Genomic DNA, 72,089 nt, shown 5'->3' on the forward strand with positions numbered 1-72,089 from the left:
ATTTATAACATTTCTTAAGGAACACTACTTTGCAATATCCTAAATGGAACATCACTCTTTGTTTCTAAAAGAAAGGGAAATTGATCTTAATAAATAAATGCGCCAATCAGAGACTAAAACATTACATAGTCAAATCTATAAGAAAAGCACACAAAGAAATAGAAATGCACTGGAAATTTTGTAGCAATTTAAACAATCATGTTGTCTCAAATGGTAAAATAAGGTAAATAGTGTGCTTGAAAAGGTCAAAACTCTGTAAAATATATAATATACAGTCATGTCTAGCTGTATTTCATCTTCTGAAGTCAATTTAGAAATGAATTACATTTTCAAATGGAGAATTTTTTAATATCTATTTTTAAACTTCATTTAATATACAATTTTTTCTTCACTATTAGATTAAAATATAAATTAAGTGTACATCTATATCAGGTGTTTCCTACCATCAATAAATACACACATTCAAATCACAAGTTTCAGAAACTAATTTGCTCAAAACATTTCCTTTGAATACAGATGTCATCAAGCACTTTTTGTTAAATGTCAGATAGTAAATATTTTACATTTTGTGGACCATATGTTCCATATGACAATTCCTCCATAGCATTATTGTAGCAAAAAAAAAAAAAAGTCATAAACATCACATAAAGAATAGATGGCCAGGTAAAAGGATGGAGTTGGAGACTATCATGCTAAGTTAAGTAAGCCAATCCCCCCAAACCAAAGGCCAAATGTTCTCATAAGTGAATGCTGATCATAATTGTGGGGGCGGGGGACATGGTATAAATGAAGGAACTTTGATGGGACAAAGGGGAGGCAAAGGTGCCAGGGCTTGGAGTAGGAAAGATGGTGGAATGAGATGGACATCATTACCCTAGCTACATGTATGACTGCACATATGGTGTGACACTACATGGTGTACAACCATAGAAATGTAAAGTTGTGCTGCAATTGTGTACAATGAATAAAAAATGCATTCTGTTGTCATATATACCCAATTAAAATAAATTTTAAAAACTTATGCTCTATATGTACATGAATATACCACAACAAACTTCACTTTTATGCATGTCTATAAAGCCCAATTAAGAATAATTATAAATAACTATAAATAAATAGAAAAAATAGAAGGAAAACCAGTAGAGTAGAAGAAGAGGAACAGGGGAAGGGAGAAAGGGCAGGAAAAAAAAAAACAAGTATTGGTGACTGAAATTGAGCAATTTATATTTCATGTTTTCATGAGTATGACAAAATGAACCCTAATATTATGTATGACCCTAATGACTAATGAAAACATTAAAAAATAATAGATGTGTTGTTTTGCAATAAAACTTCATGACAACAGCCTCAAATATTCAAATGAACCCTTTTGGCTGGATTTGGACTATTGGCTATATTTGGCCCTCAGTTTGTAAGGTGCTGGCTCATTTTAATGCAATAAACAAATAACAATAAAAAGTATCTCTATAGATATTTTATTGGCTATTTCTTGCACAAACCTATTTCTAACATTGATAATCATCAATTTAGTATTTTCCTAATTTTATACAACTTTTGTGTAACCGTATCTTTAATGACTTTTCTGAAATGCTACTCATTTTATTCTAATTATGTAAGTACAATGAAAAATAGAATGCTTTCAAAATTTGCACATTTTACTTTATTATTTAAACCTGTAGGAAGAATGAGGAAAGACAATTTCTACCAAGTGAATGCTGATAATGAGTTTTAAAACTAGGTATGCACACTCAATGGCCCTAAAGTAATTAGAACCTAAGTTTATTATCTTCAAGTTTAAAGCCAGTACTTTAGAAATTGTCCCTTAGTTTAGTTTGGACTTAGTATAGAAAAGGTGAGCCATAACGAATATTGGGCTTAATTACCAGCCTCTCATATACATAATTACTTGAGAAACTTTATTAGCATTTTTCCTCCTAATTATGCACACTCTTATTGGAAAGTTCCAATAAACAAAACTCTTGAATCTGAATCTCTATTAGATTTTTTGTTTGCACCATACAGAATAGTGAATCAATTTCTGCTTATTTCAAACACAAAAATATAAAATTAGCTACATAATTGGTCTTATCACTGGTTAGTAGAATAAAAAAAATCATATAGTAAAAAAATGTTTCACATACTTTATGATAACAAAGATTAAAGAGATTGCAACTTGTCATAGCCAGCAATGTCTCTCAGACTTGAGGGCATTCTCATAACATCATAAAATGGAAAGCTCTGTATCATTTCAAAAACTGTTTGATTTTTCTTGCAAATTTAAAATATTATATGTAACAGTTTATTTTAGGAGTTATTTTGAATTCTTCTTCATCCTGCGTTTTCATATATGGCTCTATAAACAATGGGAAAACAAAGGAAAAAAAAAAATTTCCCTCCAGAACACTTGAGATTGCAACTGTGAGGATGAAATTGTGAACTGTGCAGGTAAATTTGTTTGAATGCAGTTAGGGACATAGGGAAACAATCCAAGCTAAAGTTCATTTACCAGGACTGTTTCAGTGTACAACAAAAAGGAAACTGTTAAGAACTGCAAATATGACACACACTTGAAACTCAATTTATTTACCAACTAAGTACTCTGCTGGGGATAAGTCATAGATGATTCCCTTAAATAATCCAAAAGTTGAGATCGATCATTGTTAACATAGAACAATGCAGCAGAACATGATGAATAAGTCAAAAAGAAAATGGTTCTTGAGTGGATAGACAAAAGATGAACTATGTTATCTGAGTGCTTACAAAATGAGTACTTTGTCAGCTAAGCTGAGATCGGTGTCCATTATGCAGTTTTATACAGTAACACTGAGACAGCATTACTGTGCTATGTGCAGAAGATCTCAGATATATGCATAGAACTTACCTACATATATATATTTTTTGAGGGATGGAGGGAGGAAAGTGGGAAGAGAGGGGGAGGGGCAGGGGCTGTGAGAGAGGGGAAGGGAAGGGGAAGGGAGAGGGAGAGAGAGAGAGAGAGAATCCAAGAAAAACCTGGAAAAATAAACTTCATAAGAGAGAATGGCTAAACCAAACAAACAAAAATCAAAGGACAACAACCCACAGAATGTCGGTAGTTATATAAGTTAGCTAGGTTGCAGAATGTTCCTTTATTGGGCTGCAGCTCATATTTTTACATCATTAGATTCTTGTTATCCATTCTGACCAGAATGTCATTGAAGTACTGTTCTTCAATGCTCAGTACATTATATTGGTATATTTGACATCTCATAATTGGTGATTTTAACTTTTATCACCTGAGTAAGATGGAGTTTATTGAAGTTTTCCATTATAAAGATACTGTTTTGATTTTTTTCACCAATAAAGGTCCAAAGGAAGTAATATCAGACTATGTTAATACTTCAATTTTAGTTGCATTTTTGACAGAGCATCCATTGATGATTTTTGACAGCATAGATTTTAACTTGTATTGATATTTTGTTTTACAAAATATTTTTCCTATTTTTCTCACTGCTTCTTCATTTTTAGGTTATAAGTATAATATAATAAGCAGCTTTCCCATCAATGACATTTATTTATTTGCTTACTTATTCAATATGAATATTGATATTAATAAATAAGCAAACGGACTCATAGATTCTTATATATTGGTTATAACTCGTTATTGTTACTATTTGCTTGATGTTCATATAGTACCACCAGCTTGGCTGTAGGGAGTACTTTAGTTATCAGTACTTTTTTCATCTCACATAACTTACCCTTCTTTGATCATTTCCATATTGGCAAGAACTTTTAGAAAATATCAAGAACATGGATAAAATGAATGTATGAAGGGCCTTTCCAACTTAAATTAAGAACAAAGAAAAATTGAATGTAATATACATACATAGGTTGAATCTTAATCAAGATTTGTGATTTTTTTTTTTTTTTTTTTTTTTGCTAAGGGATGAATTTTAAATATTTAACAAAATGTTAATAATTGTAGAATTTTATTAATATTAATGTACTTGTGTTTTCAATCATACTGTACTTATATAAGGGCATGTCCTGGTTCACAACATACAGATACTAGTATACTAATTGTAATGAGACAGCCTACCTGTGACTCAACATTTAGTGACCATAAAGAAGATATGGACATACTATGTACTATTTTTTTAAGCTTTTATATAAATGTGAATTTATATAACAACAGCAACAACAATAATTACAACAACAATAATTATAACAAAACATAAGTTCTGAGGTACCGGGTCTGGTTGAAAGCCAGAGATACACATGGATATGTACCTCCATAGGCAAATATGGTCCCTCAGAACAGGAACATGCACAACTTTCAAAGTGATTGGTTCTGGGCTAGATTATAACTGTAGAGCACAACCACCTTGATACACAAGAAATTTTGTTTTAGTGTTTATTTATTTACTGACTTGGCTTATTATTTACTTACTAGTTTTGTTATATACAAGGTTTTGAGAAATAAAAATAAGATAAAATATAAACTCTATTTCTGCTTAGGAAAAACCAAAACTGAATAGTAAAAATTGTTTTGTTTTGTTTTTGATACTGAGGATTGAACTCGGGGATACTCAACCACTGAACCACATCCCCAGCCCTATTTTGTATTTTAGTTAGAGATAGGCTCTTACTGGGTTGCTCAATGCCTCACCATTGCTGAGGCTGGCTTTGAACTCACCATCCGCATGCTTCAGCATCTCAAGCCATTGGGCTTACAGGGGTGTGCAACCTAACAAAATTTTAATGCTTATCTTAGAGCTACCATAGATAAATTTCTTAATAGTTCTTAATTTCAAATTCTGCATAATGTGTTAAGAGGTAATATTTTTTCTTCTTCATGAGAAATATAAATTTAAGACAGAATGGTCTAGGTTCTGTTATAATAATGAGACAAATAACACTTCGTAAATGAAAGTCATATATGATCAAATATTAAGCAAATAAAATAAAAGATTGAAATAAAATTTAATAAATTTATTTTACTTTTAATTTAAAAATCTTGAGCATAATTGTATTCCTGAATATCTTTGTTTCCCCAAACTTGTATATTTCTTAGAATAGTTACTTTTGCTAGACAATTTTTGATGTATGATATTATAAATGTCTTTAACACAGACAGTTTGCCAAAAATATAGATCACTTGGCAACTGTTCCATTTGTTGTAACTATCAAAAATGACATTTTTTGACACTTAAAAATTATTCTACCTCATTCAGAATGATGCAAAGGCATTCAATCTTGAAGTTGAAAGCCATACATGTAATTAGTATACAAAGTGGATCCCACTTATCCTCAGCTTTAGAACCAGAGTTAAATTATGTCAATTGTTAAGAGTCTAGGTCATTAAGAAGGATGTTTTTTCCTCTAACACACAATCTGAGATATAAAAGTTCCCATGGTTAGTATATAAGACATTTGCAAATCCTATAAATTCAGACTTAAAATATTTTTCTGCAGATGTGATTTATATATTTAATCAAGCCTGGGGGTAGAATATCTATATCTTAGATTATATTTCAAATGGGATGTGATGAAGATATGTGTTATATGGTCAATTCGTATTGTTAGCATAATGAATTCCTCAGAGTACTTCTCAAAAGAGTATAATTTTAAAATAGATTGTATCACCTGTTAAGAATAAAGCAATTAGGGTTGCTTTTCTTACCAAGAATTTAATAGTTAGCCAAGTATGTATATAGGACAACCATCAGACTGGGATAAAATTTAAGATAGAACACACATAGTAGCCTCTAAATTTGACATTTATGAATGATTCATCAGGGTAAATAAAATTAAAATAATATGACCTTCCATTAACTGCTATAAGATCATACAATAGTAAATAGTGTTCTATAGCAATACAAAATTGACTTGAATGCAATATAAAACTTGAATGAAGGGGCTTGTGGCTCAGTGGTAGAGTGCTTGCCTAGCAAGTGTAAGGCTCTGGGTTTAATTCTCAGCACCACATATAAATAAATGAATAAAATAGAGGTACATCAACAACTAAAATATAAACCGAAAAAATCATTGCAATATATAAAATTATTTTGAAACCTATGGTACTGCTGATAACACACTGTAGGCCACACACTGCATTGGGTTGAGCTCTACGTTGTAGGCATGAACCCTGTGATAAATACTAAAACATATTTTATGTTATGAATGGTACAAAAAAGATGACTCTTTGTGTCCTATAAATTAAGAAAATAAGGCAATGGTCATGAGTAAAAGCAAATGAATACTTGGGATTCAACATAAGCACAGGGTTCTGTATCACTGACAGTCTACCTAAAAGAAAGAATTACAGAATGTAACTGGTGTTCAATGAGGTTTCCACAAGATACTTAAAGAAGGATTTGGAAGGCTTTGTGAGGGCTATTAGAGACAGCTTCCATGGATCACTTCTGTTGCCTCAAAAGGAAAGTCGGGGTCATTTGGCCAAATAAAGAAATCCTTCCAAATCTTTTTTTTTTTTTTTTCAGTTGTAAAGGGACACAATACCATTATTTTTAATTAATTATTTACTTTATGTGGTACTGAGGATCAAACCCAGTGCCCCACAGGAGGTGCATGCAAGTGCTCCAACACAGAGCCACAATCCCAGCCCCTCCAAACATATTTTTCCCCCTGTGGAACACTATTAATTGGGAATATCTCTACAAATGGAAAAAATAAAGTGTAAAATTAAATCACTCTGCACATAGACTTTTCTGACCATGAATACTGCCTTTTCCACACATCAAAATATATTTTATGCAAACCACCAGCCAAAAAAAGAATTCATGTCATTAAATGAGATTTGATAGTTAAACATAATATGCAAAATACATTAAAATTATAAAAATATAAGAGTAAAAACTGAAGTGAAAAACAGTGGATAAAGAAATTTGCCAAAAAAAAAAAAAAAATATTGCTGAGAGCTTGATGATATATGCAAACCTCAAGGTAGAGCTGTTAAGCATCAGAAAGAGAGGGGTGTGGGTAGGCAGATATCGAGAAGAAACCGCAGGAGAAAATTAAGTTATCACATTGTAAACAATGAAAACAGAAGTACTGAAAACGGTAAAAGCATAAAGTACCTGCTACAGAGTGCTATGAAAACAAACACAAAGTAAAATGAGTTTTAAGAAATTATTATATATATATATATATATATATATATATATATATATATATATATATATATAGAGAGAGAGAGAGAGAGAGAGAGAGAGAGAGAGAGAGAGAGACAGACATGTGCACAAAGCTTGATAGTTCTTTGAATACATATATATATATATATAATGTAGTTACTGGAAAGGACAAAATAGCAAATTGAACAGAGGAAAAACAACAACAAACAAATCAAAACTAAAGGAAATCTGAAACTACAGGGAAAAAGGGATACTGTTTTCAGGATATATTGCCAAAAAAGTGAAGAAGTGAAGAAGGTTTGGGTCACTCTGAATTACTTCATAATAAAAAATGAACTTCCAAGATACACAAACTTTAAAGTTTACAGTCATAAACATGTAGCAATCAACAAGAAAAAATGAAGATTAGTTCAAAATTCCCCATAAGTATACAAAACTAAAAAAAAAAAAAAAAAAAAAAAAACCACTCACTTCCTGTGAGGAAACTAACTTTTTTTTTTTACTCAGACTGTCATTTACTTATGAATAAACCTTTATATATTTTTCATTGATAAACACAAAGAGAACTTATTCTTGGATGTCCTTAAAGACACTACTGGATGACAGGCTATCATGAGTTGCTGTACTTCAGTCACATTCTCAGGGTCCATTTCTAATTCTTTTTCTCTTTCTACTTATACCACATTCCTTACTTCAGTGAAGTCCATAAGGGTTATGATTATCTTCTTCCAAAGTCCTGTTAATGTTGATATTTTTACCTCATCCTATGAGTCACTAATAATAACATCTAGAATGTGAATTGTTTCTAGAATCTTTTCAATTTACTTGGCCCAGATCCATCAGAAAAATCACTATGGCTGCTACAGCATTACAAAATATATTTCTTAAACATCAGTTCCTGGCGATTGAAATTGCTTCTTGATCCATGCATTGCAGAATGGATATCTTGATAGCAGATATGCAAAGAAATACTCTCATTGTGCAACTTTATCATAGCTCCTGGGAATTTTCCTTTTTGAACAGTAAGTACCAACAGTGAACTTAGCATCTTTTTTTTTTAATTTTTTTTATTGTTGGTTGTTCAAAACATTACATAGTTCTTGCTATATAATATTTCACACTTTGATTCAAGTGGGTTATGAACTCCCATTTTTACCCCATATACAGATTGCAGAATCACATCAGTTACACATCCATTGATTTACATATTGCCATACTTGTGTCTGTTGTATTCTGCTGCCTTTCCTATCCTCTACTATCCACCCTCCCCTCCCCTCCCCTCTTCTCTCTCTGCCCCCTCTACTGTCATTCATTTCTCCCCCTTGTATTATTTTTCCCTTTCCCCTCACTTCCTCTTGTATGTACTTTTGTATAACCCTGAGGGTCTCCTTCCATTTCCATGCAATTTCCCTTCTCTCTCCCTTTCCCTCCCACCTCTCATCCCTGTTTAATGTTAATCTTCTTCTCATGCTCTTCGTCCCTACTCTGTTCTTGGTTACTCTTCTTATATCAAAGAAGACATTTGGCATTTGTTTTTTAGGGATTGGCTAGCTTCACTTAGCATAATCTGCTCTAATGCCATCCATTTCCCTGCAAATTCTATGATTTTGTCATTTTTTAATGCAGAGTAATACTCCATTGTGTACAAATGTCACATTTTTTTTTTTATCCATTCGTCTATTGAAGGGCATCTAGGTTGGTTCCACAGTCTTGCTATTGTGAATTGAGCTGCTATGAACATCGATGTAGCAGTGTCCCTGTAGCATGCTCTTTTTAGGTCTTTAGGGAATAGACCAAGAAGGGGAATAGCTGGGTCAAATGGTGGTTCCATTCCCAGCTTTCCAAGAAATCTCCATACTGCTTTCCAAATTGGCTGCACCAATTTGCAGTCCAACCAGCAATGTACAAGTGTACCCTTTTCCCCACATCCTCTCCAGCACTTGTTGTTCTTTGACTTCAGAATGGCTGCCAATCTTACTGGAGTGAGATGGCATCTTAGGGTGGTTTTGATTTGCATTTCTCTGACTGCTAGAGATGGTGAGCATTTTTTCATGTACTTGTTGATTGATTGTATGTCCTCTTCTGAGAAGTGTCTGTTCAGGTCCTTGGCCCATTTGTTGATTGAGTTGTTTGTTATCTTATTGTCTAATTTTTTGAGTTCTTTGTATACTCTGGATATTAGGGCTCTATCTGAAGTGTGAGGAGTAAAGATTTGTTCCCAGGATGTAGGCTCCCTATTTACATCTCTTCTTGTTTCTTTTGCTGTGAAAAAACTTTTTAGTTTGAGTAAGTCCCATTTGTTGACTCTAGTTATTAACTTTTGTGCTATGGGTGTCCTATTGAGGAATTTGGAGCCCGACCCCACAGTATGTAGATCGTAGCCAACTTTTTCTTCTATCAGATGGCTTGTCTCTGATTTGATATCAAGCTCCTTGATCCATTTTGTATTAACTTTTGTGCATGGTGAGAGAAAGGGATTCAGTTTCATTTTGTTGCATATGGATTTCCAGTTTTCCCAGCACCATTTGTTGAAGATGCTATCCTTCCTCCATTGCATGCCTTTAGCCCCTTTATCAAATATAAGATAGTTGTAGTTTTGTGGATTGGTTTCTGTGTCCTCTATTCTGTACCATTGGTCCACCCGCCTGTTTTGGTACCAGTCTTTAAAGAATTATAAACAAACATGTTGTTATCCAAAGTTTTTCCATTTACACAAGCTAAACAAGTAATATTTAATATAATTCTTAAAGGCCCTAGGATTTTTGGATTGATAAATCAATATTATCTTCAACTTAAAGACACCAGATGTGTTAGCCCCTAACAAGATTTAAGTTCGAAGTCAGGCATTAACTTCTCTTTAGCTATGAAATCCCTAGATGGCATCTTCTTCCAATAGAAGGTTGATTTGTCTACATTTAAAATCTGTTGTTTATTGTAGCCACCTTCATCAATTGTCTTAGCTAGTTCTTCTGGACAACTTGCTGCAAAATCCATATTAGCACTCACTGCTTCACATTGGACTTTGAAATGGCTTCTTTCCTTAACTCTCATTAGTCAACCTGTGTTAGCCTCGAACTTTTCTTCTGAAGCTTCCTCAAAATCAGCTCTCATAGAATTGAAAAGAATTAGATCCTTGCTCTGGATTAGGTTTTAGCTTAAGGGATAATGGTACTGATAAACTTGCTTGACTCAAGGTTATCACAAACCTTTAATCTATAAAGCATCTCAATATATGTGAGGCCCAATAAAGAGAAAGCAAAATAAAGTGAGCTATGCTTGTATTCATCAACAAATTTAATATGTATACATGTCAAAATACTTGCACACAATAAAAAAATTCACCTCCATAAGAATTTTTAGGTTTGTAATTTTGATAGGCATTAGCAAGTTGACATCAACATTTATCATATTTCTAAACTCACATGTGAAATTGACTGTATCCTCATATCTTAAATAGCATAACAATAATAATGTATTTTCAAGGATTTTTATCTTTGCTATTGTGACTGATAAAATATGGTACTTGACTTAATTTTCATGTTCTTTATGTTAAATAAATTTAAACAAATTTTAATATTTTATATTTTCCATTCTGTTAATTACCTGTATATATTGTTCATTAATGTTAGGGTCAGTTTTGGTAGAATTTGGGAATTAACTTGTAGGAGATCCTTATAAAAGGTACTTTAACCCAAATAAAATAATGTAATTTAAAAGTTTCATTTATTAATTAACTGTTACTTGAATAAATTTCCTATTTACAAAATGAGAGACAAATATTTTGTGATTCTTGGGTTCTGATACACATATTGATTTGTAAGGCTCAAATGTAACAACAAATTCCAATTTTAGCTTTCTGGTCTTTCCCAGTTTTTCTTCATATTTTTATTTTTTAAACACAGTTTATTAACTTGTTGGTGTCAGTATTTAAAATGCTGGAACTGTGCAATAAATTTAAATATTTACTAAATTTTATCTTCACACATTATTTTCATTCATTTCAGAACAATTCTGCCTATCCTGAATTATTTTTCAATTCATTTTAGAATAAGTTTATTGTATTCATAATATTTTCCATGTTGTATGTTTGTTTGTCCTTCTTCTTCTCCTCCTTCTCCTCCTCCTCCTCATCCTTCATTTTCTTCTTTTTTTCTTTGTGTATTTATTTGTTTTTGTGGTACTGGGGTTGAACCAGAGGACATTCTACCACTGAGCTATATATCTCCAGAACTATTTATTTTTATTTTATTTTTCATTGCAAGACTAAGTTGCCCAGGTGGAGCTCAAACTTGCTATCCTTCTGCCTCAAACTCTTGAATGTGCACTACCAAGCCTGGCTTCTTTCTTCTTTTACTATTATTTCAGTGTTTTCTATTCAGTGTGATTCTGGTTAACCCTAATCAACAGCTCCATCTACAGTTGAGTGGCCCTCAAATCCCGTAGTTGATGGACGGAATCCTGAGGCAGGACCCCAAAGATTAGCATGTCCTGTACTTGAGCAGGCAGGAGGGCAACAAATTCACCATGCTTTAGACTTCAAAACAGTAAAGCAATTAAAGGAGGCTGTAACAACCTATGGGCTGCAAGCACCCTTCACTGTGAGCATGGTCGAATCCACCAACTTAGATATGATGCCAGCAGATTGGGCTAACGTGTTGATCTGTGCTAAATGGAGGACAATAGTTGTTATGGAAGGTTGCCAATGAGGAATTTTGCATGGAGACAGCTAGGCGAAATGCAGCAGCTGGTTACCATCAAAGAAATCTAGATATGTTATTAGGAAAAGGACCTTATGAGGGTCAATGGCAACAAATTGAATATGATCCTGGCATATATGCACAAATTGCTGTAGATGCGGTTAGGGCCTGGAAAACTTTACAGGGGCATGGAGATTTACAAGGACAATTATCTAAGGTAATACAAGGAACTAATGAACCTTACGCTGAATTTGTAGATAGGCTTATTCAAACAGCTTCTAAAATATTTGGAGATACAGAACAGGCAATGCCATTAATAAAACAACTGGCTTATGACCAAGCAAATCGTTCCTGCAGAGAGGTCATTAGACCATGGAGACATGAAGATTTAAACACATATATTAAATTATGTAGAGACATTAATGAACAAGGGCAAGTCTTGGCAGCAGTACAACAGGATTTAGATGCCAGACCAAAAACATGCTATAATTGTGATCAAACAGGACATTTTAAAAGGAGTTGCCCCATAGGAGGAGGGTTTAACAAAGCTAGGTATCAAAGGAGTAGAATACCGGGTATTTGCCCACGATGCCATAGAGGGAAACATTGGGCTAATGAATGCCGTTCTCAAACCACCATAGAGGGTATTCCATTATCAAAAAACAGAAAAGGACCAAGTGTTTACCCACGATATCATGGAGAAAGGCGTCAGAGTCCATTGCCAAAAAAAGGACTGGAGGACCCAATGCTCCGGGGCCCAAAATCACAAATATACGGGGCAATGGAGGAACCAAGCAGCACCATCAAGGTAGTGCCCAGGATGCATTATCCATTAAATCCCTCATCAGACAAACAAGAGGGAGTGCAGGGTTGGACATCTGCGCCTCTGCCAGAGCAGTACTAACTCCAGAGATGGGAGTTCAAATCATTCCCACAGGAGTAAAAGGACCTCTTCCCCAAGGAACAGTAGGCTTATTATTGGGACGCAGTTCTTCTACTCTAAAAGGACTTATGATAAGTCCTGGGGTAATTGATCCTGATTATGAGGGTGAAATAAGAATTATAGCTAGTTTTCCAAGAGGTATATCAGTAATTTCACCAGGAGACAGCATAGCACAGTTATTAATAATACCCAGCCTGCATGATAAATTTTCCAGTTGTACTGTAGAAAGAGGTTCCAAGGCATTAGGCTCCACAGGTGTAGATTGGGCTATGCTGTCTTTAAATTTAGATTCTCGCCCCATGCTAAAACTAAATATTCAAGGTCATGACTTTAATGGGCTACTGGACACAGGTGCTGACCTTAGCATCATATCTTGTCAAGAATGGCCAAAACATTGGCCATTACAACAAGCCACTCAACGCTTCGAGGCCTAGGAGTGGCAACTAATCCCCATAGAAGTGCAATGGTATTAGATTGGAAGGATCCTGAAGGATGTGAAGGAACTATACAGCCCTATGTATTGGATCATCTTCCTATAAATTTATGGGGATGAGATGTCCTAGATCAATTAGGTTTGACATTAACAAATAACATCAATCTTAACGCGCCCACTACTAGGCCTAGACAAGGCTTTAGGAAAGAAAAAAGATTAAGAGAACTAGAACAAGGTATGACAGCACCAATTCAAATAGATCAAGAAATAAATAGACATGGATTGGGTTTTCAGAAAGGGCCACTGAGACAATCAAAATTACTTGGAAATCAGAAAGACCAGTGTGGGTTCCTCAGTAGCCCCTGAGTAAAGAAAAGATACAAGTAGCCCATAACCTGGTCAAACAACAATTAGCAGAGGGACATATACAACTTTCTGTATCTCCCCATAATACTCCCATTTTTGTCATTAAAAAGAAATCTGGTAAATGGAGATTATTGCAAGATTTAAGAGCCATTAATAATGAGATGGTTATTATGGGACCTGCTCAATCAGGGATTCCCCAATTGTCTACTTTACCAAAAACCTGGTATGTTTTAGCTATAGATATTAAAGATTGTTTTTTTTTTTTTTTTTTTCAATTCCAATTCATGCCGAGGATAGTCCACATTTTGCATTTACTATCCCTGCACTAAATCATGAAGGTCCTGATCAGAGATATGAATGGAAAGTACTCCCTCAAGGGATGGCTAATAGTCCAACTATGTGTCAAATTTATGTTAACAAAGCAATCCAGCCACTTAGAAATCAAAATCCTGAACTACAAATATTTCACTATATGGATGATATGTTATTGGCACATAAAGATAAAAACACACTGCTAGAATGTTATGCCACACTTATGAATTCATTAAAAAATTATAATCTAGAGATAGCAACAGATAAAGTACAATTAAATCTTCCAATTAATTATTTAGGAGTTCTATTATCCTCAACCATGGTCCGTCCTCCAAAAATTCAAATACGAGTAGATCAACTCCAATCACTTAACGACTTTCAAAAGTTATTGGGAGACATAAATTGGATAAGGCCTTATCCAGGCATACCAATAGGAGAGTTGGGACCTTTATTTGATGTCCTAAAAGGTCCATCAGATCCCAATTCACCCCAAATGTTAACGCCTGAAGCAAGAAAGACATTAAAAATCATTGAAACATATATGAAAAATATGCATTTGGATAGAATTGATATGTTTGCCTTTATTATTTATTGTACTGCCAACAAAAAATATTCCTACAGGAGTATTTTGGCAAGAAGTTCCATTATTGTGGATACATTTATCTTATTCTCCTAACACTATTCTTACTAGATATAATGAGGCTGTAGGACAATTAATACTCAAAGGAATAAAAGCAGCAAAGGGAGTGTTTGGGATTTCTCCCCATAAAATTATTACTCCATATACTATGGATCAAATTGATGAGTTAGCTAATGAGTTAAATACTTGGGCAATAATCATGTGTAAATCTAATGTTTCATTTGATAATCACTTACCATCTAATCCTTTGTTGTCCTTTTGGTCTAAGCATCCTGTAGTTTTTCCAAAGATGACAAGAAAAACCCCTATCATGAATGCTCCAAATATATTCACTGATGGGTCAAATAATGGTACAGCAGCAGTAGTTAACCCTGATCAAACTTTTACATTTTTAGTACCCAAACAATCAGCTCAAAAGGTAGAGCTTAATGCAGTATTACAAGCTTTTATGATGTTTAAAGATTCTGTATTTATTTTCCAATAGTCAGTATATAGTTAATGCTATAGTATCCCTTGAAGATGCTGTAGGATTTCCCCTTTCTCTACTGTTTTTGCTTTGCTTTCCACTATACAAAGTCTAATCTGGGACAGAAAAGATCCATTTTTTATAGGACATATCAGGGCACATACAGGATTGCCTGGAGCCCTTAGTTTGGGCAATGAATTAGCAGATAAACTACACATGACATACATATTTTCTCCACAATAGAAGAAGCTATAACTTTTTATAAAAGGTTCCATGTCAATGCTAATACTTTACAAAAGCGTTTTAAAATAACTAAAGAACAAGCCTGACATATAATAAAACAATGTCAAAATTGTGTGACATTTTTACCACAAGTTAATCTTGGAGTCAATCCTAGAGGACTGATACCTAACCATATTTGGCAGATGGACGTCACACACTTGCCAGAATTTGGAAAATTAAAATATTTGCATATTACAGTTGATACTTCTTCCGGATTTTTGATGGGCTCCCTTCATGCTGGAGAAAAAACTAAAGATTTTATAGCTCATTGCTTACAAAATGTTGCCACTGTGGGCGTTCCAAAACAGTTAAAAACAGATAATGGTCCTGGTTATGTTTCTAACTCTTTTAAACAATTTTGCTCATCATTTGGCATTACTCACATAATAGGAATTCCATACAATCCACAAGGACAAGGCATAGTTGAAAGAGCTCATCAAACTATTAAAATGTACTTATTAAAACAAAAGGAGGGAATTGGAAAGGGGTATATATCCCCCAAAGATAAACTTAAAATAACCCTTTTTACTCTAAACTTTTTAAATTTGGATTCATCAGGACTTAGTGCTGTGGCAAGACATTTGTATCCAAAAAATGTACATAAGCCTAAGGTACTTTGGAAGGATATTCTAACAGGACAATGGAAAGGTCCTGACCCAGTGATTGTCTGGAGTCGGGGCTCTGTGTTTTTCCACAGGGAGAACAGCAGCCGATTTGGATTCCAGAGAGATTAACCAAAACAATTTCTACAGACCAAAAGGAAGATGATTTGACTCAAATCCATAACAGCTGATATCCAGAACTCCAGCTTGGCTCTTCTTACATCTGTGACAGTGATTAACCAGGATGCTATTTTCAATATCTACTTTATTATTGCTTTTTCCCACATCATAAAGTTATATTTTATTTTGAGCTCATACAGACCTAGGTTAATGTTTTTATGATCAGTTTTATTTTTTGACTGTGGAGTTTTTAAACATTGCAATGGAGATTTCACCTAGGTAAAGCTACAAGGCCTTTACTATTGTCTTATGTGTTGTATGTTACGTGTGCACACTTCTGTTTTGTGTTGTATGTCTGTATGTGCGTATGTCCATATATCATATATGAGGAGCGCTCATGAATATGGATCCGAATTTTTTTTTATTATTCACGTGATTTTAATAGTTTAATTTAATTTGGGTAAACAGCTGTTGAGGATTGTTTTAATATATGAACAAATTGGAGGTTAACAGATCTGTTTGTTTACTTTCACCTTTCCTTTTCATTATATTTAATAATTCTGTTCAGGATAATGTAAATTGTTCTAAAAATTGTTTTCTTAGTACCTGTTGAAATGTTACATTTTTTTTTTTTTTTAGCATCATTGTCAGAATTCCTATTTTCATCCCAGTGCCGGTGAAGACAAAGATGAAACCAAACTACAACTTCTTCGAGAGTTATCACAACAAACTGTATAAACTGATACATCAATGATTAATAACTCAACAAGTAATGCTCAATCAATGAGTCGATTTATTTTGGGAGGATATGGACATATTGATAGATTTGTCTGCTTTGAAATGCTTACAGAACTTGCCTGGACTATGTATCACTTGTATGCATTGTGATCTATCTGTTGATGCAGCAAATTATGGTAGTGCTAGCGTATCTTTGCTGATGTGTCACCAGTGATGCAATTTTTCCTAGGAGCCATCAATTGACTTGGTGTCGTGGCATTTCTGTATCCTCCTCCCTTCTACTAGTGATGGTCTAAATTTGGGGGCCAACAGAGGTGAGGCAAAGAACCTCACCCCCCCCACTGGTGCATAGGCCTATCCATAAGTATGGCTATATGCTGGACTGGTAGTCAGTGACGGGTATGATCCAATTGCAGTGGTATCAACCTAAGACAGGAGGCTGGCACCTAGAGGTCAGTTTTCCGATGACGGGTAAGAAACATATGTTGAATTGGACAAACCTAACAGGCACAGTCCCTAGCCACATTGCTTGTTGCTTAATTAAACAGAAGGGGGGAGATGCTAAGAGTCAGCCAAGTATATGATGCATGGCATTTTTGGTTGAAAGGTGATGCCAGCAAGCCATTGAGATGATATGATTATGTTAAGATTTGCATTCATATGGATATTGGACTCCTGCTATTCACCTCGGCCTGCTAGGGACTCCTGGAGAGTTCCCATTGGTTGGGGAAGTACAGTAGGAGGGAGTTCCGGGGGAGGAACTTCCTCTGGGGGTTCCGGGAGAATGCCACGTGGGTGGATCTGCGATCTTCCCGGGGGCCTACAGAACATTGGCGGCAGTTTCAAAAAATAAAGTTTGTTCCTGCTTGAGTGGCTCATGATTTTGTGCCTAGCCAGACTTCGGCAACTGCACACGTTGCAATTTTGCCCCCTAGCAACACTTGCTATGAACCCACATAGCTTGGAGAGAGGGAGAGCTAGCTCTCTGCCTCCTTTACTTATAAGGGCTCTAATCTCATGGTGAGGGTCCCATCTTCATGACCACAACTATACCTAATTATCTCTCAAACACTCATCTCTCAACCATATAGCATTGGTGGTTTGGGCTTCAACTTAATGAATTTTGGGTGTACGCAGTTCACTCCATGGAATTTTCCTCTTTGCTATCCCCATCATCATGTTCCACCAGGTAATATACTGCATTCCATTCCAACACGCCCCAAATCTTAATACATTTTAGGATGAACTCCAATCTTGACAGCACAAGTCTCAACTAAATACCTTCTAAATCCTCTATGGGTAAAGTCCTATGTACTGTGTATCTTGAGGCACACTCTTCCCTAGCTGTGAACCTGAGAAACCAGACAAGTCTTGTCTTCTACAATGGAATGGTGAGACAAGGGCATAGATTCCTTTCCCAAATGGGAGAACGGAAATAAGAAAGGGGTGATATGTCATAAAGAATTCTAAAAGATACCAAATAAAATTCCATTAAAATTTAAGGGGTTGGGGTACACCTCAGTGGTAGACCACTTGCCTAGCATATGTGATGCACTGGTTTGATCCCCAGCACAATAAAAAAAAAAATAAAAAATAAACAAAATAAAGGTATTGTGAACAACTGCAACTAAAAATATTAAAGAAAAAAAAAACTCCATTCAAATTCAACTTCTAAAAAAAAGTTTCTTTTGTTTGATTCTATGCTTTACAAGCCAACTAGGGAGCAGACATCATTTCATGGTTTTATTAGACAACCCCACCCCTTGGCTCAACAAAGTGCTACTCAAATATCTCTTTTCAGGAACCCATCCCACATAGTTCTGTACAAGATTCATGTCTTCAGAACTCTTAAAACCAAAAGAAGGAGTAATCTTGGTTCTTAGACCTGTGGTAGGAGTGGCAATTCTGATTATCCTTGAGACATATCCAAAATTGTTTTTTATTTGTTGTCTTTACTCCAAGCTGGCAGTGTTTCTATTGGAAGAACCTCATCTATATCCTTAGATTCTGCTGAAAATAGCTGGTTAGCTCCATGGTTGATATTTATACTAATTGTATATAAGTTTTATTTAGCTATAACTTTAGTCTTTTCTTCTGAACAAAGTTTCTTACGTTTTGGTATAAGTATAGGGGGAAATGTTTCAAAATCTCAAGTTCTGGCTTATTTTTATTTATTTATTTATTTTTATATTTTGGTACTGGGGATTGAAGTCAGGGACACTAAACCACTGAGCCCCCTCCTCAGCCCTATTTTATATCTTACTTAGAGACAGGTCTCACTGAGTTGCTTAGTGCCTCACCATTGCTGAGGTTGGCTTTGAACTCGTGATCCTTCTGCATCAGCTTCCAGAATCACTGGGATTATAGGTGTGCCACTGTGCTCACCAAGTTCTGCCTTATTTTTGAAACGGTATTTGAATTTAAATTTATTTTTTTAAACACAACAATTGCACATATTTATGGGATACCATTTTTGTTTCAATGCAATTATATAGTGTGTAATGTATAAATCAGGTTAAATATATCAACCAATCAAACATTTATCATTTTGTTATGCTAAAATATTCACCATTCTTTCCTGTAGCTTTTCAAAATAACACATTGTCATTATCTGTACTCATGCTACTGTTAATGGTACACCAGAACTTTCTGTTCATATATAAATGTAACTTAGTACCCATTGACCATGATACTCCCATTATTCATCTCACCCTATCCCTAGCCTGTTATAATGGCTGTACTATTTTTAATTTCTTTGAGATGGCTATTTTATTTTTCACACATGCATGAGATCATATAGTGCATGTATTTCTATGTCTAGCTCATTTTACCTAACATAATTATATCCAGTTCTGTACATGTCATTGCAAATGTCATTAATTTTATTGGGTGACTATTATCCCAATATGTATATACACCACATTTTTTGTCTATTAATCAGTCAATGGACAGTTATTTCTTTTTCTTGGCTATAGTGGTTAGAACTGCCATGAAAATGGTAATTCACATTTCTCTTTGAAATACTGATTTTTTTAAATATATAATGCTAGGAGTGGGAAAGTTGGATCATTTGAGAGTTCTATTTTAAATTTTTGATGAACCTCTGTAGTGTTTTCCATAATAAGTATACTAATTTACATTCCCACCAACATATGCAAGAGCTCCCTTTCTTCTGCATTCTTGCCAGCACTTGCTATTTTTTTTTCTGTTTTATAAAACCCATTCTTACCAGAATGTCATTGTTATGATGCGCATTTCCTGGTGATTAGTGATGCTGAATATTTTTAATCTATTTGTACCCTCTTTGCATGTCTTCTTTTGAGAAATGTCTATTGCACACATTTAAAAATGTATATATATATATATATATATATATATATATATATATATATATATATATATATATATATATATATACACTTTTTTTAGTTGCTTCTGAGCCTTTGGAATTCCTTGTACAATCTGGATATTAAACCCTTTATCAGATGTATTTTTTGAAAGTATTTTCTCCCATTCTGTAGGTTATCTCTTTACTTTGATGATTGTTTCCTTTGCTGTGCAGAAGCTTTTAGTTTGATAAAATTTTGTTTGTCTATTGTTACTTAGTTTCCTCTACATTTGGAGCTTTATCCAAAAATAATCCTGGTTATTCCAATGTGTTAAAATATTCTTCCTGTTTAATTCTAGTAGTTTTATAATTTCATGTCTTAAATTTAATCCTTCATTTCATTTTTTAGGGGGGTATGGGGGATTGAACTCGGCGGCACTTGACCACTGAGCCACATCCCCTGAGTTGCTTAGTGCCTCACTGTTGGCTTTGAACTCATGGTCCTCCTGTCTCAGCCTCGCATGCCACTGGGATTACAGGCATGTGACACCATGCAACTCATGGGAGACAGGGGTCTGGTTTTATTCTTCATGTGAATATCCAATTTCCCCAAACAAATTTAGTACCATTTATTAAAAAAGTTCTCCAGAGTGTGTTCTTAATTAAGTACTATTGTAAAAAAGTTTATTACGGATATGTGGGTTTAATTCTAGAGTCTCATTTCTCTTCCATTGGTCTGTGTGTCTGTATCTATGCTACTACCATACTGTTTTGATTACTATAACCTTGTAATATGTTCTGAAGTCAGGTAGTCACATATTATATTGTCTCCTTCTTTGTACTGTGTGCTTAAGATAAATTTGGTGACTCAGGCTGTTTTGGGGTTATATGTATATATATATATATATATATATATATATATATATATATATATATATATATATATATAATCTTAGGACTATTTTTTCTAGTTCTGTGTAGAATATCATTGGTATTTTCAGATGAGTTGAATTGAATAAGTTGATTTATTTGAGTAGTATGGACATTTTGTGATATTGATTCCTCCAATTCATGAACACAAAATGTATTTCCAAATTTTATGTTCTCTCCAATTTCTTATGTTTTATAATATTTATTGTGAAAATATTTCATAGTTTTCTTAGTGATTTCTTCAACTCCTCAATCTTTTATTCATTTAACTGTAAACACTTAAAAGGAGACATTTATTTCTTCAACATTTTGCTTAGAAATCTTCTTGGCTAAATATACAATATCACTTCTCACAAATTTCACCTTCCACACAAGACTTGTATTTATCTATCATCACCAAAATCTGGAACCAACCCTTGGTAGTGGCTACACAGTTCATTACCTGGGTTTGTAGTTTTCCAGAGTTATTTGTCCTGGTAGAACTATTTTCATTCAGCTTCTTATTCAGCCTGTGGTAGTGACTAAATAGTACTTACATTCTTGCTCATTTAATTTTTTATACAGAGGTAGTGTGTAAGAAGATCTTCTTTACCTTCATGTTGTCTTCAAATGGAATGACAACAGGGTTAATTTAAAATGGCAATTATTAAATGGGAGAGGCTGGGAATCTGAATGGAATAGTGGGATCCATGAGAAAGTATATGAGATGAGAAGGCCATTTCTCTCAGGCAAGAGAAAGTAGGAAACTTTGAGGGGAGGCACTGTGGAAGAAAAAGAGGAGCATTGTTTTAGTTAACTTTGGTGGTGCTGTGACGAGAAGACCTGAACAAATTTAGAGAAGGAAAAGTTTATTTGGGGGCTCACAGTTTCAGAGGTCTCAGTCTATAGACAGCTGGCACCATTCCTCAGGGCTCAAGGTGAGGCAGAACATCATGGTGTAAGAGTGTGGCAGAGAGAAGCTGCTCACATGATGATCAGGAAGCAGAGAGTGAGAGAGACTCCACTCCATAGATACAAATATATATACCCCAAACCCATGCCCCCAGTGAACCACTTCCTCTAGTCAGTCCCTACCTGCCTCCACTTCCCACTCAGTTAATCCCATCAGGGATTAATTCACTGGTTAGGTTAAGGCTCTCATAAGCCAATCATTTCACCTCTAAACCTTTTTGCACTGTCTCACACATGAGCTGTTGGGGAACACCTCACGTAACAGTCAAGGGTAGGCTCATCTCTGGACATGTATTATTATGATTCTTTAACTTCCTCCTATCTCTGCTGTTTAGGGTTACTTCTTCTGTATCTGTGGTACTTATAGTTTTCTGGTCAACATATCCTTCTAAAATCTTCACTGGTCTTCCCCAGGGCTCCCAATATCCCTATGTATATACTCCATTTGTGGACAATGAGGATCCTTATCCTAGGTTTATTTTGGTCATCAAGGCTCTAACCTAGCTGGAGGGAACCATAAGATAGTTTAGTTATTGCAAAGTACCATGCTGACTCCTTCATAAGCATGTGTATTTGCAAGATTCTAGGAATGCCAAATCTTCTAGTTGAAAAGGGCATTTCTTCATCTCCTCTTATAAGAGCTTTCCCCATTGCAAGGGGATGTTTCCTCCAATCAACTCTCATGGCCAACTTGATCTCATGGTTTATTCTATGGTCACTTACTTTTTAACACTGCCTATTATTTTGTGTTCCCTAATTAAAAATTCCCATAAGCTAATGTGGACTTATTTAGATCTCAGTGGAAGTGTGAATTATATCACTTCCTTCGTACAAAATTTCCTTAGGTATATTGAAGACCATTCACTTCTTGGCTATTATCAGAAAGGTTTACAATCAGCAACCTTTTCCCTAATAACCACATAGATCTTTTCAGTTTTATGTTTTTGAGTCGGCAATTGCTTCCTTCAATGTGTCAAAATTTCAGTGAATAAAACTAGTGACACTTTGTATCCTAGTCTTGTTTTATAAATGATAGGTTGCAATTATCTTAGAAGGTGTAATTGACTTGGTGAAGGCTCTGCCAAAACCTGTATTACTATATATGAAAAAATGAGTATTATTTTATATACCATAAATATTAATATGTGGAATTATCTTGAGAGGTAAAACTTCCGGATTATCTGGGTGAGAACTAAATACAAACATGTATACTTATAAGACAGTGAGAAAGGAGTTTTGACAGAGGAGAAAGCTGTATGAATATGGAGCAGAGAATGATATGGTCATAGGACAAGGAATGTCAAGGAAAGGCAGTAGTCAGCATTAATCTACGAGGTGCAAGGAACAGACACCTTCCTGTAGAAATATGAGTGGGAGGGCATCCGTGATGATACCTTGAAATCAGACCTCTAGCTTCTATAATTGTGATAGAATATTTCTATTTTTTTAATCCACTAAGATTGTGACAATTACAGAAGTCACATTAAATAAATATAGGAAGTATAATGCCCAGGCTTGGGTTTTAGCGGGGTAGAGGAGATGAGGAAGAAATACCCATGTTGCAAATTTTCTATGGGATTGATGATAGGAACTAAAATCTAAACACATCCCCAGGATGTGTTTTCTTCATTTTATTTTACCTCTGGTACTGGTAGTGTTAGTATACTACTTCCTCTGGAATTTACCTTACTGTAGTGATATTGATGGAATTCCTTTCTCTGAATAGCTATAATAAGCTTTCTGTTTGGAGGATGCTTTGTATTCAGGTCCTGTTTATATTGCTTCCAAAGTAGAGAGTCTCTCATTGATGTTTTTGGTCCTTCAGAAAAGGGATAGCAAGGTTCACCACAAGCTTCATGTTACCAATCAACTAGTGGCTTAAAGCAGTCTGAGGTCATCACTAGTGCCCACAGTCTTTTGACTTAGCAGATCTTCTAAGGGTTTTCTAGGAAGTATTTATTTATTGGGGTCCACTTGTTACTTTCTCCCCAACTCTTCACACCAGCAATAGAGAATATCTCAGTGAGTATTTCATTTGGTGAGGCATATGAAATTTAAGGGTTATTATATCACATGGTACATTAGTTCATAAAAAATTTATTAAGCATATGCTTTGAGTAAAGAACTGAGCTAGAGGCTTGACGTGACACATAACCAGAGAAGATATGACCTTTTTCCTTAAGGTTCTTGCCCAGTAGAGCATGGAAGTCTTGAATATGTATCCCAGTCATCTCAGGGTTAGAATTTAGCTTTGTGTTTGTGCCTGTCCTCTAGACCTTATTTTTTTAAAATATTTATTTAGCTGTAGATGAACACACACTATATTTATTTTTATGTGGTGCTGAGGATTGAACCCAGTGCCTTAAACATGCAAGTCAAGCACTTTACCACTGAGCTACTGTCTCAGCCCAATCTTTGTTCTTTTTTATTGTTACCTGCTCTCAGACTTCAGTACTTTTTTCTTTCATATCCATCAGAAATATCACAGGCTTCTCTGAGAGTCCTCTCACAGGATTTGTTGAAAACTATATCACTCATTATCCAACTGCTCTTCCTGTTTCTTCCACCAGATTCTTCATGAGGAGCCATAGGCCTCCATTAAGACATACCACTGATAGCATAGACTTGGTTTCTAAAATTTTCTTCAAAGAAGAGTTAGTATACGTCAAACCCTGACCTTGTATTTTTCTCTGTATGTACAGCTGTCTCAGGCTAATGGCCTCTTTGTTCAATGTATACCTGCCATTAACATCCTTCTGCATGATACTTGGTACGTTGGTTTACAAGTGTGATAATGCTAGGTAGGCATCACAGGCTATGTAAAAAGAGTATTTTAATGACTCAGAAGTATGGCATAAATAACCAAACTTTGTAATTGACAGCTAGTTTAATGGAGTTTGGGTCACAAAATTGTGATCCCTAAAATGTTCACATTTATTAAACAATTTTGTTTGTCTAAAATCTGGATCATATCCAAGTCTTGTCACCAGTAAATGTGAAGACAAACTCTGTGACTGAGATATATATTCAAATACAGGTTGTAATGAAAATCACAGGTCTGGGAGAGGGGTAAATCATTAGGATGGACATTTAAAAATGTCCCTGACACTTTTAGTCAGACAACATGGATGACTACTCCATCCCAACAGTGCCCATGGGAGACTGATCATGGATACAGTCTGGTCTCCTGACCCATGAACCCTATTTTGTGGCATCAGGTAATCCAGAGATATACTTTCCTGCCCCACTGCAATAATCAATGGAGTCCTAATGGGGTGTATGATCTCCAGCCCCAATCCAGAAGCTTCTGGTGGCTTACTTCTATCTTATTCACACCATGTAATCAGAGATCAAATATTAGCAAATGGTCTTGGAGGGATATTCATTCCTGTCCATGGGGTCTGTGGAGACCAATTAGAAAAGTCAGTGCAAAAAGTTAACTAAAAAAAAAAACCCAGAAAACAAACCAACTTTTATCCACTGTCAGTTATTACAGTAAAAAATGAGCACTGAGCATGGTGTTGGGATTTTGCACTTTCCATGCTAAAATGAGGCAGTGGCAGGCAATACCCGTCACCTGCCCAACAACAAGTGGAAGAAGATCTCAGACAGGAGAGAGCTTGGGAGAAGGATACTTTAAAATGCAAGGGAAATACTGACCTATTCACATATAAACCTCACTATAATAAATATGCCAAAAGTTTTCATTACTGAATTAAAGCTTAGAATACCACCCAAGTTTTCAGTGTGGCTTCCATGTAGCATATAAAAGGAGCACACCAGAATAGCAATGCAAGGACTATGAAAACAAAGTGTAATTTGCACCACAGCCTGCAAAAGTAGGACAAGGCCCCATATGCCAAACATAAAGTGGGTGACTACTGGCTAAAATAGAATATTTAACTAGGTTACAGAGTATCCTACCATCATACCCACAATGGGCAGGATACAAACAAAAGTATTCCAGGAATACCAAAAAAAAAAATACACCAACCCAATTGAAATACCCCACTGTTAGAGTCTGTAAACAAGTCAAGATGGCACCTGGCATTTTGCAGAGGGAGTGGTTTGTGAAGTCACGCCAGCGAGCCATTAAGTGTGGAGATTCCTTATTGGTTGACTGCTGTATCTAGTTTATGTTAATTAAGATATGCTGTGTGTAATGTATATATACCCCTCTGGTCCTACAATAAACGGCTCCCACTCCTGCTGTATCAATCTATACAAGTTCCTTGTCAGCCCCGGGTTATTTTCCTGCAGCTGGACTGTGGCACCTCACATCTTCTACAGGCAACCAGTGATTTGTTTTTGTTTTTGTTTTTTTAAATGCTTTATTAGTACATTATAGTTGTACCTAATACTGGAGTTCATTTTTCCATAATCATATATGCATGGAATATAATTTGCTCCATATTAGTTCCCAGTCCTTCCTCTTCCTCTACCCATCTCCCAATGACAATCTTTTCTGAGTATAATTTTTAACTAATAGATTTAAGCATTAAAATGTATTTTTATACATCATAGTTATTATTTTACTACTGTTTAAATTGTACCATATTTAATTAGTGGAAAAATCCTCAAGTTTGCTCATAAATCCTTTCAAAAAGAATCCAATATTCATTGATAATATCCTAGCTTTGAAGTATAATGAGATCAAATGTAATCTTGGTAATTTCCTTGGAGTCCTTCTTGAGGAATAAACCATAGAAGTTTAGAATGAAGAAATTATTAGATAAATGTGAGTCTATGGATTATTGGTCATCATTAAATTTTAACCATAAACCAAGATGCAAAAGATTTACAATGATTACTGCATGTGACAACGTCTATACTGAAAAGCCATTAAAATTTGGGGTGAATAGGATGTGAAAAGCAGGAGATTCAATTGTAGTGGTAAAAGGATTGTTTTCAATAAATGCTGATGGAGAGGAAGCATTGAAAAAAAATAAGACATAACTAGATAATTTGAGTGTTGCCCATATTAAAGAGCCAATTAAAAAGAGCCAAAAAAGCAACAGTGTTATTAAAGGATATTAATATATAGTTAACCATTAAAATTAAAATTCAAACTTTCTTATGTGTCAGAAATATCCCAAATATACTTGAAATATTATTTCATTAAATGACTATGTAATATAAATAAAGCCATATATATATATATATATATATATATATATATATATATATATATATATATATACACACTATGGAGAGATTATAAGGATATACATTAAAAATATAAAGTAGATTCAAGTGTGCATATGCCACTTGATATATATACCTTAAACATAAGGTTTTTTGTGCATGTTGTGGGAGGGTAGGTAGAGAAGCCATTGATAGATATGTATAATATCACTATCTACCTATCTTCATAAGTATCTATAAATAATATAACTGAAGGCTATTCTACTTCTGCTGTTCAAATATTTTAAATACCCTAAATAAGCCTAATATAATAACTTTCTAAAACTGAGAGGTCATTAATAGAGGTGGATTTTCATGAGGAAAGAAGATGGAAAATATCAAGTAAGAAACTCATGAAAATACTAAGAACCTTGAAAGCTGCTACTCAGAAATCTACTATTTTAAAATTAAAAATCAGATAAATTTATGGAAAACCTTCTCATTAAATCTATCTAATTCATGCAGAATTTGGAGGGAAATATTTTTTTTTTTTTTTTTTTAATGTCCATTGCAGTTAAGTTGTTTGTCTACATTACACAGAGGAGCAGAAATATTTGTTCTGGAACTCATTCAACAGCTATCATATGTACACTATATGCCAGCAACTTCTCTATGCACTGGGGATAGAACAATAAAAAAGAAATCTCTGCTTTCATGATCTTACATTGTGCTGCAGTAATGGACAAATTACTGCCCCAGTGTCAAATTTGGCTTGCTTCATTTTTTTGTATGACCTCAAACTGAGAATTGTTATTAAAATTGTAAATGGATAAAAAACCCAAAGAACAATATTCTCTAGCATATAAAATTATTTGAAACATAAATTTCAATTTCATAAATAAAGTTTTATAGGAACACAACAATACCCATTCAGTTCCATAATGTCTATTACTGTTTTGTGCTAAAATGGAGAAATCGGGTACTTGTGACAAGGGTAATATGTGGTTCATGAAACCTAGGTTATTTCCCATCTGGTTCTATACAGAAAAAATTTCCAGTCCTGTTCTAGTAGGTTTTGAGATTATATGTACATAATTTGAAAACAAAAGCAAAATTAAGAAAGTTTCCCATACAGTTTTATTTTGCAAATTCTAATAGTTACCTAATTGGAGAATAAACACAACACAAAATAATGTTAGTACCTAACTTATGAAGGTATAAAATGCTAAAAGTTATAAAAATGTTAATATACAAAGGTTAAGGTAGAAAAAATCTACCCAGTTTTAGCACACAAATTATATTTTTAAAGAAAAAACTCGACAAAAATACATAAGTTAAACATAAGATTAAGTTTCTGTAAGACTCATGTATTTTAAAGAGACCATGCTTTTTTCTTTTAATTTTTTTCTTCTTTTGTTTTGGTAACAATACCTGAGAGCTACTCTTTCAATTTTAAGTGTATTATTGTTGACAGTAGGTGCAAATTTGTACTATACATCTCTAGAGCTTTCTAGATGAATACATTTTGCTTGACTGAAATTTCCAGTCAGTGACTTAGTAACTCCTCCTTTCTTCCTTCCATATCTCCTAGAAACCACCATTGTATTCTCGTATTATATGACTTTGATATTTTTAGATATCTAAAATACATGGAGTTATGCAATATTTGCCTGTGACTGCATGTTACTGAGTGTAATGTCTTCAAGTTTCATTCATGTTCTCACATATTACAGAATTTTCTTTTTTAAGGTCTAATATTATTACATTATGTTTTTATAGTACATTTTATTTAACCATTTATCTGCTGGAGGACATTTAGGTTAATTTCATTTATTGGCTAGTGTGAATAGTGCACTAATGAACATAGGAGTACCAATACCATTTGAAGATTCAGATTTCAGTTGCATATATAGATACATACATATGTATACTGATTTTTGTACATGTCAAAGTGTCTTTTTTATTGATTCTTTTTAGTTACATATAAGATTTAGGAATATTTTGACATAATCACAAAAGCATGGAATATAATTTACTCTAATTTAGTACCTAACACTTCTTCACTCCTGTCCTCCTCTCTTCCCCTGCTCCCCTCCCTCTACCCAACTGACATTTCTGCAAGCTATATGTAGTATCTTTCCCTTTAAATTAACGTCTTGTGGATATACTTGATGTTGGGCTTCACTGTGTTATGTTCATGCATACACATACCTAAGTTCAGTCAGATTCATTCCACTATTCTTCCTTTTTCCCATAAAACCTTCTTCTTGTCAATCCTCATTGTCTGATCTTTCATCTCTTTTTTCCTTTCTCCCTCTCTTTCTCACCCTCCTGCTGCAGTCTGGCTGGGCACAATTCACGAGCCATTTGTCAAGCAGAAATGAACTTTATTTTTAGAACACACACACTGCACCACACGAGCTCTTCAGGAATTCCCTCAGAGCCCAACTGCCACCTCAGGCACTCCCTGTGAGCACCTCCCCCAATCTCTTCCCACTCTTGAGGCCGATTGGCTGGGTCACGTGGGTGGAGCCAAAGAGTCCCCTCAATGAGCAGCTCCATGTTCTGAAAGGACGGGGAAACAGCCCAATGAGCATCACCACAGAGGAGCCAATCAGCTGGTTGCTGGGGCCGCAGTGAGCCAATCAGCTGGAAGTTTGCTGGGGCCGCAGTCTGGCTGTGGCTCTCAATACCCTCCCTGCCCTTATTTTGGATTAGCTTCAACATATCAGATAAAACATTCGACCTTTGACTTTTGTGGACTGGTTTGTTTCACTTAGCATAATAGTCTCCAGTTCCATCCATTTATTGGCAAATGCCATAATTTTATTCTTTTCTTTCTCTGACTGGCTAATACTCCATTGTATATATATATATATATATATATATATATATATATATATATATATATATATATATATACCACATTTTCTTTATCCATTCATCTGTTGACGGGCACCTAGCTTGGCTCCATAGCTTAGCTATTATGAATTGTGCGGCTATGTGGCTGTGTCACTGTAGTATGTTGATTTTAAATCCCTTGGATATATACAGAGAAGTGGGACATCTGGGTCATATGGTAGTTCTATTTGTAATTTTTTAAAGGAATTTCTATCCTGCTTTCCAGAGTGATTGCACTAATTTGCAGTCCCACCAATAATATATGAGTATGTCTTTCCCCCACATTCTTTCCCACATTTATTATTATTTCTATTCTTTTTTTTTTTTTTTTTGAGAGAGAGAGAGAGGAGAGAGAGAATTTTTTTAATATTTATTTTTCAGTTTTTGGTGGACACAACATCTTTGTTTGTATGTGGTGCTGAGGATCGAACCCGGGCCGCACGCATGCCAGGTGAGCAGGCTATTGCTTGAGCCACATCCCCAGCCCATATTATTTCTATTCTTAAAAATTTCCATTCTGCCTGGATTGAGATGAAATGTTAATGTAGTTTTTATTTGCATTTCCCTAATTGCTAGAGATCATAAGTTGAATTTTGATACATATCAAGAAGTGGAATTTCTGAGTCATATGGTAGTTTAATTTTTTTATGTTTTGAGAAGTTCCCATACTATTTTGGGTAAATACTACACCATTTTACATTCTCATTAACATCGAACAATATTTACAACTCCCCCACACTTACACCAATATTTTAGCTTTGTTGCATTTTGATAATAGAGATCCAAACAGGTATCAGATGGTTTTTCATTGCGGTTTTGTTTTAGATTTCTGATGATTAGTAATGCTGAACAGTTTTTAATACACCTGCTGGCCATTTATATATCTTCTTTAAGAAATATATTTTTCAAGTATTTGGACAATTTTTAATATGGGTACTAGGTTCTGAGGTTTTGTTTGTTTTGTAGTACTGGGGATTCAGCCCAGAGTTGCTTTACCACTGAGCTACATCCTCAGCCCTTTTTATTTTATTTCATTTTTTAGTTTGAGACATGTTCTTATTAACTTGCTGAGTTTGGCCTTGAACTTGTGGTTATCCTGCCTGAACTTCTCTAGTCACTAGGATTATAGGTTTGTGCCCTCCTGCCTAGCTATTCTATTTATTTTTTATTATTGAATTCTAGAAGTTCCTTAAATATTTTGGATATTATCCATTTATCAGATTTATGACAATGATTTTCTTAATTTTAGGTTGCCTTTTTACTCTGTTGATTGTTTCCTTTTCTGTATAGGAGCTTTTTAACTTAATGTAGTCATACTGTTTATATTTAGTTTTTGTTGCTTATACTTTTGGTATCATACCCATGAATTAAATGTTGGGATAAATATTATGAAGAATCTCCCCTACTTACTCTTAGAAATTCTATGGGGTTTTTTGTATATGTTTTATGTGGTGCTGAGAATTGAACCCAGTGCCTCACACATGCTAGGCAAGCACTCTACCACTGAGCCACAACCCCAGCCCCCAAATCATGTATTTTAAAAATAAAAAAAAAAAAATTAAATTAAATTTATTTAAATTAAATATTAAAAAAAAAAAAAAAAAAAAAAAAAAAAAAAAAAACAATCTTGGAAGCCCAGCCCTGCATCTCTAGGCCCACCGGCCAGCAACAGGGCTGGGGATGTAGCTCAGTGGTTCATTGCCCCTGAGTTCAATCCCTGGTTAAAACAAAACAAAACAAAACAAAACAAAAAGCACATAATCTACAAACAGGGACAATATACTCCTTCCATTTTGATTTGGATGCCTTTTTATTCATTTTCCTTTCTTAATTGCTGTGACTCGCACTTTGTTTAATAAAGTGGCAAATGCAAATTTTTGCTTTTTCCAAAGCTTAGAGAAAAAGCTTTCAATTTTTCACTGTTGAACATGATGTTAATTATGTACATATTATGTATACCCTTTAATATATTATGGTAATTTCCTGCTATTTCTAGTTTGTTGAAAAATTTTATTATGATATAGATAAATGATTTTTATGCACCTTTTAAGATGATCGTGATTTTTCTCTTCATTTAGTTAATGTGCTGTATTGCATTAATCACATCCCAGGGATGAATGAATTTTGTCATTGTGTATGGTTCTTTTAATATGTGATTGAATTCAGTTTAGAATTCTTTTTTTTTTTTTTTTTTTGAGGATTTTTGCATTTATGTTCATCAGAGATACTGACCTGTAGTTTTCATTTCTTGTGATCTATTTTTCTGGCTTTGGTATCATAATTATTCTTCCCTCATAAAATAAATTTGGAAGTACTCCCTCTTCAAATTTTTGAAATAATTGGAGAAGGATTGGCCCCTGAATTTAATTCATTCCTATATATTTGGTAGAAAGAATCAGTGAAGGCATCTGGTTCTGGGCTTTTCTTTATTTATTTGAGTTTTGCCCCTTTTATTCTTAAGTTTCACTAAAAGTTTGTCAATTTTGTTTATATTTTTAAAAAGCCAACTCTTAGTTTCATTGATGTTTTATCTATTTTGTTTATTTCTGACCTAATCATTGTTCTTTTGTTCCTTTTTCTAATTTGGGCTTAGTTTCAATTTCTTTTATAGCTCCTTGGGTATAAAATTAGATTGTTTATTTTAGATCTTTCTTCTCTTTTAATGTAGGCATTACTATAAACACCACTGTTACTATTGCTTTTGCTATATTTCATAAGTTGTAGTATGTTTGTTTTTGTATTTACTTGTTTTAAGATATTTTATAATTTTCTTCTTGTGAATTTTATAATTTTCTTCATTGGGAATCCAAGAGCATTCAAGATAATGTTATTTAATTTTTACTTATTTCTCAATTTTCTAGTTTTTCTTTTGCTATTAATACTAATTTTATTGTATTGTGGTCAGAAGAGATACCCTGTATTATTTCAGGTCTCTTAAATTTGTTATGACTCATTTAGTGACCTAATTAGTGTTATCCTGGAGAAAGATCTGTATGCACTAGAGAAGAGGTATACTCTGCTTTTATTGGATGGAGTGTTCTGTATAGGTCTGTAAGGTTCATTTGTTCTGTACTGTAAATTAAGTTATTTGTTTCTTTATCTTCTTCCTGCCTAGATGTTCTTTCTCCTACTAAAAGTTGGGTACTGGTGGGGGATCCAAGATAGTGGGCCAGAGTAAGGCAGCATTCTGTGTCGCTTTGTGACCTGGGTCTCATCTAGTGGAAATACTGCTTTGCTGAGAGTGATAGAGGACCCCTCCACAGCTGATCCCACACAGAAATCATGTCCACCATGATGCATGAGCCCCAGCCTCAGAGTTAGTAAAGGATTCCTGACTCCCTGCTACTTGCCCACGCAGGTCTCGGGGGTGCCTCTTTGGGACCACGGGCATCATCACCAGCCAGAATTCCCAGACCCTGCTCCCACACAAGACACTCAGCTGCTGCCCACATGCAGGAACTCCAGCCACCACTTCCATGTGGACCACCATCTACCAATGTGGACCACCATCTACCAATGTGGGTCTTCCCTGGTTGCCTCCATCTTGGGACTCAGCAGCTACTGCCATAGTCCCTACTCCTGTAGCCTGCCTGCACCTGGGGACATCACAGGCTATGAAGAAAGCCATCAAGTACAACACTGCTCGCCACAGAGCTCATCTCTGAATGCACCACTCAATGCCATTGCCCAGCTCTACCAACTGGACCTGACACCCCATCACTGAAAGCAGTTGCCTTCATCTTGGGTAACCTCCATCACTATCTTTAGTAGAGGAAACTACCAGTTTGGAACACCAGGTAGCCATAGTTTTCTAATTCCCCCCAAACCCCAGTAGACGCTATCTCACAGAGTGACTGCCCAATTCAAAAACAGCCCTCCATGACAGTTGTGCAGCCAACAGAGTGGAAAACACAAGCCCCCCTCCCCCGCAAAAAAGAAAGGTTCCTAATTAGGAATCAGAAAGGGAGAGTGTGAGGGAGGTACACATTAGAGACTAATTTAGAGGGCAGAAACTGTGAGGACTACAGGCGAGATGAGGAGATAAGACCCAGCGCCCACATCACAGGAGCAGACCCCAAAGGATATCCTTGAGGTGCCCACTGGGACCTGTGGGTGTCATATCCCACCTCAAGGTACCCTCCACCCAAGACCAACCCTCACACCCTCATAATCCCCACCATCCTGAGGGCGGAGATATTAAGAATAGACATTGGTTAAGAATACTATTGGTTAAGAAAGGAAGCAGGAAAGATACTCATCTCTAGCCAAAACTATCATTGTTTCTTCCTCTGAGTTTTTTTCTTTCTTCTCCTTCTTTATTCTCGCCCTCACATCCCCAACATATGTGAAACCAAGTACTTTGCATTAGTTAGGATTTTGAGGATTGAGACAACTGAACTGTATATTACAATTGTGTTGTATATTCTTTATTTCTTCTTTGTTTTTTTCTCTCTCCAATTTTTACTATTTTAACATATTTTATTTTTCTTAATATATGTGTGTGTTTGTTTTATGTACTCTATTGTCTTCCCTCTTACTTGTCTGACCAAATTACTACCTCTCTATTCTCTTAATACTAACCTTCTTCTTTAGATTTCTCTTTCACACTTCCTAAGATACAATAACTCTATATCCTCACCTCTGACCTCCTCAGGATATCTTCCTATACCTCACCCCTAGTTCTTCGTCTACCATCAGAAACTGTAAAACCTTTTATAAACCCACTGATTATTGTAGATTGATTGATTATATTGAATACACCATTTCTGCACATTGTGACCAAATAGTAAATTTAGTAAATAACAACTATTTGTTTTTGGATTGTATCTTGTTTATATTGGGATCTGTTAATATTGTCCTTTACCTCAAGGATGAGATATTGGAACCCTACACTATAAGCCTATAGGGTAAAAATGATAATTCCTCAAATCCACAGAGATAGAAGGGAAGACACAAAAACAACATGAAAAGATAAGGGAAGAAAGTGCTCCTAACAAATCAAGATACCACATTATTAGAATCCATGGCCAGCACAACAGATGAAATGACAGAGTTCAGGATGAACTAAATGAATTAAAATGTTCTGTGAATTAAAGGATGATATAAGAGGGCAAATACAGGCAGCAAAAGATCATTTTGACAAAGAGCTACATAAATAAATACAGGAAGCAAAAGGTTACTTAAATAGGGATATAGAGGTTCTAAAGTAAAACCAAACAGAAATCCTTGAAATGAAAGAAACAATAAACCAAATTAAAAGCTCAATTGAAAGCATCATCAACAGATTAGACCACTTGGAAGATAGAACCTCAGACAATGAGGACTAAATGTACAATCTTGAAAAGAATGTTGAACACATAGTGAAAATAGTAAGAAACCATGAGCAGAACATTTTATACTATAATAGTATAAAAGTATAAAAAGATCAAATTTAAGAGTTATTGGGATAGAAGAAGAAATAGAGGTCCAAACCAAAGGAATGAGCAATCTAGTCAATGAAATAATATCAGAAAACTTTCAAAACATGAAGAACAAATTGAAAAACCCAATTGAAGAGGTTTACATGACACCAAAAGTACAAAATTACAACAGATCCACATCAAGGCGCAATATAATGGAAATGCCTAACATACAGAATAGGAGAGAATATTAAAAGCCATGAAAGAAAGGAATCAGATTATATATAGGGGGAAATCAATTAGGTTATATGCAGATTTTTCAACCCAGAAGACCCTGAAAGCTAGAAGATCCTGGAACAACTTATATTAAGCTCTGAGAAAAAATATATGTCAACCAAGAATCTTGTATCCAGCAAAATTAAGCTTTAGATTTGATGATAAAATAAAAACATTCCATGATAAACAAAAGTTAAAACAATTTACAGCTAGAAAAACTGCACTACAGAACATCATTGGCAAAATATTCTGTGAAGAGGATATGAAAAACAACAATAAAAATCAGAAAAGGGAGGTATTACATTAAAGGAAAAACTAATCCAAGGAGAAACCAAGTCAAGTTAAATACCAAAAATAAACAAAAATAGGTGGAATACAAATCCTGTCTCAATAACCCTGAATGTTAATGGCCTAAACTCACCAATCAAAAGACATAGGCTAGCAGATTGGATAAAAAAAAAAGATCCAACAATATGCTGCTTTCAAGAGACTTATCTCATAAGAAAAGATGTACACAGACTGAAGGTGAAAGGTTGGGAAAAATCATACCACTCACATGGACTGTGGAAACAAGCAGACATCTCCATCCTCATATCCAATGAAGTTAGGGTTAGGGTTAGGGTTAGCCAAACTTAATCAAAAAGGATAAATAAGGACATTTCATACTGTTCAAGGGAACCATACACTAACAAGACATAACAATTATAAATATATATGCCCCAAACAATGGAGTTTCTATATTCATCAAAAAAACTCAAGTTCAAGAGTAAAATTGACCACAATGCAATAATTTTGGGTGACAGTAACACACTTCTTTTACCACCGGATAGATCTTCCAAACAAAAGCTGAACAAACAATAGAACTCAATAATACAACCAATAACTTAGACTTAATTGACATATATAGAGTATATTATTCATCAATGAGCGAATACACATTCTTTTCACCAGCACATGGATCCTTCTCTAAAATATACCATATACTATGCCACAAAGCAGCTCTTAGCAAATACAGAAAAGTAGAGATATGACCCTGTATTCTATCAGATCAAAATGGAACGAAATTAGAAATCAATGATAAAATAAAAAATAAAAAATAAAAACTACTCCAACACCTGGAAACTAAATAATATGCTACGGAATGAACAATGGGTTGTAAAAGACATCAAGGAGGAGATCAAAAAATTCTTAGAATCAAATGAGAACACTGATACAAAATATGGAAATCTCTGGGACACTATGAATGCAGTACTAAGAGGAAAGTACATTGCATGAAGTTCATTTCTTAAAAACGCTACATCTCAAAGCCCTAGAAAAAGAAGAACAAATCAATACCAAAAGCAGTAGAAGAAAGGAAATAATTAAAATCAGAGCTGAAATCAATAAAATTGAAACAAAAGAAACAATTGAAAAACGTGACAGAACAAAAAGTTGGTTCTTCAAACAAATAAATATATAAATAAATAAAATTGACAAACCCTTAGCCCTGCTAAGAAAGAGAAGGCAAGAGAAAACTCATATCATTAACATATGTGATGAAAAAGAAAATATCACAACAGACACAAAGAAATACAGAAGATAATTAGAATATTATTTTGAAAACTTGTACTCTAGGGGATGGGTTGTGGCTTAGCGGTAGAGTGCTTGCCTAGCATGTGTGAGATGCTAGGTTTGATCCTCAGCACCACATAAAAATAAATAAAATAAAGATATTGTGTGTAACTACAACTAAAAACTATTTTAAAAAGAAAACTTGTACTTTAATGAAATATAGAATATCAAAGACATCGACAAATTTCTAGAGGCATATGAGTTGCCCAGATTGAATGAGGATGATATACACAGTTTAAACAGATAAATTTCATGCAAGAAAATAGAAGATGCCATCAGAAGCCTACCAACCAGGAGAAAGCCCAGGACCAGATGGATACACAGCTGAGTTCTACAAGACCTATAAAGAAATAGTAATACCTATATTTCAAATTATTTCATGAAATAGAAAAAGAGAGAGCACTTTCAGACTATCATCCTGATTCCAAAACTGATGTTGAGAGCCACAGCTGAAGGGGCCCCATCAAACTTCCAGCTGCCAGCACCAGCTGCCAGCTGATGATTGGCTCACAGTGGCCCCAGCAGAAGGGGCCCCAGCAAACTTCCAGCTGCCAGCAAACTTCCAGCTGCCAGCTGATGATTGGCTCACAGCGGCCCCAGCAAACTTCTAGCTGCCAACTGATTGGCTCCTCTGCGGTGATGCTCATTGGGCTGTTTCCCCGCCCTTTTAGACCACGGAGCTGCTCATTGGGGGACTTTTTTTGGCTCTGCCCATGCGACCCAACCAATTGGCCTCAAGAGCAGGAGGAGTGGGGGAGGTGGAGAGGCTTGTGGGAAGCCGCTGGTGGCAGTTGGGCTCTGAGGGTTTTCCTGAAGAGCTGTGTGGTGCGGTGTATGTGTTCTAAAAATATTCGTTTCTTTTGACAAGTGGCTCCTGAATTGTGCCCAGCGAGACTGTGGCAAAAACCAGGCAAAAACACATCAAAGAAAGAAAACTTCAGACCAATATCGCTAATAAACATAGATGCAAAAATTCTCAATAAAATTCTGGCAAATTGAATGCAAAAAACAAATCAAAAAGTGCACCACAATCAAGTGTGGTTCATCATATGGAAATAAATAAATGTACTTCATCACATCAATAGACTTAAAGATAAGAATCATAACGATATTCTCAATTAATGCAGAAAAAAACATTCAACAAAATATAGCACCCATACATGTTCAAAACACTAGAAAGACTGGGGATAACAGGAACATATCTCAACATCATAAAAGCTATCTATGCTAAGCCCCAGGCGGACAGCATTCTAAATGGAGAAAAATTGAAACATTCCCTCTAATACTGGAACAAGATAGGGATGCCCTCTTTCACCACTTCTATTTAACATAGTTCTTGAAACACTGGCCAGACCAATTAAACAGCCGAAAGAAATTAAAGGGATACGGATAGGAAAAGAGAAACTCAAATTAGCACTATTTGCTAATGATATAATTCTATACCTAGAAGAATCAAAAAATTCCACCAGAAAATTTCTAGAACTAATAAATTAATTCAGCAAAGTAGCAGGATACAAAATCAACACACATAAATCAAAGGCATTTCTGTATATCAGTGACAAATCCTCTGAAAGGGAAACGAGGAAACTACCCCATTTACAATAGCCTCAAAAAAATAAAATACTTGTGAATCAACCTAATGAAAGAGGTGAAAAACCTTTACAATGAAAACAACAGAATGCTAAAGAAAGAAATTAAAGAAGACCTTAGAAGATGAAAAGATCTACCTTGTTCTTAAATAGGGAGAACTAATATTGTCAAAATAACCATACTACCAAAAGCACTATACAGATTTAATGCAATTCCAATCAAAATCTCAATGACATCCCTTATAGAAATAGAAAAAGCAGTGATGAAATTCATCTAGAAAAATAAGAGACCCAGAATGGCTAACGCAATCCTCAGCAGGAAGAGTGAAGCAGGTGGTATCACTATACCAGATCTAACTATATTACAGAGCAATAGTAACAAAAACAGCATGGTAATTGGCACCAAAATAGACTGGTAGACCAACGGTACAAAATAGAGGACACAGAAACTAACCCATATAATTACAGTTATCTTATATTAGAGAGAGGCACTAAAAACACACAATGGAGGAAAGATAGCATCTTCAACAAATGGTTCTGGGAAAATTGGAAATCCATATGCAACAAAATGAAATCAAACCCCTATCTCTCACCATACACAGAACTTAACTAGAAGTGGATCAAAGACCCAGGAATAAAACCAGAGACCCTGCATTTAATAGAAGGAAAAAGTGGGCCCTAATTTCCATCATGTGGGATTAGGCCCCAACTTCCTTAATAAGACTCCTTTGGCACAAGAATTAAAATAAAGAATCAATAAATGAGATGGATTCAAACCAGAAAGTTTCTTCTCAGCAAAAGAAATAATCTGTGAGGTGAACAGAGAGCCCACATCATGGGAGCAAATTTTTACCCCTCACACATCAGATAGAGCACTAATCTTAGAGTATATAAAGAACTCAAAAAGCTAAGCACACACACACAAAAACAAACAAACAAACAAAAAACACCACATAGCCCAATCAACAGATGGGCCAAGGAATTGAAGAGACACCTCTCAGAAGATGATATACAATCAATCAACAATATATGAAAAAAATGTTCATCACCACTAGCAATTAGAGAGATGCAAATCAAAAGTACTTTAAGATTCATCTCACTCCAGTCAGAATGGCAGCTATTATGAAGTCAAACAATAATAAGTGTTGGTGAGGATGTGGGGGAAAAAGGCACACTCATACACTGTTGGTGGGATTGCAAATTGGTGAAGCCAATATGGAAATCAGTATGGAGATTCCTTGGAAAACTAGGAATGGAACCGCATTTTGACCACTATCCTACTCCTCAGTCTATACCCAAAGGACTTAAAAATAGCATACTACAGGGACACAGCCACATCAATGTTTATAGCAGCACAATTCACAATAGCTAAACTATGGAGCCAACCTAGATGTCCTTCAGTGGAGGAATCGATAAAGAAAATGTGGTATATATTCACAATGGAATATTACTCAGGATTAAAAGAGAATAAAATCATGGCATTTGTAGGTAAATGGATGGAGTTGAAGAACATAATGCTAAGTGAAGTTAGCCAATCTCAAAAAAACAAATGCCAAATGTTTTCTGTGATATAAGTGGATATAAATATAGTGGATTTGGGAGGGGAAGCATGGGAGGAATAGACAAACTCTAGATAGGGGCAAAGGGGTGGGAGGGAAAGGGAAGGGTCATGGGGGTAAAAAAGATGGTGGAATGAGATGGACATCATTATGCTAAGTACATGTTTGAAGACAAAAAATGGTGTGAATATACTTTATATACAATCAGAGATATGAAAAATTGTGCTCTATATGTGTACTATAAATTGTAATGTATTCTGCTGTCATATATAACAAATTAGAATTTTTTTAAAAAGTTGGTTATTAGAGATGGGATTGTGGCTCAGTGGCAGAGAACTTGCGTTTCACATGTGAGGCATTGGATTCGATCCTCAGAACCACATAAAATAAATAAACAAAATAAACATTTACAACTTAAAAAATAATATATAAGAAAGTAGGGCATTAAAGTCGACCATTCATTTCTCAGAACCCCATTTGGAAACTAATGTGGGATTTTAAGACAGGATTTCTTTCTAGAGTTTGACTTGAGTGCCATCTTTTGGCAGTTGTTTACTGACTTTTGTTTAATAGGAGAAGAACCTTTGGTGGTTCTTCTTCTAGATTCTAGTAGTATCTGTATCATATAAAATCACATTTTATTGTAGAATACAATAATGAGCCTCACTCCTTTGTTCTACCAAAACTTGCCTTAAAGGTATTACCTTAAAGATTAGTTTTCTCTATTTCATAACAGTAACTCAAAGAGCTATTGCATACACATGTTTTAGTCAGGTTTTTTGTCACGGTGACCAAAAGATCTTAAAAGAACAATGTAGAGGAGGAAAAGTTTATTTTTACTCATTTTCAGAAGTCTCAGTCCATAGACTCTATATCTCTGGGCTGGAGGTGAAGCAGACCATCATGGCCAAAGGGCATGGTGAAAGAAACTCAGAACATGGTAGCAGGAAACAAAGCAGGTTTTCTATATCAGGCATAAAATATGAATCTGAAAGCACACCGTCAGTGACCTACTTCATCCAGCCACGGACTACATGGCTATAGTTACCACCCACTTATCAGTGGATTTAATTCACTGATTGGTTTAAGGCCCTGATATCTCAATCATTTCACCTATACACTTTCTTGCATTGTGTCACACCTGAGCTTTTGGGGGACACCTAATATCTAAACCATAATGACTCATTTGGATTAAATAATACATTTTGGTACATTATATAATTACAATTATTTATAATCACTCAATGAATTGGGTACTACCATACATTTTAAAGATCAACCATAGAGAAAGGAAATCACAATTGTATCTTGTCCAGAGTTACAAAGGTAATATGTGGTAGAGAGAAGTCTTAACCTGAGGTCTGTTTTAATTCCAAAAACTATGCCTAACTAAATAACTAAGTTATTTAGTTTTCCTTTTAACAACTAAATGTGCCTTAAGTCTCATCACTTAATTTATTTTCCTTTTACAATTTTTCTTTTCAGTTAGCCCAGTTGTCTTCTGAAAATTTTATTTATTTATTTTTATGTGGTGCTGAGGATCGAACCCAGTGCCTCACACATGTGAGGCAAGATCTCTACCACTGAGCCACAACCCCAGCCCCTGAAAATTTAAATGTAAACTTTCTACTACTTTATGCACAAAATGTAAAATTAAAAGAACTAAAGAGTTAAGATATTTCAAGAAATATTTTTGAATATACAATTTAAATTGATTAAAGCATTACTGTTTCCTTAAATGTGGTCATTTTAGATTTCATTTATTCCAATTCACCAATGTGGACAAAGCAAATGAACTTCCCTGAATCATCACATTGAAAAAGATGAAATCAGTCATTAGTGGTTTTCATTCAATTAATTTTGTCAGGGACTAGTAACAAGTCAACCTGACCAGAAAGTGAATTAAAACACCAGAATATTTAGCATTTTTTGATGGTTGTATTAAGCTGGCTTCATTTTAGAAGTGGTCATTTAGACATAAATAACTTTGCTTACTCAATTCTAACCCATGTTAACTGGCACATCTTTTCCATGGTAGTGCTAAAGGTTAAGAATATCCTTGCAAAATCATTTTGATGTATTTTACAAGTCTCTTGAGGATGTGACTTTTATTTATTTGCTGTTCTATAACTCTGTATATGGTAGTCAGCTTTGAAAAAAAGAAGATAAATGGGAAAATCTCATGGAAAAAACACCTATGAATACATGTGATGTGTAGGATCTATATAATGTTAATTTTCAGCATCTCTTAATAAGCAAGAGGAAATCTTGAGTAATAGAAATACATTCTTAGATAGGAAGATACAATTGTATGTAGAAGAGATTAGAGCTCTCAGGATCCAAATACCTTCTAAAAGCTCCAACTCTGAATATTGCTGCCTTGGGGACAAGGCCTTCAACATATAAGCCGTTGGGGGACATTTGAGATCCAAACCATAATGAAGACCTACTATGTTATAGATTATGTAGTTCAAGTTTAGTTTCAGGAGTTGAATTATTACTCTGGGTGAGCTGCATATGGAAATGTGTATAAAAGGAAGAGAAGATGAAATCATATCTAGAGGAAATATTTCAAAGAAATTATAATTATGTAGTGATAAATTATAGGGATGTTTCTAATTTTTAATAGAGAACATAGAATGATATATTTTCAATTAATATAGCAATATGTACATGTTAAACGTATGCAGTTGCTCAAAAGTATCTCTATAGGAACTTCTACCTTTATTTCCATTATGCTGCCCGAAGTCAAGTATATCATAAAATTTTTTCTTCATAATTCCTTCCTGGATTTATCATAGTCTTATGTATAATATTAATATTACCAAGCCTTTACAATATTAGTTTAGATTTCATTTTTGAAAATTTCCTAGGACTAATCCATGTCTAGGTTTTGGTAGACTATAGTAGTTAAAATGCCTAGAATTAGGGGCTGGGGTTGTGGCTCAATGGTACAGCATTTGCCTCGCACGTGTGAAGTACTGGGTTCAGTCCTCAGCACCACATAAAAATAAATAAAGTTATAAAAAAAAAAAAAAAAAAAAAAAAAAAAACAGAACAACAATGTATTGCTATGCCTAATTGTGTTTATAAAGTCTGAGCCATAATAAAGCTCATTAAAAAATGATGACTAGAATTATTTAGATTAAATAGAAAAGGGATAGTTGACTTTACATATGCTGAAGTACCTTTATCCTGTGGCTGGAAGTACTTGAAGCTATTTTCTTAGTGAATTCTTTCATGATGTTCTTAAAAGTTAGTTTCTCTTCCTATATTAGTACCTTTTTGAGAGAGAAGGTACATATATTGCTTTCTATCTTAGTACCAGGTATATAGTAAGTGCAGTATCAATGTTAATTCTTGCTATTTTTGGTGTTAGAGTTGAGATAACTCATGGAATTGTTTCCAATCTCAAGAAAAGGCAACTTGTTATTTGCTTAACTGGCACTGAATTTTAGCTTTTTTATTCTTAGTAAACTATTTCTTTCACTAACCTATCATTCTTTAATTCTCAAGATGCAAATACAGAAGTTAAAAAATACATCTATTATACCTTCAACCCATGAAACAACTGTTTCACTTAAAGGAAAATACTTAAAGTTTAGTTATTCCAATACACTGGAAATGTAACTGGACCTAGTTTGCATATATACATTTTCCTGAGTTTTCACAGAAAGTCTCAGTCTGACTGTTTGCTTCAATAATGATACCTAAGTCAAATATTGTCAAATGTATTCTTCTAAGGCTGTTATTAAACAAGGCCCTGAGTTGGTGCCAGGAACAAAAGTATGTGTGTTGTTATCCTCTCAAGGATTCCCTATTTGTCTTACTGCTGTGCCAACTATTTCTATGGAAATTTGTAAGAAAGGGAATATTTGAATCAAATGTTCTGTGACATTTTACTTATATATATTTTTAAAAGCCTGGGGTCTTTTAAGTTATGTTATTTATGAACTTTCTTTTTCTTCTCTCTCTTTCTCTCTTTTTACTCTAGGAAGATTAGTGCATAAACAGATGCTAAATTCATTCTGATTTAACTCTGCCATCAAAAGCTTATCAGCAAATTTTACAATACAAGGTGATATTTCATACAATCAAAGCTGCACAGACTAAGAAACACTCTTCTAGTCAGGCTTAAAATTAAAGTCACATACATTCTTGGTAGTATGGAAGACTGTGTGAATGCCCAAGGCTTGCTCTGTTAGGAGTGATCAGAGAAAGAAAATTCAAGATACTATTCCATGGTTTAATGGCAGGTAAAAACAAACTCACTGACAGTGATAATTGCCTCCAAGACAAACATGTATGTGAGGTAGAGAATAAAATTCTAACTGACTGAGAGTTCTTAACACAAATTTTGACTTATAAGTGACTTGTGTTGACCCAGGGGCAACCTTTAGGAAAACAGGTTAAAATTAAAATCAAGGGAGGAAACTCTAAGCACATGGAGAGGAAACAGCAAACTGTCAGGAAAATCCATTTCACAGAATTAATTGGGCCAAGTCACTTAAGAAATAATAAATTACCAAACACAAAAAAACACTTCCTGAGTAGAGAGTATCCAGAGTTTATGCAACATATTATGTAAAATAATCTGTTTTTTAACAAAAAGATAAAGGAGATTCCTGGATACCAGATGTGACCTGTGCACAGGAAAAATGCAGGCAATAGAAACTGCCTTTGAAGAGTTCCAAATGTTTGGATTAGCAAATAAAATTTCAAAGTAGTTGTATAAGCATGTTCAAAGAAGTAAGAGAAAGTATGTTGAAATAATTAAAGAGGGTATGATAACTGTCTTATCAAGTAGAAAATACTTATAGATATGAATTATAAAAAGTACTGAATAAAATTTATGAAATAAAAATACAATCACCAATAAGAAACATTCCATAGGGAAGTTCAGCAGTAAACTTGAACTAGCAAAAGAGAGAATCAGTGAACTTAAAAATAGTATCACAGAGATTATACAATCTGAAGAAAATGAACAGAGAAATGTAAAGCATCATTAAACATACACACACACACACATATGACATTCAAAGAACAATCATAAAGATATGAGTAAGCTATGTCACTAACATAAACCAGACACTTTTGTGTCTTTTCAGAATATTACAAAATATAAGAACGTATTAAATGGCAATAATTTCACAAACCACATCAATTTCACTGGCTTTAATTCACCAAGTAATAATGGTTCACTTGGGTAACCCTGAGCTGGACAATCACACGTTCTTTTACTCCTTCCCAATCTTAATTACCAATATTTCTAACACTGAAGTCACACATCACAATTTAAACAATGATATTTAAGATACAAAATGGGTAAGAAATGGCTAACAGTGGCCACAGGGATTAAAGAGGCAGAATTGAAAGCAAAGGCAGAAAGCTGATACAGATTCAAAACAGTCACTGCAGGTAGTCAGATAACATTTATTACCTATCCTGCACAACTCATTCAAGGTGAGGAACTTGTTCAAATCACAGAGCTGTCCAAGGTGAGGGTTCAGAGGGCAAGCAATTTCAAAGTAGGCCACATCAAGCAGGGATAATGAGCTGAGCTTAATTTCTGGGGACATTCAGGAATTTGAGGACTATTGGTCTCAGGACTCATTCACCATGTGGTCTAAGGGGTTGATGTACGCCATGTTACCATCATCATAGTTGTTTCTCCATTCATGTGTTTCAGGTAGGGGTTGCAACCAAACCATTGGTTTGGTTGTGTTTGATAAGCTCACAGGCCTGGTTTCCCTGATACCAGTTTGATATGGCCACACATTCGTGTGTCTCTCATTTAATATAATAAGTTGACAGCTGGTATTTTTTATTAGAATGATTAATGTAGTTATCAGTTTGTACCTTATGATTGTGCTTTGCAACAGAAGGGTGTTATTTTGATAGATGTGTCCAACATTTGGTGATCATCTCTTTGTCCAGAAAAGTTACCAAGTCACTCTACCTTAGCACTTGTACTCAGAACAGTAATTCATGGCAACCTTCTGTTTTTATAAAATAGAGTAACTCAGGGCAGGCACAGACTGAAAGCTGTTGTTCTATACAACATGAATTAACTCATGGCAGGGCACAACCTACTCTTTGCACATAGAAACTGGGAATGACTATGCTGTCAGTCAAATTCACTCATTCCACTTGGGAGTGACTATTCTGTCAGACAAATTCACTCATTCCACTTCTATGAACTACAGTTCCAGGAAATCCTTTAAATTTTCATGAGATTTACCTGCAATTACTATATTAGTTTCCTATGGAGAAGATTTTTAAAAAGATTGCCTCATGGCCTTGACTGGCGGAGAGGAAGAATAATCATGTGACATATGCCAGGAAATTTCTCTATTTAACTTTCAGGGAAAAAATGAATGATTCTTAATATACCTTGGGAAGAACATTGCTCCCACTTCAGTCCCTCATAGCCTTCTTATATCACATAAGAAGTTAAAATCTAGGTTGGGTTTGTAGCTCAGTGGTAGAGCACTTGCTTAGCATGTGTGAGGCACTGAGTTTAATTTTTAGCACCACATATAAAAAATAAAAAATAAATAAAAATAAAGGTCCATCAACAACTAAAATATATATATTTTTTAAAAGTAGGTGAGCTGGGGATATATCTCAGTTGGTAGAGTGCTTACCTCACATACACAAGGGCCTGGGTTCGATCCCCAGCACCACAAAAAAAAAAAGAAAAGAAAAGAAAAGAAAAAGGTAAACTGTTGTACCAAGGAAAAAACAATTTAGAAGCAGAGAGATACAAGGAGATTAAAAGACTAAGATTATAGAATGTTTTTCCCTGCATAAATATCATAGTATCACACCAAAAGTCTCAGTATTATAACAGTGTATTGTAGCTGATAGGACTACAAGACTCAGACTCTTTCCTATGGAGGAATACATAGAGAATTCCAAAGTTAAGAGAGGGACTAAAAATTTGGAGTCTCTGATTCATGGTCTGTTTGGCTGCTATAAGGACATAATACCTTTACTAGGTAGTTTATGAACAACATTCACTTATTTATCTCAATTCTGGAGGTAGGAAAGTCCAAGATCATGGTGTCAGAAAATTCAGTGTCTGGTGAGGGCTCACTTCTTTGTTATCTTTTCACTGTGTCCTCAAGTAGTGAAGGGGCAAGAGATCTATCTGGAGTTTCTCTTATCATAATTGGTATTATCCCAGGATCTCCTTATCCCCTCAAATAATTTTAATGCACATATAATAAGGTTCATTCTTTGTGATATGTAGTTCGATGGATTTGGGAAAATGCTTAGTGTCAAATATTTGCTATTATACTATCATAGAGAATGGTTTCAAATATACTATTTTCATCACCTATTCAATCCTCTTCTGTTCTCTCTGAACTCCTGATAACTGAACTCTTTACCATCTCCAATAATGTGTCTGTATTCAAATTTCCTCTTCTAAGAGCAGTAGTCATGTTGGATTAGGACTCACCTTAGTAGCTTCATCCTAATTACTTTTTTGAAGTCCCTATATCTAAATACCCCTGCATTCTGAGATACTGGAGGTTAAGACTTCAATAAATGATGGGCTGGAGTTGTGGTTCAGTGGTAGAGCTCTTACCTTGCACATGAGGCACTGGGTTGGATCCTTAGCACCACATAAAAATAAATAAATAAAATACAGGTATTTGTCCATCTACAACTAAAAATATTTTTTAAAAGCTTCAATAAATGAATGGGGGCATAATTCAGTATTTTAAAGTATACTTTTTAAAAAAAAAATCAAATATCTTCTCCAAATTTCTTTGATTCATGTTAGCATGTATATCTTTCTTCATCTCTTGACTTTTAATTTATGTCTTTGAAGGTTCTTTGTTTATTTGTTTTAGACAACATAAAATTGGCTGTTGCTTTTGTATCCATATGAAAAAAAACCACATCTTTTTAATTGGTATATTTAGGCCAAACACATTTAGTAATTATTTGTACTGATATCTACCTTGTTGGCAATTACTACTATCCACAGGATTTTTGTTTATCCTTCACTCTTTTTCTACTCTCTCTGGTTTTAATTTGAACATTTTATAGACCCACTTTAAATCTTCATTTTGCATATCAATCATACTTCTAACTTTATTTTTTCATGATCATATAAGGAATTGAAAATCACTGTGATTACTCTGTTAAAGGTACTAACAGATGGAACAGATAACATACAAGGACAGGTTGACTATATTTGAAGAAATGACACAGAGAGAAAATGGGCATCTATAAGACAAAGACCGAGGCCTTGAAAAAAATCAACCCTGCTGACAGTTTGAGCTTGAATTTCTAACCTCTAGAATTGTCAGAAAATGAATTATTTAAGTCAAAGTCTATGGTATTTTCTTACATAAGTACTATAAAATTAATACACATACTTCAGAATAAGAAAAATTAGCAGGCATAAACAGGGGTCTCTTCCGCAGGAACACACAATAATCCTCAATGTGTAAACAGAATCTCAGGATAATTGATATGACTGAAAGGAAAAAAAGACACATTCAAAATTATAGTTGTAGGTGTCCATACCTTTCCCAGTAATTGAGAAAACAGTTAAGAGGGAAATGAGGAAGTATATAGGAATCTGAAAATTATCATTAATCAAACTGATCTAATTGACATTTACAGACTAATGTGTCTCAAAACAGCAGAGTACACATGAAACACTCACAGAGAAAGACTACATTTTTTCCACAAAACACATTTAAAAATATAAATTATTCAAAATTTTCTCAAATTACATTGGAATTAAACTAGAAATCAATGAAAGAAAGATAACTAGAAATTCTCCATATATTTGAAAATTAAAGAACACAATTATAAATAACACATAAAACAAATAATAATCTTAAGGAAATTTTTAAACTATTTTAAAATAAATAGAAAGGAAAATACAATTTCTCTAACCGTGTGGGATGCACTGAAAGCAGTGATTTGAGGGAAACTGGAAGCATTAAATGTGTGTGTTAAATGCATGAAAGATCTGAAATGAATACTCTAAAATTCCACATAAGGAAATTACAAAAATAAGAACAATTTAGGCTTGAAGCAAGTTGAAGAATACAATTAATGGAAATTATAACAGGGATCATTGAAACTAGAAACAATAAAACAATAGAAAATATCAAAGAACACAAAAGCAGTTTCTTTGAAAAGTGGATAAAATTCAAGCCAACTTCATCAAGTTAAAAAGAGAAAAGAAACAATTACCAAGATTAGAATTAGTTTTGTGTTATCACTACTGATTCCTTCGTCATTAAAAGTGTGTTATATCAACACTAAAATGACTTTACGCTCACAAACTTGATAGCATAGGTGAAATGTTTGAAAGATACAAGCTACCAAAGTGTACCTAAGCAGAAATAAATAATTTGAATAGGCTTACATTTATTAAGACATCAACTCAATAGTTAACAAGTTCTAAGAATGAAAGCACCAGTCCAATATCTTTTCACAGAAAAATTCTACCAAACATATAAGGAAGAAATACTACCATCTCTTCCAGAAAAGAGCACCAGAGATAATACTTCCTAACTTATTGTATGAGGCCAGGATTACTTTATTGCTAAAAACAGATGAAGATATTGTCCATTGATTCTAAAATTTATACCAAGAAGCAAAAAATGAAGACTTAAGAGAAATTTAAAAAGAATAAGTTTGGAGGACTCACACTAGTAGATTTCAAAACTTATTGTAAAGGTCACCATAATCACCAGAGTGTGGTATTAGTGAAAATGCAGATTCATAGGCCAATGCAACATAATTGAGATTTCCAGAACCACATAAATAAGTCAACAGACCTTTGACAAGGGAGCAAAGGGATTTTAATGGAGAAAGGAGAGTCTTTTCAACAAATTGTGCTAGAACGATTGGGCATTTACATGAACAGAAATGAATCTAGTCTCAGAATTTAAAATTTTAACATAGTTCAAAAGAGATTATAGACCACAATATAAAAAATATGAAAAATATCAAGAAAAAAATCTGTTTCCCATGAGAGGAAAGGCTAACAATTCTGAAACACATGTTGGAACAGACCATTTAAATAAATGCATAAAGGATGGAAGGAGCTACATTTCTCAGTGATACAATGAGTATTTTCAGATAGGCAAAAGTGAAGACTAGAATGGTCCCTATAGGATTAGAGTGGGTGACATCAGTGTGAATGCATATTTTGCTTATTATATAAACAGATGGTTGTATATAGACAAATATATGTATATATGTGCATATATTTCCTTTTTATATTAGCTAAGAGCATGTAGAATAAATGGCATTCCTTTACTGAAGAATAAACCTACCCTGCCCATATCTTGATTTCTAATACTAGTCTTTAACAAAAGGCATTAGAGTTCCTTGGAAAAATGAATGACTCTAGGAATGGACCAAGAATATACAATATAATAGATGACTATCTTATAATACCAGGATGCAAACAAAAGCAAAATCCAAAACACAACAACAACAAAAATTTCTTTATATTGACAGGGGTATGCCAGAAGGATATAAGTGTCAATTGAAAGAGCTCCTAATGGTCAGATGTGGAACAGTTTGAAAAATAAAGTACCATTGGAGTAAAACCCAAAGTATAGGCTAAATATCCATGCATCCATCCTGTTATTGAAGAAGTAAATAAAGGGGCAAATCCTCCTATAGAAGAATCCCCAAGTAATTTATATACATACACACCTATCAATTTGGTAAAACATGCCAACTCCTTAAGTTTGAGCTGCATATAATGACCTCTTTCAAAAGAGTACAGAATTGAAGGAAGGAAAAACAAAGAAGCATAACTTTATAGTTGAAAAAAATTAAAAACAGTAGATTAAAGTTAATATCAACTTTGAAGAATCATGTAAATAGTATGTATTCTTGTACATATATGCACTTTACCTCTATGGTCATCTGTTGGGGTTTGAGTGTGCAGAGTTTAGCTCCCTCAGGCCTGACATTTTGCAAGAGAAGACATTAAAATCTGAATTTCTCCTTCATAGTCTGCATAGATAATGCCTAAATGGACAGTAATACCTTTAGCATTAAGGCTGGAGCGTCCTGTGAGCAAAGCGAAAATCCCTGGAGGTAGTGGCCCAAATATTCCTGTAGGTATTCTTTTAGGCATAGCACCACCCTGGAGATCAAAATCACTTAAGGCTGGGATGTCCATGGCGGCACTATGTTGGGTTGCGGGTTGTAGGGAAAAGATTGTGTGTTGCCCCCTTTATTTGTCTAGGGCCTGGGGTCTGGCTGGATGGACCGTTTCCCTGAACTGCAAGAGTGGCTGCATTTTTTGTTCTACATTCTCGAGCCCAATGTTTACCTTTTTTGCATTTAGGACATATTCCGGGTCCCCTAGTTTCCTTTTCATTCTTTTGCTTACAATTTTTCCTCAGATGTCCAGTCTGGCAGCACCCAAAACACTTCATGTTAGCCAAATTTCGATGAGTATTCTGCAAAGCATGCCATGTAGAGGCCATGGTTTCAGCAAATAATTGCATCTTTCTCGATTCTGATGTTATATCTTTGCACACCTTTAAGTATGTATGAACATCTCCTGTATCTTTAATCGGTAAAATGGCTCGTTTACAATCTTCATTAGCATTTTCTTTTTTTTTTTTTTTTTTTTTTTTTTTTTTTTTTTAATTTTTTATTGTGGGTTGTTCAAAACATTACAAATTTCTTGACATATCATATTCCACACTTTGATTCAAGTGGGTTATGAACTCCCACCTTCACCCCATACACAGATTGCAGAATCACATCAGTTACACATCCATTGATTTACAAATTGCCATACTAGTGTCTGTTGTGCTCCACTGCCTTTCCCATCCTCCACCCTCCCCCCTCCCCACCTCTCCCCTCCCCTCCCCTCCTCTCTCTCTACCTCCTCCACTGTATAACCCTGAGGGTCTCCTTCCATTACCATGCAATTTCCCTTCTCTCTCCCTTTCCCTCCCACCTCTCATCCCTGTTAAATGTTAATCTTCTTCTCCTGTTCTTCGTCCCTACACTGTTCTTAGTTACTCTCCTTATATCAAAGAAGACATTTGGCATTTGTTTTTTAGGGATTGGCTAGCTTCACTTAGCATAATCTGCTCTAATGCCATCCATTTCCCTGTAAATTCTATGATTTTGTCATTTTTTAATGCAGAGTAATACTCCATTGTGTATAAATGCCACATTTTTTTTATCCATTCGTCTATTGAAGGGCATCTAGGTTGGTTCCACAGTCTTGCTATTGTGAACTGTGCTGCTATGAACATCGATGTAGCAGTGTCCCTGTAGCATGCTCTTTTTAGGTCTTTAGGGAATAGACCAAGAAGGGGAATAGCTGGGTCAAATGGTGGCTCCATTCCCAGCTTTCCAAGAAATCTCCATACTGCTTTCCAAATTGGCTGCACCAATCTGCAGTCCCACCAGCAATGTACAAGTGTACCCTTTTCCCCACATCCTCGCCAGCACTTGTTGTTGTTTGACTTCCTAATGGCTGACAATCTTACTGGAGTGAGATGGTATCTTAGGGTGGTTTTGATTTGCATTTCTCTGACAGCTAGAGATGTTGAGCATTTTTTCATGTACTTGTTGATTGACTGTATGTCCTCCTCTGAGAAGTGTCTGTTCAGGTCCTTGGCCCATTTGTTGATTGGGTTGTTTGTTTTCTTATTGTCTAATTTTTTGAGTTCTTTGTATACTCTGGATATTAGGGCTCTATCTGAAGTGTGAGGAGTAAAGATTTGTTCCCAGGGTGTAGGCTCCCTATTTACCTCTCTTATTGTTTCTTTTGCTGAGAAAAAACTTTTTAGTTTGAGTAAGTCCCATTTGTTGATTCTAGTTATTAACTTTTGTGCTATGGGTGTCCTATTGAGGAATTTGGAGCCCGACCCCACCGAATGTAGATCGTAGCCAACTTTTTCTTCTATCAGACGGCGCGTCTCTGATTTGATATCAAGCTCCTTGATCCATTTTGAATTCACTTTTGTGCATGGTGAGAGAAAGGGATTCAGTTTCATTTTGTTGCATATGGATTTCCAGTTTTCCCAGCACCATTTGTTGAAGATGCTATCCTTCCTCCATTGCATGCTTTTAGCCCCTTTATCAAATATAAGATAGTTGTAGTTTTGTGGATTGGTTTCTGTGTCCTCTATTCTGTACCATTGGTCCACCCGCCTGTTTTGGTACCAGTACCATGCTGTTTTTGTTACTATTGCTCTGTAGTATAGTTTGAAGTCTGGTATCGCTATACCGCCTGATTCACACTTTCTGCTTAGCATTGTTTTTGCTATTCTGGGTCTTTTATTTTTCCATATGAATTTCATGATTGCTTTCTCTATTTCTACAAGAAATGACGATGGGATTTTGATTGGCATTGCATTAAACCTATAGAGAACTTTTGGTAATATCGCCATTTTGATGATGTTAGTTCTGCCTATCCATGAACAGGGTATATTTTTCCATCTTCTAAGATCTTCTTCTATTTCTCTCTTTAGGGTTCTGTAGTTTTCATTGTATAAGTCTTTCACCTCTTTTGTTAGGTTGATTCCCAAGTATTTTATTTTTTTTGAAGATATTTTGAATGGAGTGGTTGTCCTCATTTCCAATTCAGAGGATTTGTCGCTGATATACAGGAATGCCTTTGATTTATGTGTGTTGATTTTATATCCTGCCACTTTGCTGAATTCATTTATTAGCTCTAATAGTTTCTTTGTAGAGCCTTTTGGGTCTGCTAGGTATAGAATCATATCATCTGCAAATAGTGATAATTTAAGTTCTTCTTTTCCTATTTTTATGCCTTTAATTTCTTTCGTCTGTCTAATTGCTCTGGCCAGTGTTTCGAGAACTATGTTGAACAGAAGTGGAGAGAGAGGGCATCCCTGTCTAGTTCCAGATTTTAGAGGGAATGCCTTCAGTTTTTCTCCATTCAGAATGATGCTAGCCTGAGGCTTAGCATAGATTGCTTTTACAATATTGAGGTATGTTCCTGTTATCCCTAGTTTTTCTAGAGTTTTGAACATAAAGGGATGCTGTACTTTGTCAAATGCTTTTTCCGCGTCTATCGAGATGATCATATGGTTCTTATTTTTAAGTCTATTGATGTGGTGAATAACATTTATTGATTTCCGTATATTGAACCAGCCTTGCATCCCAGGGATGAATCCTACTTGATCATGGTGTACAATTTTTTTGATATGTTTTTGTATCCGATTCGCCAGAATTTTATTGAGGATTTTTGCATCTAGGTTCATTAGAGATATTGGTCTGTAGTTTTCTTTCTTTGAAGTGTCTTTGTCTGGTTTAGGTATCAGGGTGATGTTGGCCTCATAGAATGAATTTGGAAGTTCTCCCTCCTTTTCTATTTCCTGAAGTAGCTTGAAAAGTATTGGTATTAGTTCTTCTTTAAAGGTTTTGTAAAATTCTGCTGTATACCCATCTGGACCTGGGCTTTTCTTAGTTGGTAGTCTTTTTATGGTTTCTTCTATTTCCTCAATTGATATTGGTCTGTTTAGGTTTTCTATATCCTCCTGACTCAATCTGGGCAGATCATATGACTTAAGAAATTTATCTATGCCTTCACTATCTTCTAATTTATTGGAGTATAAGGATTCAAAATAGTTTTTGATTATCTTCTGTATTTCTGAAGTGTCTGTTGTGATATTGCCTTTTTCATCCCGTATGCTAGTAATTTGAGTTCTCTCTCTTCTTCTCTTCGCTAGCATCGCTAAGGGTCTGTCGATTTTGTTTATTTTTTCAAAGAACCAACTTTTAGTTTTGTCAATTTTTTCAATTGTTTCTTTTGTTTCGATTTCATTAATTTCAGCTCTGATTTTAATTATTTCTTGCCTTCTACTTCTTTTGCTGTTGTTTTGCTCTTCATTTTCCAGGATTTTGAGATGAAGTATGAGATCATTTATTTGTTGGTTTTTTCTTTTTTTAAGGAATGAACTCCAAGCAATGAATTTTCCTCTTAGAACTGCTTTCAATGTGTCCCATAGATTCCGATATGTTGTGTCTGTGTTTTCATTTATCTCTAAGAATTTTTTGATTTCCTTCTTGATGTCTTCTATAACCCATTGATCGTTCAGTAACCTATTGTTCATTCTCCAAGTGATGTATGCTTTTTCCTTCCTTCTTTTATCGTTGATTTTCAGTTTCATTCCATTATGATCAGATAAGATGCATGGTATTATCTCTACTCCTTTATATTGTCTAAGAGTTGCCCTGTGACATAATATATGATCTATTTTTGAGAAGGATCCATGTGCTGCTGAGAAAAAAGTGTAACTGCTTGATGTTGGGTGGTATATTCTATATATGTCAATTAGGTCTAGGTTATTAATAGTGTTATTGAGTTCTATAGTTTCCTTATTCAACTTTTGTTTGGAAGATCTGTCCAGTGGCGAGAGAGGTGTGTTGAAGTCTCCCATGATTATGGTATGGTGGTCTATTAGACTCTTGAACTTGAGAAGAGTTTGTTTGACGAATATAGCTGCACCATTGTTTGGGGCATAAATATTTATGATTGTTATGTCTTGTTGGTGTATGGTTCCCTTAAGCAGTATGTAGTGTCCCTCTTTATCTCTTTTGATTAACTTTGGCTTGAAATCTATTTTATTTGATATGAGTATGGACACTCCTGCTTGTTTCCGAAGTCCATATGAGTGATATGATTTTTCCCAACCTTTCACCTTCAGCCTATGTATGTCCTTTCCTATCAAATGCGTCTCCTGTAGGCAGCATATTGTTGGGTCTTGTTTTGTGATCCATTCTACTAGCCTGTGTCTCTTAATTGGTGAGTTTAAGCCATTAACATTTAGGGTTATTATTGAGATATGGGTTGTTCTTCCAGCCATATTTGTTTATTTCTGTTACTAAACATGGTTTGTTTTCCTCTTTGATTATCCCCCCCCCCCTTTACTGTCCTACCTCCCACTGTTGGTTTTCATTGTTATTTTCCATTTCCTCTTCCTGTAATGCTTTGGCGAGGATGTTTTGAAGAGATGGTTTTCTAGCTGCGAATTCTTTAAACTTTTGTTTATCGTGGAAGGTTTTAATTTCATCCTCCATCCTGAAGCTTAATTTCGCTGGATACACAATTCTTGGTTGGAACCCATTTTCTTTCAGTGTTTGAAATATGTTATTCCAGGATCTTCTAGCTTTCAGAGTCTGTGTTGACAGATCAGCTGTTATCCTGATTGGCTTACCCCTAAATGTAATCTGCTTCCTTTCTCTTGTAGCTTTTAAAATTCTCTCCTTATTCTGTATGTTGGGCATCTTCATTATAATGTGTCTAGGTGTGGATCTCTTATGATTTTGCACATTCGGCGTCCTGTAGGCTTCTAGGATTTGGGATTCTGTCTCATTCTTCAAGTCTGGGAAGTTTTCTTGTATTATTTCATTGAATAGACTTCTCATTCCTTTGGTTTGGAGCTCTGTACCTTCCTGTATCCCAATGACTCTTAAATTTGGTCTCTTAATGTTATCCCATATTTCTTGGATGTTCTGCTCATGGTTTCTTAACAGTCTTGCTGAGCTGTCTATGTTCTTTTCCAGTTGAAATACTTTGTCTTCATTGTCTGATGTTCTATCTTCTAAGTGTTCTACTCTGCTGGTAGTATTCTCCATTGAGTTTTTAAGTTGGTTTATTGCTTCCTGCATTTCTAGGATTTCTGTTTGTTTGTTTTTTATAACCTCTATCTCCCTGTATAGTTGATCCTTTGCTTCCTGGATTTGTTTGCGTAATTCGTTGTCGAAGTGATCTTTCATTGTCTGATTTTGCTGTTTAATGTCTTCCTTGATACTCCAGATCATCTGAAGCATGTATATCCTGAATTCTTTATCTGACATTCCATCTGCTGCAGCTGTTACCTCTTCTAAAGTTGCGTTGACCTGCATTGCTTGTGGTCCTTTCTTTCCTTGTCTTTTCATACTGCTTGCGTATCTTTCCTGCAGGTGCGGGCGGCGGCTCTGCTCTCTTCTTATTCCAATTGGGGTGTCGTGGCTACCACGCCGGCAGGTCACTGGGCCTGTTCTGGGAGCTGGCGGCGGCTCTGTTCTGCCCCTACTCCAATTGGGGTGACGAGTGTACCACGCCGGCAGGCCACCGGGCCTGATCCGCCGGTCGGTTGCAGGTTTGCCTACCCTGCAGGCGCGGGCAGCGGCTCTACTCTGCCCCTACTGCAAATGGGGTGACGTGTCTGTCGTACCGGCAGGCCACTGGGCCTGTCCCGCTGGTCGGTCGCAGATCTGCCCACCTTTCGGGCACGGGTGGAGGCTCTGCTCTGCCCCTACTCCAATTGGGGTGTCGTGACTACCCCGCCTGCAGGACACTGGGCCTGTTCCTGGCACGGGCGGTGACTCTGCTCTGCCACTACTCCAATTAGGGTGGTGTTTGTACCACGCCGGCAGGCTCCTGGGCCTGATCCGCAGGTCTGTTGTAGGTCTGCCTACCTTGGAGGCGCGGGCGGCGGATCTGCCCTGCCCCTCCTACCACGCCTGCGGACCCCTGGGCCTGATCTACAGGTTGATCCCTGGTCTGCTCACCCTGCGGGCACGGGTGGCGGTTCTGCTCCGCCCCCGATTGGGGTCACGTTACCACCACACCGGCAGGGCCTGATCCGGGCGTGGGAGAAGGATCTGCTCTGCCCCTACTCCAGTTGGGGTGACGTGTGTACCACACTGGCAGGCCACTGGGCCTGACCCGCCAGGCTGTCACAGGTCTGTTTACCTTGCACGCTCATTCGTCACAGCGCGAACCGCGGCTCTGCCCTGCCCCTCCTACCACGCCCATGTACCACTGGGTTGCGGGTCTGCCCACCTTGCGGTTGCGGGTGGCGGCTCCGCTCCGCCCCCTCTCCAATTGGGGTCACGCGGTCACCACGCTGGCAAGCCGCTGGGCCTGCTCCGGGTGCTGGCGGCGGCCCGGCTCCTTCCCTCTGGCTCGACGACAAATTGAGGAGACTCGGGTGACTGTGCCTCACCCCCCCTACCAGGAGACCAACTGCTTATGTCACCACTGGTATTGATGAAGTTCCCTCCTCCGCCGCTTTCTGCAGACATCAGATCTCTGCCATGTTGGTATCCTATGCGAATGGCAGCATTTCGTTCCCCTTGCCGGGCAACCAAAGCACCGGGTGAGTCCTGACCGGCCCTCAGCAGGACCCGGACCGAGAAGCAGTTTCCGCGGGCTCCTAGCCCCGGGCCAGGGAAGTTCCGGGAGCCGGAACTCGGCCACTCTGTGCTCGGTGTAAGCTCCTATAAATGTAAGCTCCAAGAAGCAGTCCCCGCGGGCTCAGTTCCGGGAGCCGTAATTCGGCTGCTTAGTGCTTGTTGTATGCTCTGGTAGGCGCAGGGTCCAAGAAGCAGCCTCCGCGGGCTCAGCAGCCGCTCCGCGCTGGGTATTCACTCCGATAAGATCAGCTTCTAAGAAGCACCCAGGCGCTGAGCCCTAGCAATCTGTCTGCAAGCCGCAGGCGAATTGCAGCCTGAAATTACCTGTTCTATGGCTGAATGAGCTGCGGTCAGTCGAAAACAGCGGTGGTGACGTCAGTTTACCAACATGGTGGCTGCTGGCCTCCTCTGTGGTCTGACCGGTGTGGAGAACCGAGATGGACCGCTTCCTTCCCCCGTCTCAAACCCAGAATTCAGCCCTGAGTACGGTGCTTGCGCGGCTGGCAGAAACTGCAGCGCTGTAACCCTGCGTCTCTATCCCAGCGCACGCTGCAGATTCTAGCCTCGGGCCGATTTGCTGAATAAGCAGTGCGACAAACCTCTCGCGTTTGAGTCCCCGTAGCTGATCCTCGTGCGATGGAAATCCTTCCTCCAGGTTCCGGAGCACCCCACTATTGCTGGAAATTCCTAACAAGATATCCTTTAGCCGTCCTGACTTGTCATACTCCCACACAGTGAAGCAGCACACGGGGGCAATGCACTCCCCTCGCCGCCATCTTTAAACTCTTCATTAGCATTTTCATAAGCCAGCAAACATAGTAATTGTTGCCTGGCAGCCTCTCCTACCACGGTTCATTCAATTGTCAATTTTAATCTAGACAAAAATTCTACATAAGGTTCATTGGGTTTTTGTGAAACTTTTGTCCATGAGCCATAATGTTCTCCAGTAGGTCTAATTTTGTCCCAAGCTTCTAAAGCTATTTACTTCAATTGCTCATGAATCTCAGGAGGAATATTAATTTGATGTTGAATGTCATCATGCATACCAGTGCCAGATAACATAGGGTATCCTATGGCACGAATAACAGGGTTTTGACTGTTAACATTTTCTCTAGCCTTAGTGGCACATCCTTCTAAAAACCACATGTGCCATTGAAGATATTCAGGTTCCTGTAGAAGAGCACGGCCCACAATCTTCCAATCCTCAGGAGCAAAATTATTGTAATGAGTAGCAAAAGCATTAAGCAATTCTTTTACATAATGGGATTGAGGTCTGTACATTGTCACTGCCTTTTTTAATCTGCCAATATGATCAATATCAATCCCCTCATACCGAGGTGGCTGTGCCATTCCATTAGCTGGATCAGGCCTGATTATAGGAAAAGCAAAGAAGGGAGTTTTGTCCTCATCGTCAGAAGGTTCTGAGTCCATTTCCTGGACAGCCTTTAAAGAAGCTGCCAAAAAAGGGTTGGTGGCCGGAGGGGCAGAGGGCCTAGTTCCCGATAAAGGCCTGGTTCCCGATAAAGGCCTAGGGTCCATTTTAGCTTCTAATTTATTAAGACGTCCCAGAACTTCCTCCATAACAAGTTTGAATTGCTCCGAAACGGAGCGATCATCAATCGTCGTTTTTACTTTCGTTTTCTTTTCCATATCATTACCAGTTAAATCAGCAGAATTTTGTGAAGAATTATGAGTCAATTGTTGCGTATCTTTTACTACCTCTTCTTTTTCACTAATATCAAGAGGGAGATCTAGAATAGAGGGAGCTAGCTCCTTTTGTAAATTGCCAATCAACCTTTCTTCCTCCATAGCTTTAAACATTGTATATACAATAGACAAGATAGACCAAAACCGAACCGGAATTTTTTCGCCTTGCCTCATGGCCTTTTCAACATTGTGACGGACCCGTTTCCAATTATCCACATCCATAGATCCTTCCCCTGGGAACCAGGGATTCCATTCCCTGACCACCTTAAGACACATCTCTATATCAGAATGGGAAATATTAATACCATAGACAGCAAGTGAATGCCTAAGAATATTTAAAAAAGGAGAAGATGAAGATTGTCCCATCACCCTGTAATATAAAGAAAAAGAACTTACCCTTCCTGTCAATCCAGCAGGGTCCCTGTTCGGGCGCCAATTGTGAACGTCTAGTGCGTTCGCAGTCATCTTCCCCAAAGAACAATTATCCTATTCTAAACCTATGAAAATTATCAGACAAATACCAATTGAAAGAAATTCTACAAAACATCTAACCTGTACCTCTCAAAATTGTTTTTCTATATTGAAAAAAAAGCAATCTCAAACATTCACAGCCAAGATGATCTAAAGAGATGTGAGAACTAGATTTAATATGATATAACTCTGAGTGAGATCCTGGAATAGCAAAAGAATGTTAGTTGTAAAATTAAGTATGCCTGAATGAGGAATGGCCTTTAGTTAATAACAGTGTAGTGATATTGCTCATTAATAATAATAAATGTAGTGAATTAATGTTAGCTGTTAATAATCATGGAACCAGATGTGGGAACTGTGTACTCTGTAAGAAAACTTAATAATAATTGTGATTTTCTGTGAATCTAAAACAGTTCTAAAATTAAAAACATGTATTATGAAAAACTTTTATACTTTCACTTGTACTCTTTTCTACTGTCTTACCTATAATTAGTATATTGAATTAAAATAATTGAATGAACATATATTCAATTTCCAGAATACCTAATTTTTCATATTCAACTCTTCCTTTTTCAGTTAGTGCCTCTTTTTTTCCTCTGTCACCTTTTTACTCTTTATAATCCTTCATTTATCTCCTTGAACATTCTAGTTAGATTTAAGTTAAAAATATTTGATTTATTTGTAATTTCCATTTCTAGGAAAGTGAGTGTATCTGCTAACTTTTTCACATTGCTAAAGTTTTTAATGTTAATTTTTCCCATATGATTGCAAATTGGTTTGCCAATTTATTTAGAGCAGAAAATTTTTTCTTTTATATTTTACTTTTCATGTGCTCAAATCTCCTAGATAAATGAATTTGATATTGCTTTCACTTGATCCCTAAGAACAGAAGCATAAAAGAAAAGCACTGGTTTACATAAATTTCTTAAGAAACATTTAGTCTCTAAGCTAGTGGCCAAGATCCTAGCTGCAAAGCTATGCTCTCTAATTCTAGGATCCCCATATAAATCCTAGCCACAGTATGAGTTTACAGATTTTTCTTGGTTTCCTTTTATGTGTAGCTGATTCTAGCTATAATTTTTGTTTAGAGCATTAGTAGCAGCACATGTTCGCTTCACTATTAACCTCTGCTATCTTTCAGGGCTTATATACTTGGCTGCCTTTACCTAGGTGCTTTCCCATATTTCACAGAGCTCTCAGCCTATCTGTTACTTTGTATTTATGTTTGATTTCCATTTATAGACATTTTAATTTGTATTTAGAGTATGAATGTGCCTTTTTAAAATTTTTCTTCAAATTTTTAGAGATTTTGATCAATGGGAGTATATCACATTTGGACCCATACTATTATCTAGGCCAGATTTTTATTATAGTACTTATGGGAAGACACAATATATGTTATTGCACTTCAGAACTAATTCTAATTTTAAATCCAGGATACAAAGTGGATTTTAGAAAATAGGTATAGGAGGTTCATCACAAAATTGTATTATACTAACATGAATTTGAGGTGACAAAAATAGTTCAAAAATCGGGTTCCGCAGCACACACCTGTAGTCCCAGCAGCTAGGGAGGCTGAGGTTGGAGGATTGCAAGTTCAAAGCACCCTCAGAAGCAGTGAGGTGCTAAAGCAATTCAGTGAAACCCTGTCTCTAATAAAATATAAAATAGGGCTGGAGATGTGGCTCAGTGGTTGCATGCCCCTGAGTTCAATCCCCAGTACTCACCCCTCAAAAAATAGTTCACAACTATGGGGTTACTTATACTCTTCTATAAAGAGATACTATTCATTCATTATTGCATAAACTATTAAAAATGAGTGACATAGGAGAAATTTGGGAGTTTTAAATGATATATAACAATTTTATAAAAATTATTTTTATATGTACATGTAGATAGAATCAGTAATTATCCTTCATACTATTTATCTACCATTGATTCCAAATTAAGAATTTAGTCATTTAGCCAGGGACTGTGGTACAAGTCTGTAATCCCAGTGTCTGGGGAGGCTCAGGCAGGAGGATCACGAGTTCAAATCCAGCTTCAGCAATTTATCAAGGCCCTAAGCAACTCAGTGAGACCCTCTTTCTAAATAAAATATTAAAAGGGCTGGAGATGTGGCTTAATGGTTAAGTGTCCCTGGGGTCAATCCCTGGTACCAAATAGAAAAAAAAAATGAAAAGAATCTATTCATTTAAATAAATGTTATATGAATCAACATTGATCAATTTTCCTATAGTAACATATATATATTCCCTGGAATAAATCACACTTAGTGATATAATTATACTTAGTACATTAGAGTTGGTGTGACGTGATTAATGATGTTTTTTTTTTCTATATTATTTAAGAATATTACCTTATATATTTCCTATGACATCTTCATTTTTTTATTTTTAGGGTAATATTTGTCTCACAAAATGAGAAGGGGAATAATTCTTCCTCTTCTACATTTTCATCTTCCTCTTTTTTAATATTTAATTTTTAATTGTAGTTGGACACAATCCCTCTATCTTATTTATTATGTAGTGCTGAGGATTGAACTCAGGGCCTCACACATGCGAGGGGAATGCTTTACCACTGAGCCACAACCCCAGCCCCCACCCCTTTTTAATTGGTGTGTGTTTGGCATGGGAGATTGAATCCAAGACCTATCCTTGCTATGCAAGCATTCCATTATTCAGCTTCAGCCCCATCCCTTTTTAAACTTTATTTCAAAACAGGGTCCCTCTAACCTCACCCTCTCAAGTAGCTGAAAGATTGGTACTATTTCATCTTTAAGTATTTCCTATAATTCAACATCAGGCAATTTTTAAATGAATAAATATGTATTCTGAGTTTCTATTTCTTGTATTCTTTTGATTATTTATATGTTTAATTTTTTTTCCCACTTAACATTAGTTTTCAAATTGTTGACATGAAATTGATTATAATACTAATTTACTATTTTGTAGTAATGGTACAATCATCAGTGAATTTTTCTTTTTACTTCTGATATTTGAAAATTATTATATCCTTTGTATAAGTTCAGCATTGTTGGGGTTTAACAATTTTCTTACTTTATCAAAGAATTAATATTTGTGTTTGTTGACTTCTGTGATAGATGGTTGTTAAGGTTTGGATGTGAGGTGTCTACCAAAAACTCATGTGTGAGACAGTGCAAGAAGGTTTAGAGGTGAAATGATTGGGTCATGAGAGCCTTAACCTAACCATTGAATTAATACCTGATGGGATTAACTGAGTGACAGCTGGAGGCAGATGGGATGTGGCTGGAGGAAGAGGTTCATTGGGGGCATGGCTTTGGGATATATATATATATATATATATATATATATATATATATATATATATATATATATATATATATTATCTGGAGAGTGGAGTCTCAGTCTCTCTCTCTCTCTCTCTCTCTCTCTCTCTCTCTCCTTTCTGATCATCATGTGAGCAGCTTCCCTCTGCCACACTCTTCCTCCATGATGTCCTGCCTCACCTTGAGCCCTGAGGAATGAAGCCTACTGTCTATAGACTGAGAACTCTGAAACTGTGAGCCCTCAAATAAACTTTTTGGTGCAGTTTTTTAGTCATAGCAGTGAAAAAGCTGAGTGAAATAATGATTGTGACTTCTCTTGTGTTGGTATGTTATCTTTGAGTCTTCACTAATGCTTTGATGGAAAGGGCTATTGTTAGAGTCTGTAAACAAGTCAGGATGGCGCCTGGCAAATGTTAGAGTCTGTAAACAAGTCTGGATGGCGCCTGGCATTTTGCCAGAGGGAGTGGTTTGTGAAGTAATGCCAGCGAGCCATTAAGTGTGGAGATTCCTTATTGGTTGACTGCTGTATCTAGTTTATGTTAATTAAGTTGCTCGACACCCCCCACTTCCTGGCTATACTGCAGCCCGGCTGGCTGGGCAAAATAGCTGGCAGTGGGAGGGGGGTGAGGAAAACTTGTGTAGAGTAGGAGTAGGAGCAGGAGTAGGAGCCTTTTATTGTAGGACAACAGAGGTATTTATACATTCCACACAGCTTATCTTAATTAACATAAACTAGATACAGCAGTCAACCAATAAGGAATCTCCACACTTAATGGCTCACTGCTGTTACTTCACAAACCACTCCCTCTGGCAAAATGCCAGGCGCCATCCAGACTTGTTTACAGACTCTAACATTTGCCAGGTGCCATCCTGACTTGTTTACGGACTCTTAACAGGCTACCTGGTAATCTATTGAAAGATCTTTCTGCCAAAAGTTAATAATATTTAGGCCATAATATATTTCTCAAGGAATTCAACTATGTTAACAACCATATGTGTGAACTGGATGCAAGTACTTTTCCAGTTGATCCTTCAGAGTAGACTACGGAACCTTGACCACAGCTCAAGTGCAGACTTCTGAACTACTGTGAAACACAGGATACAAAGAAGCCATGCCAGATTGCAGACCCATAGAAACTGTGACATAATAAACTTGTTTTTAATTCACTGGGTTTTGGGAAAGTCATCATAAAACAGTTATTTGTTATTAATTAATGATGTCAAAAATCTTTTCATGTGTTTATTTTCCATCTGTATAGGTTCATTGATAAAGTATTTGTTCAAATGATTTGCCCATTTAAAAAATTGGGTGATTTTTCTTCTTGTCATTTAATATCTAGAATTATTTTTATATACACTGGGTATAATTACTTAATCAGATATATGATTTACACACACTCTCTCCTGGTTTGAGTCTTGTTATTTTATTTTCTCAATAATATCTTTTGAATAACAAGTGTTTTCTTTTAAATACTGATGCAGCTTAATTTAGTATTTCAAAAAATGCAGATTATGTTCTTGTTTCATATATAAAAATATTTATCACAACAGATAACAAAGGATTATTCCTTCTTTTCTTTTAGAATCTTTATAGTTTTAAGCTTTATGTGAATGTCTATAATATATTTTAAATTAATTTGTATATGGCTTAGGATATTGAGCATAGATGTTTCCAACCCCAATCAGGGTATACAATTTTTCCAGTGTAATTCTTTTTGTAAAGACAATTATTTCTCCACTGAATTGCCTTACTGTATTTGTTGAGAATCAGTTTTCCATACATGTGTATGTCTATTTCTAGTTTATTTGTACTTTTGTATACTTCTATTTGTCCATCTTTGTGCCAATGCCACATTTTATTGATTAGTTTATTTCTAATTTTTAAAATTTGGGGGGGGGGGTACTGTGGATTGAACTCAGGGGCACTTGACCACTGAGCCACATCCCCAGCCCTATTTTGTATTTTATTCACAAACAGGGTATCACTGAGTTGCTTAGTGCCTCATCACTGCTGAAGCTGGCTTTGAACTTGTGATCCTCCTGCCTCAACTTCCTGAGCCGCTGGGATTATAGGTGTGTGCCACTGTGCTTGGCTTTATTTTTTTATATTTATTTACTTAGGTACCAAGGATTCAACCCAGGAGCACTTAACACTAAGCCACATCCCCAGCCCTTTTTACATTTTTTATTATGAAACAGGTCTTGCTGTGTTGTTTGGGGCGTTGCTAAGTTGCTAAGGCTGGCTTTGAACTTGCAATCCTCCTGCCTCAGCTTCCTGAGCAAGCCACTGGGATTACAGGTGTGCTCCACTGCACCCAGCCACAACAGTTTTAATATAAATTATGAAATCAGATAGTATTAAGCCTTCAAATATTTTCATAGTTGTTTGGTTCATTATAAAACTAAGGAGCTTTACAGTCCAGTTATAACTACCCATTTATTCATGTATTTGATTTCTCTCAGCATTACTATGTAGTTATCTGTATACATTTTGTGCATATTGTTGTTAGATTTATCTATGGGTGTTTCATATATTTTATTTCCAATTTTTGAGTGATGTAAAGAAGTAGAAATATTATTGATTGTTTTGTATATTGATCTTGAGTTGTATAACTGTCCTAACCTCTCCTATTAATTGTATTCATTTTGTTGATATTCCATTCAATTTATTCATTTATTTATTTTTGCATTACAATTCTTAATACACCTTTATACCACAATTTATCATATCTATGATTGTATATAAGGTATGTTGACACCAAATTCACATCTTCATACATGTATTTTGTATAGTGATGAGGGCCTCCTTTCACCATCCATGCTATTCCCCTTCTCCCTCCCTTTCCCTCCCGCCCCAGCAAGGGAGGAAGATTACCTCAATTTTTTATATAGAGGATCATGAAAACATGAAGTTTAAATTTTTTCTTTCCAAACTGGATTCCTTTTTATTATTTTTCTTGGATTATTATAGTGTATGGGACTTCTAGTAAAATGTTGAGTAAATAGGTAAATGTGGACAAACTTTTCAAATTATGTATATTTTGTAGTTTATCTTTATCAGGTTTGAGAAGTATGTTTCTAGCTGAGCTGTTTCTATCTGCAATGGGTGTTGGATTTTCTCAAATGTGTTTTCTGTGTTAATCCTGCATCAACTTCACTGATTATTTCTTCTGCTAAGCCTAGTGTTTTGATAAGACCTTTTAAAAAATTTTCCACCTCTTCCAGTAGATCCTTTAACATATTTGATATAATTTTTTTTTTTTTTTTTTTTTTTTTTTTTTTGGTACCAGAGGTTGAACTCAGAGACCCTCGGCCACATCCCCAGTCCTATTTTGTATTTTATTTAGAGACAGGGTCTCACTGAGTGGCTTAGCACCTCCCCATTGCTGAGGTTGGTTTTGAAATCCTGATCCTCCTGTCTCAGCTTCCCTAGTGGCTGGGATTACAGGTGTGCATCACTCTACCCAGCTCTTTGCGTAAAGTTCTTTTCTAATACTTGCAATATTTTTTTCTATCTTTTATCTCATTTTTTAATAGTTCACAGGTCTGGTAAATTTTGTTTAAATGGCAGACTTCTATATACCAATATTAGAGACTCAAGTAAATGATACATATGTAAAATATAGGGCATGTCTCTTTTCTCATTTGAAAATATGCTAATGTAGGTCTTTAGTAAAGACTGCACTAGAATCTCAAATATTGTAAACTTTCATGAAGTCCACACATTTCCTATAAAATATATAAAAACTTAATCTTCTTCCATCTACAAATAAACTAATTATTATAGCATTCATGTATCTTTGTACTCCTGGGAAGAACACATCTTTTTTTTTTTTTTTTTTTTTTTTTTTTTACTTTAGATTATTAGGTGTTTTTGAAATTTCCTTTATTGGTTTTATAAAAACTTTTACTTTGTAGTTCATTTTGATTCCTCTCATTGTTACAATGGTAGCATTGTTCCTTTTGGGGGGTAACACTTAATGTTTCAGTATTTGTTCCTGTAAATCATTGCTTATCAACTCTTTACTTTCTAGGATGCCTCAATGATTATACAGCTCTGTCTGTTCCTGAGAACTGCTCATATTACTCTTTTGAATGTGGTCTGTTTTAAAACAAACAATATGTATTTACAGAGAATCTTAAATAGAGCAAAAATACGTTTACAGAGAGCACCTTCATTAAATGAATATGCCCTATAACATATGCATTTATGGGCCTTCCTGTGTAAGTGTTCTGTGTGTGAGAGAGAGAGAGCAAGATAAAGAAAGAGAGGACTTGGTTTAGTCAGCTTTTTTGCTACTGTGACCAAAAGACCTGTCAAAAACAAGTACAAGAGGAAATGTTTATTTTGGGGTTCATAGTTTCAGAGGTCTCAGTGCATAGCTGGCCAACTCCATTCCTCAGGGCCTGAGATAAGGCAGAACATCATGGCAGAGGAAATAAGTTGGGGACATGGCACCAGAAAGCAGAGAGATAGCTCTCATCACAAAAAAAATATACTCCCCAAGGGCATACCTCCCCAATCATCCACCTTTTCTACCTACACCCTACCTATACAGTTACTCCCTATCAGGGGATTAATTCATTGATTAGGTTAAAACTCTTATAAACCAAACATTTTACCTCTAAATTTTATTGTATTGTCTCACAGAGCAGTTTTGGAGGACACATGACATCTAAACCATAACAGGACTTAATGGGTTTTATTAACCTGGTTTACTAAAATTTCCTTTTTGTTCCTTTCTTATACCATAATAAATTAAAATTAATGTAGATATAATTTAAGTAGTTCCTAGGACTCTATTGTTTACTATCTGCCAAAGTTCTTGATTCAGTTAATATGGTCAAAATCATCTAGGTTGGTTCCACAGTCTTGCTATTGTGAATTGTGCTGCTATGAACATCGATGTAGCAGTATCCCTGTAGTATGCTCTTTTTAGGTCTTTAGGGAATAGACTGAGAAGGGGAATAGCTGGGTCAAATGGTGGTTCCATTCCCAGCTTTCCAAGAAATCTCCATACTGCTTTCCAAATTGGCTGCACCAATTTGCAGGCCCACCAGCAATGTACAAGTGTACCCTTTTCCCCACATCTTCGCCAGCACTTGTTGTTTGACTTCATAATGGCTGCCAATCTTACTGGAGTGAGATGGTATCTTAGGGTGGTTTTGATTTGCATTTCTCTGACTGCTAGAGATGGTGAGAATTTTTTCATGTACTTGTTGATTGATTGTATGTCCTCCTCTGAGAAGTGTCTGTTCAGGTCCTTGGTCCATTTATTGATTGGGTTATTCATTTTCTTATTGTTTAATTTTTTGATTTCTTTCTATACTCTGGATATTAGGGCTCTATCTGAAGTGTGAGGAGTAAAGATTTGTTCCCAGGATGTAGGCTCCCTATTTACCTCTCTTATTGTTTCTGTTGCTGAGAAAAAAACTTTTTAGTTTGAGTAAGTCCCATTTGTTGATTCTAGTTATTAACTCTTGTGCTATGGGTGTCCTATTGAGGAATTTGGAGCCCGACCCCACAGTATGTAGATTGTAGCCAACTTTTTCTTGTATCAGATGCCAGGTCTCTGATTTGATATCAAGCTCCTTGATCCATTTTGAGTTAACTTTTGTGCATGGCGAGAGAAAGGGATTTAGTTTCATTTTTTTGCATATGGATTTCCAGTTTTCTCAGCACCATTTGTTGAAGATGCTATCTTTCCTCCATTTCATGCTTTTAGCCCCTTTATCAAATATAAGATAGTTGTAGTTTTGTGAATTGGTTTCTGTGTCCTCTATTCTGTACCATTGGTCCACCCACCTGTTTTGGTACCAGTACCATGCTGTTTTTGTTACTATTGCTCTGTAGTATAGTTTGAAGTCTGGTATCACTATACCGCCTGATTCACACTTCCTGCTTAGAGTTGTTTTTGCTATTCTGGGTCTTTTATTTTTCCATATGCATTTCATAATTGCTTTATCTATATCTACAAGAAATGCCATTGGGATTTTGATTGGCATTGCATTAAACCTATTCAGAACTTTTGGTAATATTGCCATTTTGATGATGTTAGTTCTGCCTATCCATGAACAGGGTATATTTTTCCATCTTCTAAGATCTTCTTCTATTTCTCTCTTTAGGGTTCTGTAGTTTTCATTGTATAGGTCTTTCACCCTTTTTGTTAGGTTGATTCCCAAGTATTTTATTTTATTTTTTGAGGATCAATCAATAAGTCAAATATGTACTTATCAATTGAGATTCCCAAGTTCCTACAGACATGTGCCCTAGCTTTATCCTGGGAAGAAGGGGCTTATATTTACCTCACATAGAATAAAATTGTGACATATGGCCATATTTATCTAAGTAATATTTTTAAAGATTTCTCAATAATAACACATTTTCTAAATTATTTAAAAACATAAAATATTGTTAATAAATGTAAAATACTGATGTTAAAAACAATTTAAGGGGCTGGAGTTGTGGCTCAGCAGTAGAATGCTCGCCTAGCTCATGCAAGGCCCTCGTTCACTCCTCAGCACCACATAAAAATAAAATAAAGATATTTAAAAAAAAAAAATTTAAAGGATATAAACAGACTTAATGTCTTTTAAGATTGTCATTGTACACATCTGTAATCCCAGCAACTGGAAGGGATTCTGAGGCAGGAGGATTGCAAATTCAAAGGCAGCCTCAGCAATTTAATGAGACCTTGTATCAAAATAAAAATAAAAAGGGCTCGTGATGTTGCTCAATGGTTAATTCCTGGTACAAAAAAAACAACAACAACAACAAAAAAAAAAAAAAAAAAACGATTGCTGTTTTTCTTGTATTTGTATATTTCCTGTTTGGAGACATGAGTTATATATTTTATGTTTGGAGACATGAGTTTGAAAATGTTCAGAAATAATACTGAGGAACTATTAAAGATGTGAAAATTTAATTTATCCCCAAATACTGGTGCATCAAAATGTAAATATTTCTTAAATATAAGAATTTCATTCAAGGAAATATTTATTGAAAGAAAAAAAAATATCAAGAAAACCTAGATATGAATAGAAACCATTTTTGCTATATTTTATAATTAAACTTGATTAAATATGAATTAATATAAATACATTAATTGAAATTTTCAAAAATTTTCATGTCACTGTGCAATTTAGATGCAGGACTGCATCCAATATATTTTTCTCTATTAAATTCAAAATGATTCCTCACACGTTTAAATCTTTTAACTAACACTTGGTTTGGGGAGATTTTTTTTAGCACATTTTACTTGAAATGAAGAAAGCCAAAACAAAGGAAACTTGTCAGCATTTTCTTGTGCAGCCTCAAATTCTTAGTAAGAGTATAATGAGGCAAATTTAGAGTGTCAGTGAAGCACTTTTGATGGTCTATTTTGGGTTACACTGTTTCAGTGCATGTAAAATCAATGTAGGCAATAAATATTACCTTGAATCAAATTTATGCATTTAAGATTTTGTTATATTTTGATGCACCAGTATTTTGGGGGAAATCAAATTTTCACATTTTTAATAGGCCCTCAAATAATCATCTGCAAGGTACAGAGTTCCATAAAGTTATTTTGCAAAAGAAGTTTGAAAATGACTTTACACATTGACCTATTACACTTATTTCCTTGAATGAATGTGTGAGAAAAGTGGAAGGAAAAGTGTTTTAGGAGATATAATTTAATGCAAAATACAGAAAGTATTTTATGATTGTTTTGTATAAAACACTTAGGATAACTGAGATGGGGGATTCCAAAAGATAATACATGGCCAGTACTATACTTCTAATATATATATATATATATATATATATATATATATATATATATATATATATATATATACACACACACACACACACACACACACACACACACACACAAGTGTGTGTGTGTGTGTGTGTGTGTGTGTGTGTGAGTCTCACAACAGACTATTTATAGATTTCCCCAAAATGTCAGCTACAGTTGGATTAAGTTGACTTGCAAAGGACAAGGTTCTTACATTTATTCTTTTCTAACAATGCACTGTAA

This window comes from Marmota flaviventris, chromosome Y (genome assembly GCF_047511675.1).
Source record: "Marmota flaviventris isolate mMarFla1 chromosome Y, mMarFla1.hap1, whole genome shotgun sequence".
In the NCBI taxonomy this organism is placed as follows: domain Eukaryota; kingdom Metazoa; phylum Chordata; class Mammalia; order Rodentia; family Sciuridae; genus Marmota; species Marmota flaviventris.